Below are 72,089 nucleotides of genomic sequence, written 5' to 3' on the forward strand. Positions count from 1 at the left end.
GCCTGTGAGGGAGTTCCAGGACCTCCATCGAACTACAAAGACGGTGTCCGAGATCACCGTTATGTTCAGGGAGAGGGCTCTTCTTGTTCCGCAGTATGTGGCAGACAAGGAGATGAAAAAGGACCGATACAATGAGATGTTGAGGAGCGACATTAGGAAGTTTGTGAGCCGGTCCAGCTGCAAGACGCTGGAGGATATGACCTCTCGAGCTAGGGAAAGGGAGATTGACATAGAGATAGAGTGGAAGAGGAATCCAGACGAGGTTCAAACATCTGCGGGGTCGGGCAAGAGGCCCACGGTATCGGATACTAGGTTGAGGGGTCCTCAAGACCATAACTGATGTGACAAGTGCCGCAGGACACCCAAGGGTGTGTGTAGGAGGGGTAGTGGTGGTGATTCTGGCTGCTTCAGGTGCGGACGGATCGGGCATTACAGCAGGGATTGTACTGCTGCCACCACCCAAGGATCAAACCTGATCTGCTTTCATTGAAGTCAGCGGGGCCACAAGAAGGACCAATGTTCGAGTTTGGTTGCAGTAGGACATGTGATGACACCTGGCCTGTGACATTAAGGATCATTGATGGCCGTCATGGCCGGGCAGAGGCACCTATGGAGAGGAGTAGGGCTTTCCAGTTGAATACAGACGAGGCACGAGCAACTCCTGATGTTGCAGGTGTGTATCTTTTCCATTCCTAACAGTCTTTACTTATGATTTTATCACTATTGCCTTGCATCAGTATGAGTAACTGTATCTTAGAGTTATATTTTCTGTTTAGGTTTGGATTATATGTCATCTACATACCATGAATCTTAGAATAGTAGTGTGAGGTCATCTCCTTATATAGTGGGTTCTTAGGATGCGGTAGCTGTAGCATGTGTGATTGGAACTCGGTAAGTGTTCGGACAGTCTTAAAAAGTCTTATTGATTTAGTGTTGGTTAGTTTTGGGAACACTGGAAGTGGTAAGCGTTGGTTGCCAGCAAGATTGTGTTGGAATAGTGTCTAAGGCTACAACTATATTCGGTATCGATTTGGTCCCGGGGGCTGCGCCTATCACTAAGGTGCCTTATCGTCTTGCACCTCCAAAGATGCAAGAGTTATCCTCGCAGCTTCAGGAGCTGCTGGGGAAAGGGTTTATTCGGCCGAGCAGCTCGCCGTGGGGAGCATCGATTCTGTTTGTCAAGAAGAAGGATGGTTCACACCGGATGTGCATTGATTACCGGGAGTTGAACAAGCTAACGGTCAAGAACCGTTACCCATTACCGAGGATCGACGATTTGTTCGACTAGTTGCAGGGAGCATCTTGGTTCTCCAAGATCGATTTGAGGTCTGGCTACCATCAGGTGAAGGTGCGAGATGAGGACATCCAGAAGACAGCGTTTAGGACGCGTTATGGGAATTATGAGTTTGTGGTGATGCCTTTCGGATTCACCAATGCCCCGGCAGTGTTCATGGATATCATGAACCGGGTGTGCAGGCCGATGTTGGATCGGTCGGTGATTGTATTCATTGATGACATTTTGGTATATTCGAGATCTAGAGAGCAGCATGAGGAGCATTTGAGGGAGATCCTCAGAGTTCTGAGGTCGGAGAGGCTTTATGCCAAATTCTCCAAGTGTGATTTATGGTTGCGAGAGGTCCAGTTCCTAGGACATCTTGTTAACCAGGAAGGGGTATTGGTTGACCCGGCCAAAGTTGAGGTGGTGATGAGTTGGGAGGTGCCGAGGTCACCATCCGAGATCAGGAGTTTTCTAGGGTTGGCCGGTTATTATCGGAGATTTATCAGGGATTTCTCTAAGATCGCAGTGTCACTCACTAGGTTGACCCGGAAGGGTGTCACTTTTTCATGGGGCCCCGAGCAGCATGCCTCCTTTGAGATGCTTCGCCAAAGGTTATGCGAGGCCCCGGTGTTAGCCCTCCCGGAGGGAATGGAGGACTTTGTTGTATACTGTGATGCATCGATCTTGGGGTTGGGAGCGGTGCTGATGCAGAGAGGGCATGTGATAGCATATGCATCGAGGCAGTTGAAGCCTCATGAAACGAGGTATCCCACCCATGACCTAGAGTTGGGGGCAGTGGTGTTCGCCCTCAATATTTGACGCTACTACTTGTATGGGGTTCGGTGTACGATATACACGGACCATAAGAGTCTGAAGTATTTAATGGATCAGCCCAACCTAAATATGCGGCAGAGGAGGTGGTTGGATGTGGTTAAGGATTACGATTGTGAGATCCTGTATCATCCATGCAAGGCTAATGTGGTACCTGACGCCATGAGTCGTAGGGCGGAGAGCGCCCCGTTGCGAGATGTATGTTTGTGATTGACCGTGATGGCTCCGGTGTTGGACACTATCCGGGGAGCACAGGCTGAGGCAGTGAGGTCGGAGAACCAGAAGAGAGAGCGAGTTGTTGGGTTGGTATCGGAGTTCGTCACCGATGGTCGGGGGCTTATGACATTTCAGGGGCGTATTTGGGTACCGTTTGTGGGGGGGACGCGTACCATGTTGATGGAAGAGGCTCATCGGTCGAAATTCTCGATCCATCCTGGGGCCACTAAGATGTATTTGGATTTGAGGAGGGAGTATTGGTGGCCCTGTATGAAGAGGGATGTTGCGTGGTTTGTTGAGAAGTGCTTAACTTGCCGTAGGGTTAAGGCCGAACACCAGAGACCGCATGGTAAGTTACAGCCGTTGGAGGTTCCTGAATGGAAGTGGGAACAGATCACCATGGACTTCATCACCAAATTGCCAAGGACTGCTAGGGGAGTAGATGCAATTTGGGTAATTGTGGACAGGTTGACGAAGAGCGCTCACTTCCTTGCTATCAGCAAGAGTTCGTCTGCAGAAAAGTTAGAAGAGATGTACGTGAGGGAAGTGGTATCTCGGCATGGGGTGCCGATCTCGATTGTCTCAGACCGGGATGTACGTTTCACTTCCAGATTCTGGAAGAAGTTTCATGAGGAGCTGGGTACTAGGCTGCATTTTAGTACCGCATATCACCCCCAGACAGACGGACAGAGTGAGCGGACGATTCAGACGCTCGAGGACATGCTCTGAGCATGTGTATTGGATTTCGGGGGAAGTTGGGATACGTATTTTCCCTTGGCCGAGTTTTCTTACAACAACAGCCATCATTCGAGCATCGGTATGCCACCCTTTGAGCTGTTGTATGGGAGGAGGTGTCGGACCCCATTTGCTGGGGAGAAGTCGGACAACGCGTTATGGGCAACACTGAGATCGTACTTCAGATGACAGAGCAGATCCAGCAAGTCAGGCAAAGGTTACTGGCTGCTCAGAGTTGAAAGAAGAGTTATGCGGACAGACGCCGGTCCGAACTTGAGTTCCAGGTCGGCAACTTTTTGCTCCTGAAGATCTCTCCTTGGAAAGGAGTGATTCGATTCAGGAAGAGGGGCAAGTTGGGGCCCCGATATATCGAACCATTTCGGGTAGTCGCGATGGTAGGCAGGGTAGCCTATCGTTTGGATTTGCCAGCTGAGTTGGGGCATATTCACGACACTTTCCATGTGTCGCAATTACGGAAGTGTATAGCCGATGAGTCGGCAGTGGTTCCATTAGAGGATATTCAGGTGGATGCGAGCCTAAATTATGTTGAGAGACCAGTGGCAATCAGAGATCGGAAAATCAAAGTTCTGAGGAACAAGGAGGTACCTTTGGTTTTGGTTCAGTGGCAGCATCGGAAGGGGTCCGAGATAACATGGGAACCGGAGCGTGAGATGCGCGAGCAGCATCCGGAGTTATTTGCAGAGCGAGACTTCGAGGGCGAAGTCTAGTTCTAGAGGGGGAGAATTGTAACAGCCCGTAATTTCCAGGTATTTATTATTAGTGTATTTTTGGAAAATTGTGAGTGGACTCGGTGAGTTGGAGCTCAAACTCGCCGAGTAGGATCGCGGTTTTGGACGTGGGTTCGCGTCTGGACTCGGCGAGTCCACGCTGTGTAATGAAACCCTAATTTCCAAGGTTTGAGACCTATTTAAAGGGGCTTATGGCCATCATTTGCGGCCACCAACCCCTAGAGAGAAACCCTAAAGAGATTTGAGCGTTTTGGGAGAGAAAAGAGGCCATTATTGACCTTTGGAGCTTGGTTTGGCGAGGCAAAGGAGATTCTAGCTAAGAGAAGGCAAGGGAAGTGGACATTCTGTGATTTTTGGAGCTCAAAGCATCATCTTAGAGGTATATCTTGGTTTCCTTTTTCGTTTTTATGATGAACATGGGGGTTTAGGGTTTCTTGACCCATTTGTTGGTTAGATTTGATGTCCATCTAAGTGGGGGAGAATCGTTCAGGTATCCAAGAACAGAAGTAGATGCGAAACTAGAATGAGTTCGCATTCCTGCTGGGGAGGAGGACAACCCAAGTGGCTAATTGGGTAGAAGAGTGTGTGGGTTGGGAGTTTGGGAAACTTCCCAAAGTTGAGTCCATGTCTTTTTGGTGGTTGATAGCTGCTGTTAGGGAATCAGGTTGGAATTCCCGTCAAGACGTGAGTTCATTCAGGACGCCAGGCCGCATGAGTGCTTGACTTTGGATGTGTTCAGATTGGTAATCATAGGTAAGATCATCCATGGTCAGCGGTTGAGTTAGCGTGGGAAATGTTGTAAGCCTATGGGATAGTCATAGCATTCACCAGCAACCAGATAGCTGGGAAGAGCAACGTGAAACCGCAGGGCAGTCGTAACATCCTCTAGGCGGCCATATAGCATGAGAAGTGTTGTTAGACTACGAAATGAGCCATAACATTCACAGATTCAGTCAGATAAGTTAGGCCAGTGTAACGAACCAAAAATTAAGGGTAAGAATTTCATTTTTAATATAACCCAAACATAGATACCATTTATTCCAAACATTTCAAAACATTAATAATTAAAAACATGTATCAGAGTTCGTCAACTTGTGTAGATGATATGATTTATGTGAGTATGTGAATAAGACCTTGGAGGGTTTCAATGGCATCTTTATATGTGTATATGCATGCTTATGTGATTGTTATGGTTTTGTGTAGCTGTTATAGCTGATATGGATTATGTGGTTATGTGGATTGTGTGGGGTATGCTCTAGGAAACTCACTAAGCTTCGTAGTTACAGTTTTGTTTACGGTTTCAGGTATCATGGTTTTGGAAAGAAAGGTATCATGGTTATGTGGTAGAGGTAGCTTTATAGCTAATTTATATGTGTATGTGGTAGAGGTAGCTTTTATAGCTAGAATGTTATGTGGTTTGTGTGTGAGGTATGCTCTGGGGAACTCATTAAGCTTCGTGCTTACAGGTTTGTTTATGGTTTCAGGTACCTCAGGGCAGGGGCAAGGCGTGATAGCGCGGCGTGCACTCTCTCGCAGACTTTTTGGGACACTTTGATGTTTAGAATAAAAGTTGCATTTGACTTATGTTTTGGAAACAATTACAACTAGATTTATTAATGTATGACATCATGGTTGCTTATTCTAAAAATGAAAATTTTACTTTGAAAATTGGGTCGTTACAGTTGCACTGCTTCGTGCGGTGACCAACAAACCCCGGAGTATGCTAGATATGAGTTGAGGGTCGGGAATGCATACCATACTCATATTGAGGGCTCATTATCATAACAGATACGAGCTGAGGAACGAGTGGTATATTAGACTCGTATTGAGGGCTTAAGGGTATCAGAGCATTCCAGTTGCGAGCTGAGGGCCAGGGGAGCATACCAGACTCGCACTGAGGGATGATCAGTTATATTTCAGTCTTAGGACTGCAGAGGGAAAGCCAATCATAAGTTGTGGGATCGAGAGCAAAATAAGCTTATGATGTGGGCTAGAAGGTGTGACAACCCGACATTTCAACTCTATGTAATGACCTAAAAAGTCAAGTATTGTAAGCACTTTTGAATTAATGAAATTAACTTCGAAAATAAAATGTACAAAAGTCTCTATTGGGTTACATACTATGCTAGATATTGTGTCAAGGTTTACAGAAATACTAAGAACACAAAAATCCGAGTTATAACGAAGAAGTTATGACCATTCTAAGATTTTCGACAAAATCGGCAACACCGATTAATGAAAAACGCAAAGTTTCAATACAATAGTTATTAGCTTTAAGTATTTAAATGAAAGTTGTAGATATCATTAAACCGTGAGCGTAGGTAAAAATAACGTCCAAATCTGACTTCGTATGAGGAAGTTATGATTTTTCCAAGATCCGGATATAGTAGTAGACAACTAAAAACTCGAAATAGAGATCGAGAGACTTTTGACCGCAACAACCTAAATAAGAATCGAAGGTCTCAACCAAAGTAGCGCAACGGTAAAAAGTCTGACAAATATGGTCATCGGATGAAGGAGTTATGGAATTTAAACGGACTTTTCCAGGTCCGGCCGGTTAAAAATAAATAATTAAAAATAAAGTCAAAATTAGCCAACGAAGTCTAAACGAGAGTTGTAGAGTATATTCACACCTACGTGTGCATATAAAGAACGTAGAAACCGGAGCTCGTACGTGAAGGTTACAGATTTTACAAGTTCGAGACCCGAAATCCGAGGCTGTCAGGCTTGCCACGACATGGCACAGTTGGCCGAGACGTGGCAACATGACTGAAGGCGTCTTGTCAAATGGAAGAGGATAGGATTGTGGAAGAGGATAGGATTTTGCTCCCCACGACGTGGCCATCCTTTGCCACGATGTGGCACCCAAAATTTTGCCCCTATAAATAGAACTATTGGGGTATCGGGCTTAGGTGCTCCATTCTTCCATCTCTCGTGTCGAAACTCTGCGGTTAAGCTCCCGAAGCCCTCCCAAAGCCCCGGTTTTCACACTCAAGTTCCGAAGGAAGGTTCTACACTCCCGAGACTCCTGAGATTCCCGAGAATCCTGAGAAAAATCAACTTTTCCAAGTCGAAGTTTTGCTCGATTTTCATCTCGCTTTCTCCAATCTATCAAGTGAGTTCATACCCCTATAAACTACACTTTCAAATGTTTTATCAATGCTTTTTATACACTTCAAGGGGGGGGGGTGGAATACAAGTCAACACACGGTTATTATCGTGTGTAACATAAAGTTTCACTATATACTCTTTTTATCAAGTAAATCATATGTGATTCATAACTACTACATAGGAACTTTCGTATGCAATATATATTCTCGATAACATATTGTCTTTTGGAAATAAAACATGTTTATATATATATATATATATATATATATATATATATATATATATATAAATCAAACAGTTTATTTATACTTTAAGTATATGTGATCATTTATGTCACTTTAAATGTTATTGTAACAACCCGGAATTTTCAGGTATTTATTATTAGTGTATTTTTGGAAAATTGTGAGTGGACTCGGCGGGTTCGCGTCTAGACTCGGCGAGTCCAAGAGTGGACTCGGCGAGTCCATGCTGTGTAATGAAACCGTAGTTCCCAGGGTTTGAGACCTATTTAAAGGGGCTTATGGCCATCATTTGCGGCCACCAACCCCTAAAGAGAAACCCTAAAGAGATTTGAGCATTTTGGGAGAGAAAAGAGGCCACTATTGACCTTTGGAGCTTGGTTTGGCAAGGAAAAGGAGATTCTAGCTAAGAGAAGGCAAGGGAAGTGGACATTCTGTGTTTTTTGGAGCTCAGAGCATCATCTTGGAGGTATATCTTGGTTTCCTTTTTCGTTTTTATGATGAACATGGGGGTTTAGGGTTTCTTGACCCCTTTGTTGGTTAGATTTGATGTCCATTTCGTCCCTATTCATGATAAGGCTTGAGATGAGATCCATAGAGGTCCAAAAGAGTTGTATTCCTTAAGCTTTATGAGTGTTCATGAGAGTATTGGCCTAGAGTTATCAGATATGGGGCTAAAACATCATTTATGAGCAAATAGTTGTTGTTTGAGCCCTAAGATTTGGACTTTACGTGATTATCATGCTTGGGGAGGCCAGATCTATGAATGTATGGAACAGATCTGACCTCAGGAGCGAGTTTGAGTTGTTGCATGGCATGGACTCGCCGAGTCCGAAGAACAGAATCGGCGAGTAGCATGAAGATTGCCCAACACCACTCAGCGAGTGGTCTTGCCGAGTTAAGGGATTGACTTAGTGAGTCAGGGAGAGTCAGAGTGGGTTGACAGGTGGACTGAGTCAAGCTGGGACTTGCCGAGTTGTTCTTGAGACTCGGCGAGTTGAGTCGTGGAGGCCCCCACAACTCATGCCAGGTGGAACTCGTCGAGCTAGGAGAATACTCGTCGTGTCAAGTGAGGATCCCAGGGAAATCAGTGTATGCGCATAGACTCGCCGAGTCGCTATAGTGCACTCGCCGAGTCCGGTCAAAGTTGACCGTTGACCATTGACCAGTGTTGACCTATGTTGACTTGTTAAGGGATAGTCAACCTTAGTTGTGAAGTGTTATTTAGAGATGTATTGTGTTATAGGAGGACTATAGATATGGAGATCGAGCACGAGTGATCTCAGGGACTTGCGAGTTACCGAGATACGCGAGGTGAGTCTTCTCACTATACATACCTTGAGTAGGTAACTAGAGTTATGTGATACAGTGCTTGTATGCTATATTTGTGTTATGTGTTGTGCTGCATTATTCTTTGTAATCTATGTTGTGCATGTTTACAGAGTTAGAACCTGAGGGTTCACAGGGTTTGGGTGCACGGACCCACAGAGTTATAGCCTCGAGTGGCTAATATGTGTTATATGTGGTATTTTGGGGAACTCACTAAGATTTGTGCTTACAATGTTTGGTGTTATTGTTTCAGGTACTAGTGACGACCGCGGGAAGGCGCCGACTTGATCTGTACACACACATGGGATTTATGATTTTGAGATCTTGGGATTTTTGTATTACTTGAATTGAATTTCAAACATGGTTGTTTTATGAATATTAAGTGAATTATGTTTTTATAAAATTTGAAAAAAAATTTGTCTTGAAATTTACGGTGTTACAGTTATACTTTACATAACAAGTAAGCATTACACTAGGATTTACTATACGAACGAAGCACACACTTTGAAAAACTATAACACGTATAGTTTACGAGAAAATCATGAACATTTACATACTAGAAACACTATATCCAAGAGATATTTTCATATACAAGAACAAATGGACATTTCGTACGTAAATCTGTTTTATACTAAGTTTTGTGAGACATTTCACGTACTTTCAAGTATTCATTTTAAGTCCTGTGTTATATACCAAAATACCTTGTAGGGGGAGCGTGATACTTGTGTATAGATCTATACGGGATTGATAATCCCACACCTAAGTTGTTAGCTACAGCTAGGCCGGCAGGCTTGGGGGTGACAAACGTCATAACTTTTCAACGCCTGAAGAATGTTGTTATAGGCATACTGGTCAAATAGTATGGTTATAAGACTCACATGGAGTATTAAAAACACATTGATTTACGGGGTTTTTCAAATGCTTTAACGATTTATACATAAACCTACTATTTTAGGCATGAAAAGCACTATTGCATTACAGTTTTGGAACAATTAAACTACCATCTACTATAGTAGAAAATATGGGATTTTCTAGGAACATTTAAACATGTACAAACCATTTTCATTCTATTTCATACAAACATTGTCACTAAATACTTATGAACTCACCAACTTAAATACTGACCTACTCTTTCAAAACCACTTGTATTTCTCAGGGATTTAGTAATACAAGTAAACTACAGCTTTTGAATAAGGGACGCTGCGACGTTAGTTTAATTTCATTTTGACATCATATAGTAATTTCTTTTGAAACAAGTACTTTTCTACAATGTAAACTTTCAAATTATATATATGATGGTTGTGTTACTTTCTTTACTATGTATTCAACTATTTCGATGCTACATGAAGTCATCCGCCCTCGAACGATTCTGCCGTTCTGGTTTGGGGATGTGACAGAAGGCAAGCCAGATGTGAGCTATGGGCCTAGAAGGCAAGCCAGACTCACACTGTGGGCTCAGGAGGTAATATAGTATGTAGAGTTTTGGACCTATTACATGTTGTTATTATGTGTATTATTGTTATGTATTGATATTTTTGGGGAACTCACTAAGCTTTGGGCTTGCAGTTTCAGTTTTGATTTTCAGGTACCTCAGATAATTGCGGAGAGGCAAAGGCGTGATCGTACAGTTCCTCACATTTTATGACTATGTTTTTGGGAGACTCTGATATTAAATTATTTGAAAACATTTTGTAATAACTAATGGCTTTTGAATGTTTGGAAAAAAAGTTTTAAAGTGGCTTGATTTTTATGGGTGTTACAGTTTACACCCTATTTAAGATGATTGAGTCCTTCAATTACATTACCCTTTCATCCCCCATTGACTTTTGGTGCTAATTTCGAAACCCTATTCGTCTTGAGTATATTTTTGAGCTTACAGGGAGTTTTTGGGTGTTCTCTTGTGGTTTTGAAGATGAAGGAAGCTTGAGGAGAAGCAAAGGAGAAGAAGAAGCTTGTATATCCAGAGTTTTTTCATCATTTCTAGTTCATTGGTGGTATAAAGTCTGAAACTTGTTCATTCCAAGCTTAGATATAGGTTTAGGGAAAAACTTAACCTCTTATGGTCCCTTAACTTTATCTTTTGGAGTATGTGCTACTCCAGACCATTTGAGTTATCCTTTTGGACTCTTAGGGGTGCTTGAAGTCATACAAATTGTATCTTGAAGGTTAAGACTCAACCATGTATGAGTTTATTACAACCTAAGAGAGATAGATGGCTTAATTCATGGTTTGAGTCCCAATAAGGCATGCACGAGCATAAAGTTTGCAACTTTATGGCTTAACACACTTTAATGAGCTTCGATATAAGTTTTGGACGTTAAAGCTTACTGGATTAAGATATTAGAGTAAAAATAGGCTGACTGACCAGTACGTCGGGCGTACTTTAGAGTACGTTGTGCGTACTGGGCCAATGCCCCAATTCCGGATCATCAGCGTATGTCAAGCGTATGAGCCATGTACGCCGTGCGTATATAGTTTGTAAGCTTATGAGATTTTTGGGCTCGAGTCTTGTTGGGCTTTTGACTTGTTTAGGTTTGGGCCTCATGCCCACCTGTTGTAGGAGGACATTTTTGGGCTTTAGGTCATATTAGGTGCTCTTGGGCCATATTGGGCCTTAAAGGCCTTATATTTGGGATTGTAAAGGCTTTTTGGATTAGTGAGGATTTGAACCTTGGTATGGGAGGCCTAATGAGGCAAGGGTGAAGAAAATCTTTTGCCTTAAGTCAAGAATTAGGGTTTGGACTCTCGGGTTAGACTATTGACCTAATTTCTAATTAAGGTTTTATACTTGTGCCTTAGGGAGAGGATTTCGGGAGTCAGCTGTTGAGTGTGATTTGATACCTTCAGTCTGAGGTGAGTCTTTTTCACTGTATCCGTGGGTCGAAGGCATCAATGCCGACCCACCGATTTATGTTTTTGTATAATGATTGTCTTCATGACAACTCTCAGTTATGCATGAATTTGCTTGATAAATTTGTGATCCTTTTTGTTATGACATTATGTGGTAGTGGTAGGGTGAAATAGACCTGTTATTCAGTTGAAATAGACAAAAGGGGATTACAAGCACCCATATATGCTTGATTGTATCCAGTTGAAATAGACTGAAGGGGATTGCAAACACCCATATATGCTTGACTGTATCCAGTTAAAATAAATCGAGGGGGATTGTAAGCACCCAAATATGCTTGGCTGTATGTTTGTATGGTATATGGTATTTTGGGGGAACCCACTAAGTTTTGTGTTTATAATTTTCAGTTTATGTTCCAAGTACCTCCAATTCGAAGTGGAAGGGCCCGACCTGATCACACCACATCACCTCATTGATTTCTGTATTTTGAGATTTTAGGAATTTGTACTTTGATGATATGTTGCTATGATACACTTTTGATTGATATGATATGAGTATCGTATGCTTGAATGAATTTTAAAAACAAAAAAATTATATGTATTTTTGGGATGTTACAAAAATACTCAAGTTTAAACAAAAAATTTTGTTTGGAATTACAAACATTTAGTTTGTAATTTAAATAAAACGCTTCATATATAAAAATTACTTTATGTAGCTATCAACCACCTGTACTTTCAGCTATCCGCTCCCAACTTCCACTTACTATTTTTATCAAATAAGCCGTTGATCTAAGACCATCTCCAATGCATTGAACTCATATGAGTTTAATGGATTGACACATATACGTTCCACTTACTATACAACTTACCCATTAAACTCTATACAATTTAATGGATTGTCACATCATTTATCATTTTCTTTTTATTTATTGTTATTTTAAAAAAAATTAATTAGCATGAAATTAAAAATTAAAAACTACAATTAAAATTAACATTAATTTAAAATAAAAAATAAAAAATTATATATATATATATATATATATATATATATATATATATATATATATGTGAGAGAAGAAAGAATATAAAGTTGAAAGGCCATTGAACTTCCCATTCCATTGAATCTTAATCATTTTTCTACAACAAGATTTTGAATTGAACTTCCCATTCCATTAAATCTTAATCATTTTTCTACAACAAGATTTTGAGTTTAACCAGATATTGAACTCCTATCGGAGATAAAAGATATCTAGTTTTCTCCTATTCATCGTTTTCGTTTTTGCATAAAGGTTAAAAACCGTATGGACCCACTTCCAACCCAAAACCGGGGTCAAAATTATGAAACACCCGTACATGATTATAGAGTAATAAATGCACCCGCACTGAAGCGTGCGAATCGCACGTACCGAAATACAACAGAGACTTCTTCTCCTCCCTGCACGCGCGGGGGTCAAGGACATTGATGTCTATATAACTTTTTACTACTCTCTCTCTCACACACACCTTACCCTATCCATCACTCTCTTCACATCTATTCCTGCCCGGATCTTCCTTTTTCAGTAGATTTTGTTACTGGGGTTTGCAAATTATCGTGTTTGGGATTTGTATTGGATTTTCAAGATTGTTGTCAGGTAAATTTCTCTCTCCCGGTTTTTTGTTTTTACTGTTTGTTGATTCTCTATTGGGTTGTGGAGATCAATCGATTTGGGAAATAGGTTTTCTCTCTAATGATCTGTTTTCTGATGAACGTTCATTCTGTTTTTTTCTTCAATGTTTCTCAATTCTCTCTTTGGCTTCTCGATTTTGAAGATTAATCGATAGTAGGTTTCTGATTTCAGCCAAAAGTTCTCTCTCACTTTCTGTTCTCCGATGAGCATTATTTGTTCTGTTTCATATTTATTTTTATATGGTCCGGTTCTCTCCTGGAAGACTAGGAAATATAAGAATTGGGTCGGGATGTAAGTTCTAATGTATCTCCATCTTGTCTTTATGTTATTCTTCTGATCATTTTGTGGGTTTTGAAGAGTAATGCTTTCTCCGTTTATTGGGTTTTGAAGAGCAATCAATTCGCTAATTATGTTTTGAGACTTGTATAAATTTCACTCTCATTTTCCTGATTTTCTGGTGAAATTCATCGTTTTGCTTTACTTTCATCCAGTTTGTTTGGTTTCTGGGTTTCCAAGATAAACCAATTTGGGATCTGGGTTTTAATTTCTGGGAACTTTTTCTATCCATTTTCGGTTTTTAAAAGTCAGGATCGCTGTATTTTTGGAATTAACCGCGTTTCATTACTACTAGAACCATACATGTTTTAAATCCAAGCTTATTATTTCTTGTAATTGATCTCTGATCATTGCTATATTTAGTATGAAATATGCAGTTTATATGCTATCAATTCTTCAAAGGGAATAAATCTTTGTATGCATTTTTTTTAGTCTTCAACAAGTTTCTTTTAGTGTAACTTTGTTGTTTTACATGAAATTATTTAAAAAGGCCTTGAAACACGCTGAAAACAAACGGGTAAAGTTACTGGCTGAAGCCAGTAACTTTAGATGTTGATTTGAATCGGTTAAGAAATTTGATTAAAGCTACATATGCAATTTTACATATTTCTTACTTGTTTCTTCGTCGGGATCCTAATCATAATTACTTATTCACTTCTACTATGTCTTCTTGTTATGTTTCTTTACAGTCGATTTTCTGTTCTCGAATATTCAAAGAAGCTAAGAGGTCAAACACAGCATGCGGTGGTGTAGCTTATCTGTAGACGTTTATCGTAAAGTCATCTCCCTCAATCTCTACTGTCGCGTGATTCTGTAGTATTTAAACCTTGGAATCCCCATCAAATCAGTAATTAGCATTAACACCTCCCTTTAAAAATCGTTAAATTTCTCCATGGGAACTAATCTTTTTGTCGTCATCCCCTGCTACTGCCGTTGGATTAGCTGAACCAAACCCGATCCCGTTCTTTAATCTGGATCAAGATTGAATCTTTTTGGTGTTTTTTTGTTTGGGTCATCGTTGTTGAGATCTTTTGTGGGGGTAAATTCATACAAAGGTTTGCAAGTAGTTATGGTGTGTCAATCTGCCGGCCAAACAAGATTCCGGGCGTTGAAACACGAAAATGGAATTGATGGGAGTGCCACCATAATTGTTAAAGTTATTGCATGCTTTCAACCTCTCCAAGATTGTCAGGTTTGTTATGATTATATATTGTTTCAAGAATTTATATAATTTCTTACCAACGCTAAATGCAAAAAGAACGAAAAAAAAAAAAAAGCAAATTATTTCAATTGATTTGTGTACTAAAGCATCCTAGCGTGTTTCAATTTTCAAATAAAAAGAAGGTAAGTCGTAAAATTTTTAACACGTGAATCTAATCATTGTATTGTTGTGTATGTTGTTTTCCAGGCTGAGTATTTCCGACATTTGCTTAAACCTGTAACGTAGTTCTGTTTTTCCGCTTCGTGATCAAGCTGGCATTTTTTTATTTCATCGTTATTAAAGTTTTTCAGAAATCTTTATATACGTACGTGACACTGTTCATCTCCTGGTAAGTTTCTTGATCTAAAAATTTAATATTCTTTTTACATATCATATTCATATGCTTATTGTTATCATAACATGTTGTAGGTGACAAACTTTGGTTAAATGGAGAAGGGTTTTGAATCCTGGTTTCAAAGCCAACAAATCAATCCAAATTTGTCGAGTGATCCCGGTTTCCGGCACCGGCTTAACATTCCGTCTTTGGGGAACATGCTTTCACCTTACGGGAACCCCCCGGAATTCGCAATTCCGGCCGGCAAACCGGAACAACTTCCTGAACCTGTACAGAAGAAGTTTCTAGTGTTTGATCAATCGAATGATCGGACCACACTGATTTACAGCTCGATTCCGATTCCGTACCACCTCCCGGAACCACAATTCACCTTTGAAATGAAAAATGAGGATTCGGTTATGGAAAAACACAAGGATACCCGTTCTTCGGATTCGTTTCATGAGGATACAGAAGAGCTCAAGGCATTGCTATACTCTGATGACGACGGAATCGATGATTCCGAAGACGAGGATGAACAGAGTACCGGGCATTCCCCGGTGATGGGGTTCGGTAGCCATGAATGGCTCGAGGAAGTAGCAAGTTCGATTGATTGTAGGAAACGCCGGAAACTGGATTCCGGAGAGTATGATGCGGTTTCCCTTGAGGACACAGCAAGCTCCGGTGTTAATTGCTCCGGTGAGGCTGAGCTCAGTAGCTGCGGGAATAATGGCGGAAATGGGGCGGCGGATGCGGAATCAGGGGGTAAGAGGTTAAGAAAAGAGAAAGTGAGGGAGACTATAAGTGTTCTTCAGAATCTGATTCCTGGTGGTGGGAGGAATGGGAAGGATGCCATGGTAATTCTTGATGAGGCCATTAATTACTTGAGAATTTTGAAGGTGAAAGCTAAAGCCTTGGGGCTTGATTCTCTCTAAATGCATCGTGCATTAAGAGTTGTACGTTGATCTAGCTAAGCTAGCTTTGGTTGGGGATTAAAAAAAAAAAAACTTTACTTTATTCAAGATTGTGTCTACTGGTGTGTTTTGAGTGTAAAAAAGAGAATAAGACGAGGGAAAATTGCAGTCGGAATGGAATGGAATTTGAAATCTTTTGTGAAGATAAGTTTTGGTTTCCTGAAATCCTGATGATGATGATGATGATGGTTGATGGTAAAAAAAGATTTAGGCTTTATGTAAAATCTCTTGCTTCCTGTGAGTGTACATCTTTTACCCCGTGAAGTACACAATTCAGTCGTTGCAAAATCATTGTCATTGATTTTTGCTTAAAAAGAAAAGCGAGATGTGTATAGCTTTTTCTGAGATTGTGTGAAAGAAGGGGTAATTTGGTAAATTTGGTGCTTGGGATTTGACTGGTTGTGGGGTTGGAATGAGAAAATTGAAAGCAGGTTTGAATTGATACTCATCCATCAAGGCGTTCTCAAGTATTATTATCTATAGGATTGTTGGTAATGATTCTCCATGGGTCTATAAAAAGGTTAAAGAAAAACCGAATCTGATAGTCAAGTACAATTTTTACTGCATGGGGTACAAATTTTAAAGACTTTATTGTATGATTTATGATCGAATATGGCCAAGTTTGTAGTAATGTACAACTTTGATTTAACGAAGGAATGAGGTACAAAACTTGAAGCCTAGAGTAAGAATTTTCTTATTGTATTATATTATTGTACAACTTTTAATGCAAGTAATTTCTTGGATCATTGTTGAGAGACGATATTTTATAGAGGCTATAAAGAAAAAGGCTAGATGATTTAAGTACAAGTTTTAGGGCATATGGTACCACATTGAATGCATGTGGTACAAGTTTAACATGTGAAAAGGACTGGTGTGTGTGGATGAGAAAAGCAAGAAAGTCACTTTTGATTCTTTGAATTAAAGAGACGTGGGACTCATGAAATGGGAAGCTTGCATGCCTGGTTGATGACTCAGATGGGACCCAAAACTCACTTCAAAGTCTCCCTTTCACTTCTCTGGCTCTGGTTCAAGTTCAAAGGGTAATCATCGATTAATGGCGGTTTTTTCTAATGGACAAATTGTGTTTAATGATAACATGCATGGTAGTTGGTTTTATCGAAAATATTAATATTATTAGGTTTTTATTTATGAGATAATAACATAAAAACCTTTAAATAAAAACCTTTAAGTTTGGCAAAATGCCAAAATCATTCGGATTTATTCTTTTGATGATTTTAGGTTTACTGAAAACGGATGTTTGCAAAAAAAAATTTCAAATTTATTCTTTTGTTTGTTTCTGATTTTTTAAAGCCTTATCAATCTTTTGTCATTTTTTTTTTTTTGTTCATAAAAGTCCTTATATTTGGTTGGTTTTATGATTCATTAAAGCTCTTAAATTTAGCATAAATGTTCGATTTTACATTTGATTTTACCGGGTAATCTGCAAAATTAGTAAAATAGAAAAAAAAAAAAATCAGCAAAATGATAAATCTGTGTATTTTTACCAAACTTAATGGTTTTTTATATAATTATCCCTTTTATTTATAATAATATTTTCCTTATGTGTATTCCAAAAGGCTTATGGCCAAAAAAATATGTTGAAGATTAACACTTTGACTTCAATATGTTGAAGATTAACAAACACTTTGACTTCGAGTTTAAAACTGAGGGAAACTTAATGAAACGAAAGAAAAGAAAATGAAAAAAGAAAGGAAAGGAAAGGTGGAGAAAAATGAAAGAAAAGAAAATAAATATTCTCTTTCCTTTCAAATCATTAAAAAAAATCATCTCATTTTTTTTTGAAGGGTAAATATGTTAAAGGTCCATTTCTTCTTATTTCTTTCTTTCTCTCCTTAAAAAATAATATTCATTCCATTCCAAAATTATAGTGTATTTTTTTCTTTTTGGTTTGTGCCATGATAATAACCTACTTCTAAAAATAAATTAAATTTTTATCAAAATATTCCTTATTATTACTTAACAAACTAAACATTTAATGAAACATTAAATGCAAAGAACAAAATTATTATTTTATTGTATAAAGTTAGTAATTAATGTTTCTTTAATTTATGTGTTTTTTTTACTATGGACAATAATTTTAAGACGGAGGGAGTATGTATTTATATCTAAAGTTTTAAATAAAAATATGCAAATATGTATTTATATGCAAAAAATACATATTTATTTGTAAAATATGTTATTTACATGTAAAAATATATTTATTCTTTGAAAAAGTTATATATATATATATATATATATATATATATATATATATTTGAAATATTATATTTTGATCAAATCATGTAAGATTAATGGTAAGATATATTTGAAAATTATATTATTATTGAATAAATTTGTACAAAAAAATTAGAGGTTAAATATGTACAAAAACATAAGTTTAGTGATTCAATATATACATAGTAACTACAATAGTCGGTCATAATTGTATTTTTTAACTATTTTGAAAAAAGTTTAATGATAGAACATAAAAATAAGTTTAATAATAAATAGGGTAAATAACATAAAAGACATTCATTTTACACCAAAATTTTAATTTGATATTGTGTTTTTTTTGTCTCAAATTTGACACTATGTTTTTCAATTTGTTACAATTCTGACCACTTGACCGGTTAACCATATTAAATGCTGACGTGACATGATGATGTGTCAGTTTTGATGACGTGACATTTTGACATGATATGCTGACGTGTTAAATTTGATTTTTTTTTTCACTAACTTTTCATTTTTTTTTATCGATTTTGACACTAAGTTTAATTTTTTTCTTTAAATTTTGACACTTTGTTTTTTTGTTCCAAATCGAACATCATTTTTTCAATTTTGTTCAATGTTGATAATTTTCTATTTGAAACCGTATAAATATTTTTTTAATACATTTAAACCATATAAATATGGTTTTTTTCAATTAAAAACCATAGTTTTGTATAAATACAATGTTTTTTTTATATAAAAACAATCATTTATATTAAATACGTAACTTTAAAATGAGTTTGGAGGTTTTGAAACATGTAGTCGATCAAAACCTAGATGTCAAGTTTGCAGTTTATGAAATTTTTACATCTTAATAAAAACTTTTGGTTATTTTGATTCTCATAATATAACTAATGCATGTTTATACATTATGCACTGAATGTTAAAAAAAAAAAAAAAAAAAAAAAAAAAAAAAAAAAAAAAAAAAAAAAAACTTGTATTTAAATAAAAATCTATCTTTTAAACGAATAATATATATTTATACGGTTTAAATGTAATAAAAAAATATATTTATACAATTGTAAATGGAAAATGGTCAAAATTGAACAAAATTTGATAAATGATATTCAATTTGGAACAAAAAATACATAATGTTAAACTTGAAAGAAAAAATTAGACTTAGTGTTAAAATCGAAAAAAAAAGTGAAAACTTAGTGTTTTTTGTGGAAAAAAAATTCATTTTTGATACGTCAACATATCATGTTAGCATGTTACGTCATTAACACTGAGATGTCATCATGCCACGTCAACATGTAACCTGGTTAACCGGTCAAGTAGTCAGACTTGTAACAAATTGGAAAACACAATATCAAATGTGAGACAAAAAAAAAAAAAAAAAAAAAAAAAAAAAAAAAAAACTTGGTGTCAAATTAGAATTTTGGTATAAAGTGAGTGTCTTTTATGCTATTTACCCTAGTAAATATATACAAAATCTAAAATTGTTTGCCTTCACAAAGTCATTATCCTTTTACTTTAATGCAGTAATTATCATTGATAGTCATCATCATTGATGAGCAAATTGTAAGAAATATTTAGGTGTTCCTGGATTTTGGATTTAGTTTTGGGTCTCTTCATTATTGGGTCTTTCACATGAATGGGATGAACATTTCGGGTTTTTTAATTCTTAGTTAATTTTGAAGCATTGGTGGTTGTGTTAGATATTTATTCAATTTCAATTAAATTAGTGATATTGGCATCGTTTTCTTTATGCATATGCGTGCACAATGTTTTGCATGCGCACATGTTTATGAATGTATAAAAGAAATTGATAGTGATGTATGTTTTGGAATTGGGAATAATCCATGTTTTGTCACTTTTTAATTTCCTTTTATACAAGACTATGACCAAAGAATTCTTTAAAGTGTGATATTGATATATCACGTTTGATTCGATTCGATCTACTTAAAAACACAAAATTGATAAAAGTATAAAACACGCATAATGGATACTTGGTTAAAGAGTACAAGATTTAATTATGGGTCAAAACATGTCGGATGTGGACTGAATTTTTTTATTTTGTATAAATATTTGATGTATTAAATATGATTTGCAAAAGAAAAAAAGAAAAAAGAAGCTATTAATAAGATTAGAAAAAGTAAATAGAATTTGATATATAAAGAGGAAAAATTGTATAAAGTAATGTCCAAAAAAAGAAGAGATGTGGATTTGAGAACCTTAATTAATACTTAATTACATTATCTTATTTTTATTTTTTTTGCATAGACCGGTCTTAAACCGATTCTAGACCGTTTAATCCTTAATTGGTTCTTACCGAAAGTCCTGCCGTCCGGGTTCAATCTTTAGTTTTAATAACGTGTCGGTCCTCTTTCAATTCAATCATATGAAGACATTAAGACCGGACGGGTCTCACATTAAACCAATCCAATTTAAGCCGGTCCAAAAAAAAAACTTAGCCCGTTAGACATATAACCCATATAAAGCAACCTAACAAGGCCACGCCCTCATTGCCTCCTAGTTGTTTTGAAGTTGCTTGCATTTTAATATTTTATCGCTACTTCCACCCCTCCCGATTTTCTTATACCCATGGACAAAAAGCATCATAGTTAAAACTCAACTTAATTAAACTAGTTTTATTTATTCAATCAAATAAATTTATTAGTTATTAACAACATATAATAATAATACCTATTAAAAAACAAACATGATCTTTATATTTAAGTTCCCCCCCCCCCCCCCCCAAAAAAAAATAAAATAAAATAATAAATAATAAATAAATAAATGAAGGCAAAGGCTGCAAGCCCGTTAAAAAAAAGGGCTAGCCAACACCAAATAATACCAATAAAAAGTTTGGACGACTCTAATACCGTTAAATGGAATGTAGTTACATGGTTTTTCTGAATTAATTCCAACTTTTTCAGTTGTAACGCTAAACATCCCTTTGAGTTAATTTTATTTTTATTTTTGGTCCGTAACAAACATACAAAATAAACTCTTTCACACTTCCTCTCGCTCACGTTAAGAGAGATCAATCATTTCTAACATTCCTTCAGTATTGTAGTTAACATCGTTCAATCATAAATCCGATTTCTGGTCCCTAAGACATTTATCTGCATTATTATAGCATGATGATAATCATGCATGATAGATAGACTCGGGGGAGACAAATCGTATATGTAAAGATCATCGTTAGTTTAATGATTATGAAATGATAGAAGATGGGTCGATACTCTATATGGGAGACATACTAGTGCTCCAATTTAATCTTGGGAATTATATACATGTTTCTAAGATTAGGAAAAACTTAGTTTATGGAGTTGTATTAAACAAGTGTGATTATAAACAAGCATATGAGTATGATAAATACACATTATCAAAGTGTGGTGCATTTATAGGATTTGTGTATCATTCTAATGATATGTTTATGTTAAATTTAAATAAAAGTATTGCATATTCTATATATATGACCTTGTTAAGAAATTGTTGTATATTCTATTTGGCATGCATGTTTAAGACATCTTTAAAAATGAATGTTTGGAATGTATAAAAATGGATTAATTAATCCTTTCAATACTAATATATAAAAATATAAAACCTATGTGTTAACTAAAATAAACAAACAAACCTTTTTAATTGTAAAAACATAATTAAAAACAAATATGTTATGATTGAGTTAATTAATACATAGCGACTTTTGTAAATTGCATGCAACTCCCACCACCCAAATTAGACTCCTAGTTTAATTAATGTCGGCTTATCTGTTAGTCGTGTTGGGTCTGTCGCTCAATTGAAAACTATGAAACAAGTCTGCGGTAGTTCAAAACTGTAATTGGCACAATTACGTTTATTAGAAGTGGACAATCGAGTGGTTGTATCAGCCAAAAGTCATCTACGTATCGCCGGACCGCCCCCGCCGACGAAGAATAGGTACCACCACTATAGACAGAGTTAGTGAGCCGTGTAATAGGCGACCATTTCGTGCGGTTTGGGGGGGCACTTGAGTCAGCCGCCGGCGCCCGACAGCATCCCACCTTAGGTAATAAAAAGTATTTTGTTACATTTATAGATGACAGTAAACGTTTATTTTATGTATACTTATTATATTCTACAGATGAAAACCTTGATAAATTTAAAATTTATAAAACATAAATTGACACATGGCTTGTAATATGTTAGTATAAACATTAAAATTTATGTATAACGTATGTGTATAATATCTTCAATTGCTCAAATGAGTTGATGAGTTTACCTCGTAGGACACTAGATTCTCAAGTATTTAAAATGTATATAATACTAATATGAAAATTCAATCTTCAAGATATTTCCAATTATGCATGAGTTTGGTTTTTATGTTCGTTATATTTAAGTTAATTAGGGATTAAACTAAAATGAGGTAGTAATGTTGGTGATTTTAGTGTCATCAAGCAATTTCCTAAAATCAAGATTAATTTGTGACAAACTAAGTTCAACTTTAGCTATAATACAATTCGAGATGTGGAGTGTATGTTCGCATAAGCCAAAGTGAACTTAGTAACACGGGGTTCGGTGTTGTGCCCCTGACGTCGGCCCTGCTAAAAATAACTTCTTGCCAAAAGTCAATGGTCTTGTATGTTGGAAACAATATAACTTCCCGCAAAAAATAACCGATTTTAACCACATATTATCTATATAAATTTGTTAGTTGTTGTAGAAGATTATCATCTAGTATTACCTTGTCACTTTTTCTGAAATTTAGATTGATTTATTAGATTATCAAAGTCTATATTAATATCCCAAACACTAGGGTTAAATACATATTTTAGAAAGTATTTCTTAAATGAACCTAGAAATTATCTAGATTACATTGTTATTCAAATTTATTTTACTAACACTCATATTTATTATATTTATCTTGAACAGTGACCCATAATACAATATATATATATATTAATTAGATGGATGATGGGAGTTAAATTCCCTCCATTTTTTAGGAAAAGGTTGCACGTCAACTTATAAATTTTGATTAGAAAAAAAGCATCATAGTATATGTATCAAAAAGGGTGTGAACCAAAGGCACAAGCATCTACTGTTTCCTCATGAATTGCATCTCAATTAACATGTAATGTCTAGGTACGTGGACAAGCATTGTTGGTGTCGTAAGTTGTGTATTAAACGTAATATTTATATTCTTTCTATTCAAGAGATGAAAATGTCACTGATGAACTTATAGTTAGTTCATTCTTTGTGGGGTAATAACCGCTTTCAAATTGCGGTGTCGAATACTAATGGTGTTTCTGGTGGTTTTCTTGTAATTTGGGATGATGATGTTTTTTTGTAGTGACTCAACTCAGGTGCATGAGAACTTTGTTGTTCTTGATGGGATGTGGAGAGCTAAAGGTGTGAGGCTTATTATTATTTTTGTTTACTTTCCTCAAGAATTAGAAAAGAAAAGGCAAGGGTGGCGGTCTCTTATTAATCTTATTTGCAGCTCCGATCGAGAGATTATTTTGATAGAGGGTTTTAATGCAGTTTGGAATGAATCAGAGAGGTTTGGATCAACCTTTAATGCTACTGAGGCTAGGGGTTTTAATCAATTTATTGATGATTAAGCTCTTAGTGATGTTCTTATTGGGAGGTTTGCTTTTACTTGGTTTACTCGGTAGGGAACCAAGCTTAGCAAACTTGGCCGGTTTCTTGTATCGGAGGGTATGTTTGATGTTTTTACTGGACTTTTTACCACGATTCTTTAGCAGGGTATCCCGAACCACAATCATATACCCATTTCGTTTATTTCATTCCCGACTTGGGTTAGATGGGTTTGATGAGGTGGTAAGATATTCATGGGTAGTTCCAGTGGAGGGGGTTTCTAATGCTATGGTTATTTTTAAGACGAAGCTTAAACTTCTTAAAAATAATTTGAAAACTTGGAATAATAGGAGAAGATCTAGATTCGAAGCCACCAACAGTCAACTATCTTTGATGATCTTTGAAGTTCAGAAGCGTATTCAGGAGAGAAGGGATTTGGAGATTAATCTTAATTCCCAGATTCATCTTATTAATAAACTTAGACATATCGAACATGTCGAATATCTGGATTTAGCTTAAAAAGCTTAAATCAAGTGGGGAATAGAAGGAGATGGAAATTCTAAATTCTTTCATGCTTTTCTTAATCATAAAAGAAGATAAAACATAAACAAGGTTATTATTAAAGAAGGGGAGTGGGTGACGGATCCGAAGGTGGTAAAGGAAGAACTCTTGTTGCATTTTAAGAATCAGTTTGATAAAATTCAAGGGGTTCGACCTCAGATTATTTCGGATTCCTTTATATTATTTGGCGATCGGGTAGCGGTCCTTGATGCTAAATTTTCTATGGAGGAGATAAAAGAAGTGGTGTGGAATTGTGGTAGTGAAAAAGCCCTGGGACCTGATGGTTTTACTTTTGAGTTTTTTTAAAATATATTGGGAAGTGATTAAAGAATATGTTTTTAACTTGGTGTGAAGTTTCCAATCTGTAACGCCCGTAGATTCGGGCTAGTCAATTTAGAGATAATAGGGGTCAAAAATGACTTTTTGAAAATAAATAATCCTTAACCAAGTTGTAGAATATGTCTCAAAGGTTCCGTACATATAAAGAACGCCAAAAAACGAGTTATAATGAAGAAGTTATGACCCGTCGAAGTTTCGCGACGGAACCGACACGCCACCGGGAAGACGTAAATAGTGAATTTACGATAGAGTGACTTTTAGCATTAGTGATCTAAATGAAAGTCGTAGAATATGTTAACCTGAGAGCGTCCATAAAAAGAACGCCCAAATATGATTTTGTATGACGAAGTCATGATTTTTCTAAGATTTGGCTTAACAGTGCATGACCCGAAACTCGAATTCTAGTTGCAGAGGTTTTTGGCCTATGCGACCTAAATGAGAGTTGAAGATCCCATTAATAGGAACTCAACGGTAAAAAGACAGACGAAAACGGAGTCCGTATGAAGGGGTTACGAATTCTTCGCGGTCATTTAGCATTCTAATCTCCTCGTACTGTTAAATTTAAGATTGGTCGAGAATTAGCCGACGGAGTCTAAATGAAAGTTGTAGATCTTGTTTTTACCTACATATGTATATAAATAACCTCAAAAACAGAGTTTGTAGGCAAAAGTTATGAATTTTTGAAAATCAGCTGATTTCCACCCTATGTGCGATGCCGCGTGTCAGCACCAGGCTGTGTCTGGCTGTAGCCAGCCTGGCTCACAACGTGAGCACCTTAAAACTCATGACGTAAGTGAACCTCTAGCCTCCTATAATAAGAGGTGAAGCCATCTTCATTCCTCACACCTCCCCTCACTTCCCTCTTTCTCTAAAACTTCTCTCTAGCCCCGAACCCCCCGAAAAGCCTAGGGAACCTCCCTAGCATGAGGCGGAAGCCCCGGAGTGCCTGACGGCTCCGAGAATAAGAGTCTTTTGGCTCGGGACCGTTGCTCCAGCGGCGCCCGATTTTGAGAAAAAACCCGCTGTAAGTGAGCTACGCCTACGCTATTTTTAATATAACTTTTATTTAATTATAGTAACGTTATTAAGACCTTATAATAAATATTTTGGCTATTATTATGAGTTATATAAGTGTCGTGATAATATCTTTTTAACCAGTCACGGTACAGGGAATCTGGTTTAAAAGGTCGCATAGGGTTATTGAATTTCAGAAGTGCTATATGCCAAAATGGTCCTGCCCTCTGGTGTTTTATGTCTGACCCATGTCTATACAAAGTGGTTGAAGAGTATTGTTTAACGCTTATATAATAGTAATAATAGTTAGACTATTAATTAGTCTCGACGAATATTATACTAAACTCTAGTGGTAATAATACTAGGTTCTGTCAAAGGAGTTGTTTAAAGTAAACGAAGTGCTGTCCGAGTACCGAGTCACCACCTTATCAGGTGAGTGCATAGTTACTTTCATCTTACACATAGATAGGAAATATTTTATATAAAATACGTGTTATGTGTGCATATTACTTGAATACTTGTTGCTTATGTTGAATGAACGAATTTATATATGTTTTAAATGATTTAAACTGTATACGTATTTTATATCTACAAAATGTGTTGGGTAGAACATGGGTAGATTAAAGATGAGATAAATGATGAGCAATGAGAGATGAGATGGATGATTAGCGATAATATATATGTGGTAAAATATGGTAAGAAGCGATGAGCCAAAACGATGAGCCAAAGCGATGTGTAACATCCAAATTTTCAAGCCAAAAATTTCATTTTTAAATACATTAATATAAAACCAGTAGTGTAATAAAACATCTGTAATATCATGTCATGTCAAAACCAAAGTAGAAATAATCAAACATGTTATCATAAAACAATATCAGAGTGTAATCCCAAGGATCTCATGTGCGGAAAAACATAGTGTGATGCGTTGCGATCAAGCCGACTCTTTTCTTATAAACACGAAGCACCTAAAACCAAGACTGAAAACCGTAAGCACGAAGCTTAGTGAGTTCCCGAGAGCATACCCCACACAATCCACATAACCATATAATCCTCATTAGTTATAACAGCTACATAAACCATATCAATCAGATAACTATATCAAACACATATACATATCAATCACATAGCCATGCATATAAACATATACGGATGCCATGGGCTCCCCCCAAGGTCTTACTCCAAGATGCCATGGGCTCCCCCATGGTCTTACACCTAAGTGCCATGGGCTCCCCCATGGTCTTTAATAGGAAAGCCATGGGCTCCCCCACATGGTCTTACATCCATGTGCCATGGGTTCCCCCCATGGTCTTTACCTGAAAAGCCATGGGCTCCCCCACATGGTCTTACATCCAAGTGCCATGTGCTCCCCCCATGGTCTTTCATGCAAATATCGCATAAACAGATAACATAGCACATAGCATATAACCAATTAGCATACCACATATCGCTACAACTGGTGTACCACGTATCATAAAATGGGCCGACCTTGGTGCCTTAGACCCATTGGTATGGTGAGGAGACTCACCTGGAACTGTTGAAGTCCCGAAGACACAATCCCACACCGCTGAAGTCCCGCAGGCTGAGCCCCAACTATTGGTTGACAGATTCCCAAACTGTCAACACCAAAATAACACCCAATTAATAATTGGGTCCCAACACATAACCATAATACATACTTGAATAATTACTATATTACCCCATGCTTGGCTTATTATACTCACCTGATGTTTTAAATGGTCTTAAAATGTCAGGTATGCCAAACCATAATCTCATTTTAAAAGTCGATGATCCAGTTATGTTATTGAGAAACATTGATCAGAAAAATAGCTTATGCAATGACACTAGACTACAGGTCAAAACTTTGGGCAAACGTGTTATCGAGGAAGTTATCATATCTGGAAGTAATATTGGAAAGCAGACTTTTATTCCAAGAATGTCTTTAATTCCTACTGAAAACAAGATCCCGTTCAAATTCCAAAGAAGACAATTCCCATTGGCCGTATGTTTTGCAATGACAATTAACAAGTGCCAAGAACAGTCTTTATCGAAGGTTGGATTGTTTCTCAAGGATCCTGTTTTTACACATGACCAATTATATGTTGCTTTATCTATAGTTCAAACAAGAGAATGATTAAAGTTGTTAATTTTAGATAACCATGGTAAACCATCAAATAAAACATCAAATGTCGTGTATAAAGAAGTTTTTAGAAATTTATAAAAACTTTGTACAGCTTTATTATTTATATCAATTTATGTTTTTTGTTTTATTAAAAATTTTGCATTATACAAAATGATTATTTTCTTACATACCTACAAATACAAATTGCTTAATTTGATATTCAAACGATTACCATTTCTTAATTTCAACCATTCATTATATCATTATCCAATTACATACAAAACATTGCTAAATAATTAAGTTATAATTTAATTGAAATTATTTTGAAATTTCTCACCCGTGGTGTCCACGGATTATAACCTAGTAATTTAATAATAAAAGTTAATTAGATTAAAGATGTTCTAAAATAAAAATGAGGATTTCTATATATAAAAGTTGTTTTAATTAATTATATATGTATGTATACTGTAACGGGTTATATTTACGCATAGAGAGGGACGAGTTACGACGACGCTGTTTGTTGGAGCTTAGAACCATCCACACACACATTGCAAAAACCCACTCACCGACTCTTTCAATCTCTTTTCAATAACTGTGTCAGATCATCATCTCCAAAGAACCAACAATTTTCACAAAGAATTTAGGGTTTTTATGTGTCAGTTTTATATGATATGATCGTATAATTTTCAATCAAGAATGGAATCGCTCTGCTTTCACGATGGCAACATCGCCGACTTTATTGATACTCGAACTCTACACGTTCGTTCCGTACGTAAATTCTTTATTTTCCCCCTTTTCTTTTCGCTGTGCAAATTTGCTAGTCAGTTTCTTTTTGTGATCTTAATGCGTGAGTAATACCAACCTGTGGAATTGCTTATGTTTGTTTGATTGTTTGTGTTTTGTTTAGTTTACTTGTGAATTTGAGGTCGGTGAGACTGTTGAAAATAGGGATTTCGTGATTGTGTTTGTGACTAAAATGAAATTCTATTTTGGTGTTCCACGAATACATTGTGGTTGTTATAACACCGTACACTGCATTTGCTATGGTGTATTTTTCAGATTTTGTTAGGTGTTTGATGATTATTGCCGGAGGTTTGATTGGAATAACATCTTGTTTCCATCATATTATAGTATCTGTTCGATTCTCTCTTGTCTAATTCATCCACTGGTTGTAGATTTAGAGATTCCGCTGTGTCCCAATCTGAAATCATTTTTGGCAAACATAGCTACACAGGTGATTATAACAATAAATGGGTGACATATCAAAATATATTGCCTCTATTCTGCAATAATTACTTGGGGAATAAAACTGGTGACACATGTCTCATTTGAGATTAAACTTTTTCAGTCTCCTGCACAAAGGCATATGTTAAGATAATGAGATTCTTCTTCCTTAACCCTGATTGAGCTAGAAGAGGTCCAGTTGGCTCTGATGCCCATTCTTTTAAAATGATTCTGTAGAACCAAATTTTTTGATTGATGGAATCTTTAGTGTTTGTTTCCATCTCAATGCTCATTATATGAAACCAAATACTTTAACCAACAATGTTGAAGTAATTCATACCTGTACTCCATTTACTCGCTTATATATGCATATAGGTAAATATATCTTATTCTTACATATTTTTCATATTGCTAGCTGTTTATTTGATCATCAATCGGCTATCTTCATGTTCTTCCTTGTTTTATTAATGTTTTCATGTGTATATTGTGGTTCTGTATTTTATTGGCAGCATTTTTTTTTTGTAGATTCTGATATTCTATCTTGTGATATTACAGGATATAAATCACAGTCTACAGATGCATTCATCATTCATTAGAAGGCTTTCTCTGGAAAGAGAACTGGAGGTGTGTACTATGTGCTTAAATCTTGATATATCTTGCAAGGGATGTTTTTCTATTGGAATTATAACTTTGATCAGCACATTAGTGTCGATTAGCTTCTGTATGTATTGCTCCATCCAGGAGAAAGGAAGAGAAATGGAAAATATTTTGATCAGCACATACTAGTAATATGCAATTATATAAAAATTGTGACATATTTTTTGATACAAATGGAAGTCTTCCTTAGTGAGTATGCAATTATTACTCCCTCATAGCATCAAATCCTGTGTATGTCTAGAAAATGAAATAATATCTGCATTCAACTTTCCAGATAAAGATGTGCCAAAAGAGTCATACATACCTCTTGTGATCACATATTGTCTGCATATACCACTGAAGTTTACCAAACTTTGATAAAGAGTTGATCTGTGTTGTTTTCAGGCGCATCAAGGATGTGTAAATACTATTGCTTGGAATTCAAAAGGCTCACTATTGATATCTGGATCTGATGATGCTCATGTACATCTTCTTACCTTTTGTCTTCATATGTATTAGCTACCTGTATGATGCCTGAAAACCAAGTAAAATGCAGCTAATAATACTTTATTTTTTTTACATGTAGTTTTAACTAGATTCTGTTGCAGGTAAATCTTTGGAGTTATGAAAGCCGGAAGCTTTTGCATTCCATTGACAGTGGCCATAGGAATAATATATTTTGCACAAAGTTTGTTCCTGAAACATGTGATGAGTTGGTAGCATCTGGAGCTGGTGATACTGAAGTAACCCTCCCTCCTCCCATTTTTGTTCATTGCTTCATTCATTCACATGTCTTTTGAAAATATTAACTCACACCTGTGTAGGTTCGACTATTCAATTTGTCTCGCACACATGAAGATACTGCTAGTAACCTATCAGCTCATTTTCAATGCCACAGCAGGAGAGTTAAAAAATTGGCTGTAAGATATATATTTTGTTTTCCCCTAACAAATTTACTAATATCATCTCCTTATCATCATGGATTTTCTGTTTCAGGTAGAACCTGGTAATCCGAATGTTGTCTGGAGTGCCAGCGAGGATGCCACTCTGAGACAGCATGATCTCCGGGAGGTCACTTCTTGTCCCCCTGCTGAATCTTCTCACCAAGAATGTCGTAACATATTAGTAAGCATGAGATAATCTAGTTTCCATATTTATAAAACAAAAAAAGGTTACAAGAAACCTAAGAAGTCACATGTTTAGTGTTTGATGCCAGCTTGACTTACGAAGTGGAGCAAAGAAGTCATTAGGTAGTCCACCTAAGCAGTCACTTATGCTGAAGTCTTGTGACATCAGCAGCACCAGGCCTCATTTGCTCCTTGTTGGTGGGAGGTATTTATCGACACTCTTGTCAGTTGTCACTTGAACCACATATTATAAAAATTTATAATTAGCCTCAGCTGATTTGTTATTCCAAATGCTTTCAGTGATGCGTTTGCTCGTTTATACGATAGACGCATGCTTTCACCACTGTCTTCCTGCAGGCGACAGCTGTCACCACCCCCTTGTGTTAACTACTTCTGCCCAATGCATCTTTCTGATCATGTTAGTTTATACGGGGTTTTAAGTTTTTTGTATTTTGCGATAGATGCTACTTTTAAACTTTGAATATTTGTTTCTTTATTTGTTTGGTTTTAGGGACATCAAGGCTTGCACCTGACTCATGTTGCATTTAGTCCAAATGGAGAAGAGGTTCTTCTCAATTATAGTAAAGAACATGTCTACTTAATGGACGTAAATCCTAGTATGTTTCGTTACCCTATCAATCATTGTAACATTTACTGATCTACCCTTTGCTCACAATGTTTTTTGGTTTTATTATAGTTCACCCGAGTGCTATGCGGTACACATCAGATGATGCAATGAAGTTTTTCAATCCAACTGGGATACTGAAGGAGGTGCAATCAAAACCACCAGTCTCTGATTTCTCCCCAAATCGTTTTCCTGCAAAGAGGAATCTTGCTGCTAGGGTCTGCATTCTGTCTTATGACTTTATCCTACACTTAACTTACCTTCATCATCATAAAGATTAAAACTTTGAATGATTGTGTCACAGCTGGACCAATGCAGAAAACTGATTCAGATTGCAGAGAAGTCTTTAAAAGAGGGTGCCAACTATTATTATGGAATTGAGGCTTGCAATGATGTTCTGCATGGTTATGGTCAGATTGGACATACTCTGATGTATGAGTGTTTGTGTTTGCGGGCAGCATTGCTTCTCAAGGTTTTTCATAAAGTTTTTCATCTTTTGTTGCAACTTGCAAGTTCACTTTACATGTATCCATTTTTTGATATCAGCGGAATTGGAAAAATGATGCTCATATGGCTATAAGAGACTGCTATAGAGCTGTGGAAATTGATCCTACTTCAGTTAGAGCACTCCTATGTATGGCTGAAGCTCTATTACAGGTGAATAATTAAGTTGCATGACTTGGACATATCACATATTATATATATACACATGGCATGGGATTAATAATTGTGGATTTGTGGTAATCAGTTAGGTAAACACAAAGAAGCTATGGAGTTTGCTATTGGTGGTCAGTTTTCAGCTCCATCTAACATGGAAGCTGCTGAAATGGTGGAGAAGATAAAAAAACGGATGGATTTAGTTGAAGCTGAAGCCTCCAACAAGGCGGCAAAAGGAGGTCCTAGATTTGGAACAAGAAGTGGTGGTGGTGGTGGTAGAGTAATATCTCTGAGTGACATACTGTATCGAGCAGATGCAATTGGTGAAGAAGACGCTTCCCAACCTCTGTCTGGAAGTGGAAGAGAAGACTCGGATTATGAAGAAGAAGAGTTGGAGCTTGAATTTGAAACTTCAGTGTCATCAGGTGGTGAAGAAGAAGAAGAAGAAGAAGAAGAAGAAGAAGAAGAGGAAGAAGAAGAAGGAGGCCATGCCAACAGTTTACAACCAACTTTAAATGTCAGGATCCACAGAAAATCGGATCCAACCGTAAATACCCGTCATACAACTACAACTACAAGCAGCAGCTCTTGTGGATCACCAAAATCATCTCCTCGAAGCGATAAACTCACTCGTCAGGTAGGTATCCGAATTTAATAAAAAATAATATATATATGTGGTTTAAAGAAATTGCACTGCACATCCTTAATCCACTTAAAAATACCATTTTACCCTTACTTTTATATATTTCTTTTTCTTTTTTATATATATGCGAATTTGACCAAACCACAGGGACCAAAACTGTAATTTACTCTAATAATAATGATTAGACAATTATTTGTGCATTGGTATATTGATTTGCAGAATGAGAGGGCGATAGATATGAAGCAACAATACGTTGGTCATTGTAACATAGGGACCGACATTAAACAAGCCAGTTTTCTTGGCCAAAAAGGTAGGTGCATTTATTTGTCTCATATCATATCATATCATATAGATTTGATTATATATATATATATATATATATATATATATATATATATATATATGTAATGGCATTTGCACAGGCGAGTATATTGGTAGTGGAAGTGATGATGGTAGATGGTTTATATGGGAGAAGAGCACCGGTAGACTAATAAAAGTGCTTACTGGAGATGGGGCTGGTATGTATATTTATTTAATAGGTAATAGCTTAATAAGCTTAATAGGTTAATGAGTAATGGGTTTGTTTTTCAGTGGTAAACTGTGTGCAAAGTCATCCGTTTGATTGCGTTGTAGCTACCAGCGGGATAGATAATAGCATCAAGGTAAAAAGTTATAGATTTGGTCCCATATGTATGTATGTATGTATGTATGTATGTATGTGTATGTAATAGAGAGATATAATGATGTCAGATGTGGAGCCCGCTTGCTTCGGCTCCATCTGTTGTTGATGGAATAGAGACAGAGAGCGGTGAGATCTTGGATATAATGGAAGCCAACCAACGCAGATTATCCCATAACCGTGCAGTATCAGTGTGAGTGTCTTAAATTTCTTGTGATTCCTTTTCCCCAAATTAACTTTTAACTTAAGTTGATGGTTTGTGCAGTCCGTTTGATGCATTAGAGGAGTTCCGGATGCATGAGTTTCCTGAAGGATCACTGCGCCCTTTCGAGTGTGTACAAAGCTAAGCAACCCCAATCCTTTTGTTTTATAATATGGATGTTGTGCTTTCTGCCCAGATATGCTTCTTGTGAGCCTGTTTTTTTTTTTTTTTTTTTTTCTGCTGGTACATGATCGTCTAGACTTGTATGTACAGTTTACTATTACACCAATTAATAAATCTCTTATGCGTTTCTATTGTTTTAACACAAACAATCCGTATAACTTAACCATTCCAACTACTTTGCTGAATAATACTTATAAACACCAACATGACATTGCCATGTAAGGAATTGTTTGTTTCCCTTTCACCTCTTAATGTGGATCAGTTGTCACTTTGGTTCGCCATACTTAGTATCTGAACCATTTAGAAAGCTGAGAAAGAGCTATCTTTCCCTTCACCTCTTCTCTCTTCCCTCTTCCTTTCATTGCCCAACTAACAAACCCTCCTCTCTACCCTTCCGTTGACATTGACTATGAAAAGTGGTTTGAATATGATTGAAGGTATCTTTAACAATTAGAATCGTGAAATAAGGGGTTGTTGAGGTCTACGCTTAGCTTAATAGGGGTTTCTGGGTCTTGTATTCCTCATGAAATTTGAGTTGCAAAAAGAAATTCATAAACAATGGAGATGATTATAGTGGTGGAGTAAAGATAATGATCACTGGTGGTGCTTTTGATGGTGATGGTGATGTTAAGGGTGAATCCATTTTAGTGGATTGACTGGATTGTGAATTCAATTGTGATTTTTTCTAGTTGGGTATGATGGTCTGCAATTCTAAACACAAAGATAATGGTAGTTTTTACTATTTAACAAGATTTCCAAACAACATGTTCTTTTTTTAATTTAAAGATAGATTCATCCAAAGCCTATAAATCATTCAAGCTTGTAATGATCGAGCTTGCCAAACAGCCACTATGTTCAATGTAACGCCCTACTTCCTGAGACTAGTCATTATCAACTAAACTAAAGGGTAAATTACACCAATCGTTCCTGGTGCATATGCCGAAAAGCACATTCAGTCCCTATTTTTAAAAATTAACTCGGACCGTCCCTCGTTTGGTTTAAACTTGCGCGATTGATCCCTCGTTAGTTTAAATATGCACAATTCATCCTTACCCTCACATAAAATGACTATATTGCCCTTGTTGTTTTATTTTGTATTAATAAGAAAAACAAAAAATAAATTTCAATCCTGTATTTTTACATTTATTAATTATTTCTAAACACTTAAACCTATCACTCCCACCCCATTTACCGACAAATACCCTAACTCTTCAATCCTTATCTCCATCGTCCCTCACCTCCCTTTGAAATTAGAATCCGGCCACCGGAGATACAAGGACCATCGGAAACCTGCTTGATCGTCGCCACAGACCACCACCTCACTTTCCTTGCTCTATTCATGTCGGAAATAACATCACCACCTGCGACTGTTGATTTAACACATCCACCATCGACCTTCTTCCCCCTCCCTCTCTTGATTTTTCTTGTACCAAATTCTCTAGAAGATTCCGCCAATCTTCTCATCTATAAATACTTAGATTTCTGCTGTTCCGTATACCCAATTCCACTGCTAACAATCACCCCTTTTTTCCACCATCTTCTCCTCCATATCCACCATCCAGTACACCACAAACCTCTGTAACTAATTATATACACCAAAAATCTATTAACCCCTAATTTCGTCATTCCATCACACACATACACACACTTCACCTGAAACACCTCACCTCTGTAAGCTCCATCCTTATCGAGTAAGATTTGGTGAAAAACACCAGATCTGGTATGGTGAAATTGTATATTAGTATATACCTGCAATATGAATTGCCAATTAAGTTACCTCTGTAGCCATGGATGAGAACGAGGCTTGGTTTGTTTCAGTGGAGGTGGTTTTCCACTCATAGATGGTTGCCCTCCCCTTTTTCTTCTTCTCTGATAAGCTTTCTATTTCCCCACTTTTGATCATCTCGCCTTTCTTCTCCGGTGATATGGGTCCCTCTGTGACCCTTGTGACCTAAACAGGTAAAACCTAGTAGCAAGCTGCAGATTTGTTAAGTTGTAGGATTTTAGGTTTCAAACAATTGAATTTCTATTTTTTTAAGGTTTATTCTTCTTCAAGGGATGAGGATCGATGTTGACGGTGATGTCGGGGATTGGTGTTGGTGGTGATGGTGGAGATGAGACGGAATGAAGAAGAATAAGGGAATAGACGAGTTATGAAGGTGCTTAGGTTTAGGGTCCATTTCTTTTTTTAAAGGAAATAAATAATTATTTTTTATAATAAAAAATAAATAAATAAATAATAAATAACAAATAAATAGAAAATAAATCAAAAAATAAATATATAAGGGTAAAATGGTCTTTTTATATGAGGAGGGACTAAGCGTGCAAGAAAAAACACACTGAGGGACGATTCGAGTTAATTTTTGAAAATAGTGACTAAACGTGCTTTTTGGCATATACACGAGGGACGATTGGTGTAATTTACCCTAAACTAAACTAAAATGGGTTATCAAAACATAACCGTAACATCAAAATTAAGGGACAGATGTGTTGACTCGTTAATTGTGATTTAAACAGTTGATTATTTAATTAGACGTAGGTGATTTCAATAAAGTTGATGATTTTCCAATAATGAGAATTAAGGTTATATTCAAGTGAAACTATATTGTTATTCTCATATTTGTGCATTAATTGCAAAATTAGTGTGAAATTCGTGAATTGTATAAAATTGTAAGTAATGCAAGAAGTACATAATTACATTAAGCTTTCGGGGAGATATTCACACTAATGACTAGTTTGTTGGCTTAAATATGAAAGGTTGATGTAAGTCTGGGTTAGACTCTCAATTACGATTTTAGACATTTCATTATTAATCAGAGCAAAGAAAAGAGTTCTAAGTGTGTGTCGGGTTGAAATCAACACACAAGACCATTTAAGAAATTTTTATTTGATCTTTAATATTCAATCCATAGGGATGCATCACACGCAAAAATTCTCCTCTTTTGATGGTATTTTGGGGTTTAGATGGAAATGGTAAAAACCATTAATTTCAATGGTTACGTGACTTACGATGTTATCTCGGGTGTTTGAGATAACCTTTTAAATTAAAAAGTACTTTTTAGAAAATGATTTTTTGATTTATATTTTTTTTTCAAAAGATAGTTTTAAAATGTGTTTCTATAAATTTTTGAGGGAATAAAAAAAAAATGCAAAAGTTGATAAAAATCACATATTCGTAACTTCTTAACCCCTTCATTTTTCTTCTCAAAAACCCAATTTAAAAGATCTTTTTAACCCTTTCATTTTTCTTCTCAAAAACCTAATTTAAAAGATCTTTTGAAGTTACCAAACAACTTTTTAAACTTTTGATTTTTTAAAAATACCAAAAATCCCAAAAATCATTTAAAAAGGAAAGCTAAAGACCCTCTTGGTTATTAGATTGGTGTTAGAAGAAGGATGCTAATGCTATAGTCACAACCAATAAAAACATTGGAATTGGTTTTATTTACATGTGAATGAATTGTGTTATTTAAACATGAATAAAAATATGATATACGGTTAATTCCCGGTTAGTTTTTAGGCGTTATCGAGCCGGTTAGAAGACGTTTGGTAATTAATCCACGTCTACATATTTGATAAATGATTATTATTGTATTAATAGCGTTAAGAAAAAACTGCAATAAAGTCCTTACATATTAATCTCATAATCGATTTATTATTTATATCTTTTTTTATTCAATTAAGTCTCAAAAATCGGTATCGTATTCAGTTTAACCATTTTAAAAGGTCAGCCAACTTTCAAAAATTACATTTTTTGCCTAGATTTCAAATTTTATAACAAATTTGGTCCAAAATTTACCATTTTGGCCCATATTTTAGAACTTTGTTATGAATTCATCCTAACTTTTATTGTTTTTAAAACTTTTTTTCTCAAAATTTTTGTTTCGAATATCTTTTTTCTTTATAAAATCATATTTATACAAAGAAAAACATATGTTCCCATAAAAATCTTATATTTTCTATATAATTAAAAAAAAACATTTTTGTATACGAAATATCTATTTATAAAAAGAGTTATTTATCAAGTACATAAATATATACAAATCTTTTTATAAAAAATGTATACAAACACCTATTTTATTATAAATACATTTGTATGCAAACACATTTATAAAAAAAATATAAAAAAAACATCTATTTCATAGTAAACCTGATATATATATATATATATATATATATATATATATATATATATATATATATGCACACAAATATGTATGTATCTATATTTTTTTATAACATCGTGTTGGTATACATCTCTTTTATAAAACGTGTTTGAATAATTTTTTATAGAATACGTGTTGGTATACATTTTATATATAACCACATTTGAATGCAAATGCATTTATTATAAAATAGATGTTTATAAAAATATATATGTAAATATGTTTTTACAAAAGAAATGTATACGTTTACTATGAAATAGGTGTTAGTATATATATATTTTATATGTTTGCATACAAATGTATTTATAATAAAATAGGTGTTTGTGTATATATATATATATATATATATATATATATATATATATATATATATATATATATATATATATATATATAAAATACATGTTTGTATACATTTTTATTTATAAAAATGGGTTTTTATATATTTATGTACTTAATAAATACCTATTTTTATAAATAGGTATATGAGTACATCGTGTAGAAAACATTTTTTTTTAAAATTGTTATTATTTAGAAAATATAAGATTTTTATGTGAAAATATGTTTTTTTTTTGTATAAATATGATTTCATAAAGAAAAAATATATTTGAAACAAAATTTTGATTTTTTTTTTTTTAAATAAAAGCAACTAAATTTAGGATGAATTCAAAACAAAATTCTAAAATTTGGACCAAAAGGGTAAAATTTGGACCAAATTTGTAATCAATTTCGAAATCTGGACCAAAAATGTAATTTTTGAAAGTTGAATGACCTGTTGACTGGGTAAAATAGTTAAATTGAATACGATTACCGATTTTTGGTACTTAATTGAATAAATAAAAAGATATAAGGACTAAACTGATTATGAGGATAATATGTAAAGACTTTATTGCAGTTTTAATCATTGTTGTTATAATATTAGTGGTATTAACAACTTTGTTATCAGATTAGTCATATTCTTTTTTCTAAAATAAAATTATAAGGTTTACAATTTTTTTGGAAAGGGAACTTCCCTAATGAAGGTTTTCGGGTCAGCTTTTGCGCACTGACTAATATGTTTACAATTTAGGGTCTCCGACCAGTGATCGATAAATCCCCGACTAGGCCGATTAATCCCTTATCGCTAGACGACCACCTTAGCACCGAACGTCGGCTTTTACAACTTTGATATATATATATATATATATATATATATATATATATATATATATATATATATATATATATATATATATATATATATTCACACACACACACACTAGATGAATTCTCGCGCGATGCGCAACACAGGTTAAAATATATTGTTAAAATATTAAAAAATATATATTTAAAATGGTTATGTTATTGACATTAACATTGAGATAATATTTTTACACTTATATATATATATATATATATATATATATATATATATATATATATATATATATATATATATATATATATATATATAAACCCATATTCCTTATTAATAAAAATATAATTATCTATTTAGTATTATTTTGAACAATTATTATGATTGATTAATTATATTTTTACTTATTCGATCAATTTCTAATTTCAAAAATGATGTTCATTTAAATTACAATTTTTTTGTAGCTAAATGTAATTTATAATTTGATGTTATTATCATTAAAAATTATTATTCATTAATTTTCAACAACTTATTATTAATAATAAGTTAAAGAAGACTTTTAAGAAACACTTAATGTCATTATTAAAATGTGAAACATACACTAAATAATAAAGTGTTAAGATAGACAATTTGTATTTCAAAAGAGATTTGCATGGATAATATGACATATCCATGATTTTTATAATTTGATTTTATTATTTATAATTATTATTCATTAATTTTAAAACCACTTATTAATAATAAGTGAAAGAAACTTTTAAAAAACACTTATTATTATAATTAAAATGGTAAATATATACTAAAATATAAAGTAATAAGATAGACAATTTTCATTTTAAAAGAGACTTACATGGATAATATGGATAATATTACATATCCGTGATTTTTAATTACTTATTGCTTTTAAGCAACACGAACATACAAACATGTATACAATAGTTAATTAAATATTATATATATCAACTTTCATAACATATGATCGATAACATGAATCTAATCTAATTTACACTAAAATTTCAACCACACCATACAATGATATTCTTAAAAGAATACTTAAACCAAGAAAATAAAAAAGAATGAGTATATAACAAACTTACAAATTAAAAACTTCAACATAATAATATGACTTGAAAAATGGTCCAAAACCCTCAAACCAACACAAAAACTTTAAACCTGTTTTCTTTGTAAATTTTATATATGATTTGTATTTGTGTGTCTACTAAAAGAGATTAGCCTTTTTATAGTAGACTATCAATTAATTGTTTATTAAATATATTATATAAGTTATAAAACTTTTGAATTGTTAATCATTATTAATAGACTTTTGAGTGGTATTCATTAGAATATAAGGTTTCAAATGCCTGAGATGTTTGCAAAATTTTATGGGGGCTTCAAATACATGAGGTTCAAAGAAACATGTCTCATATATATATATATATATATATATATATATATATATATATATATATATATATATATATATATATATATATATATATATATGTTCAAATGAGTACAATTATATAAACGAGAGCACGAGAACAAATCTTAGCCACATATCTCATTTGATCTAGATACTTAAATAGAACGGCATAATTATAAATGAAAAATGCAAATTAATAATTGTAAATATTAATTTTTTAATAATAACAAAACTCTTTTATTTATACATTTCTAAATCAATGTTCATCTGTTTCATCAACTATTCATCAAAATCTACGATTCCACATAAAAAATATTTGATTTTTCATCTAATATCATTGATTCTTAATCCAAAATCATTTGTTCTTCTTATTATCTATTCAACATTGTCAAGATTCAACAATCTCACAAGAAAAGATTTACAAATCATCCATGTATATCGATCTCAACATCTTCTAACATGCATCAATCGTTAAAATTTCATCAATCTAACATTAATATACACCACACAACATTCACTAATCAAACATACTTCAACATTGAAGATTTTGATCTCAAACTCAATCTTCAAGTAAATAAATCGTGCAAAATATAAATTTTCATTAATTCTTTCAAAAATTTGTATATCAATCAACTGGTTTATCATTGATTTTGATAGTATTTAGCTTGATTTATATTTTTTGTTTTCAATTCTTCATGTTTTACCATAATTGTTGAACTTAACTTGTATGCACTAAAAGTGTTTGATGAAATGCTCTACAGAGTATTTTTCATAATTTTGATCTCAATATACTAGTTTGTCATTAATTTTGATAGGATTTGTATTACTACAACTGTTTGTAAAGATTTTGTTATAGTTATATAAGTTAAATTGTATGCACATTAATTGTTTGATGAATTCTCTTATAATGTTATGTTATAACTTTTATATGTTATTCACATGTGAATAACTCACATCATTGCATATTTACCTTCATTATTAATAAATACATATACATTTATATATGAATGTATATTAATATGAGAATAAAATTTGTATCTAAATGTTATTCACATATGAGTAACACAAAACATGTATCGATAGTGTATGTAGCATCCTACAAACCATTATAATTCTTGTTTTTATAAAACTATCCTACAAAACCATAAGATAGATTGCTTTAAAATCAAATCCATAGAATTAGGGTATCAAAAATCTCTCAAAACATAAATCAACAGGAAGATGTGTACGATCACGCCTTCACCTTCCTAAAATCATCAATGGTACCTAAAAAAATATTTATAAACAACTGGGTAAACATGAAACTTAGTGAGTTCCCCCCTAAATACCCCATACAACAATACATAAACAATACATTCACACCAGGCCTACAATACAGAGCTTAAGCATCTCCTGAGAATACATCACAAAGCTGGACTACTCTCGAGCCTGCAACATATAACTGGACTGTTCCTGGGTATGTTGGCCCACAACGCAAAGTAATACCGCCTCAACCCAACCACACTATCATGAGTCTACATCAAAAAGATGGACTGCTCCCGAGATAAGCTGGACTGCTTCCTTTAGGCCTACAATATCAACTGGACCGCCCAAGAGTCTTGGCCTTTAACACAAAGCAAGACTGCCTCAACCAAACCACATTATGTCGACATATGCAAACAATAATCAATAACCGACAAGTATAGATAATCATACAAATCTACCAATCTAATAGATCACTACAACATAGCAATATACTATACACAAGGATACATAACACAATCTAGTGGGCTGACATTGGTGCCTTTGACCCATGAGTACAGTGAGAAAACTCACCTCATTCCGATGATAATATGGACCACACACCGAAGTTGACGGTATCCAGTCCCTCACGCTAAACACATAATAAAACCCTAATTAAGAAACATCCTGAAACAAGGTTTTACAACTCTCCCCCACTTTAATTAGATTTCATCATTGAAATCTAACTTGATTAGAATTCCTAAATTATACTAGCACTATTCCATATGCTCCCTCCCATCGCTTCATAACATTAACACATCCAAATTTAAAACTTGAGAGACCATGCAAAACCCAAGTGATGCCAAAAACAATCCAAACACTTGAAAACATTCAACTGCAACAACCAATTCTCTCTCCCCCAACTATACGAACCCACTTATAGAGAACTACTCAAATCGGGAAAATCTCGAAACTGCGACTAAACTGACTTATACCTCATTTAATCGTCATACTTATCCTAAGTCTCTGACCAACAACACCACAAAATCGAGTATAACAATACTCAAAATATTTCGATCAAGAATTTCAATCCATCCCAAGCTCAAAAATCGCCTAAAAGTTCTCAGATACATACTTGACTTCCCGCCAAGTCATCACCAACCCACCGCTCCCACGGGCATATCAATGGTAAATCTGGAAGAAAATCTTTGGCAACATTCATACTCCTATGCGCGCAGGGTACACTTTAACTAACAATTCATCTAGGATTCCTTCCACGAACTCTACCACTGGCAACTCAACTCACTTGAAACTGATCTCGCAACAACGAATAAAGATCCATTAAGGAACTCAATAAGGAACTGCCAATAAACAATCGTGACTTTTCCAACAAGTCAAAATCCTACCAAAACCTTACCCTAATCCATCGACTACTAATCCATCAACTATATTTCCATACTGCTCAAAATACCTAATTATAATAAAGACTAAACGAATTACACAATGTGGATCTCCCTGACATAAGTACCAGCCCAACATATAAGTGAAATCTACGAGGGTCCACGACACATCGTGACACCATCCAATTATTGGAATGAGAAACTCATGGTTCCTCACTATTCTTGCCATCACCTAATCTCAAACATGAAGATTCCCGTCTAACGCCCGATGAGCCTGTAGACATATGGACATCTTCCCATAGAACTATAGGAACCCAGTCCACATCCCACTTAATACTTACCAAAACCACAAGATTCATACCATACTATACTATGCAAACCTTCCACGGTTATACAACCATTCCTGTAATGGCCTAACTCATCCTATAGAATGCTACGAGCCAAGTCATAGACTTACCACCCTTCCACAACTGTCTACTAACCTAGTGAATGCTACGACTACCCTTCAGTCTTACAACACTCCTACAAATTCCATGGGCCCAACCCATGGTCTTGCCAACTACCCATAAGAATACCTAACCAAAGATCAATACAAGAGGACCCCTAAACGTGTTGGACCCTATCAGGCGTTTGGGTAATGCTTCAAACCCCGGAGCCTTCATCAAATAAGAACAAACAGAGAGGTCCTAACACAACCCTCAACCTGAACCAAGCCACATATCCCAAAATGCACCCCTACTTCTACTTCACATCCCCAAATGCGATAACCTGAATCCTTAACCTTTGATTCCTGATTACAATAGACCAATGAACATTATTTCTTGTGTGAGCCTCGACTCATACCATAACCAGAAACCAAATATCATACTATCCTTGGATAAAAAACTCCAATTTGATCCGCACTTGAAAATCTTTTTGTTACTCCCAAGCGGTTCTCCCCTACTTGGAATCAACCACTCTACAATGACTTCAAGAATTCCACTATATGTCCAAAATCCATAGCTTCAAAATCCTAAGATTTCCAACTTGTGATCATAATCCATATCAATAAACATTACGACCATAAAACCTTCTCAAAGTAATATCCCAATCTTAAATAATCGAAACAGTTCCTACAATTTCTCAACTTATTGAACCAAACTTCCTGTTTGAAGGAAAACTCCATAATTAACCTGAATGCTATCATAACCGAGATGAGATTGACTCCATTCCAACCCTACTGGCGTGACCCACCGAAATTGGATTTCGCATAGATCTAAGGCCCTTCTAGAAAACTGATCGATGTTGCTCTGACACCTTAAACAGGGGTCCAAAATATCTATTGCTCCACACTTGAAGAAAGATTGATTCACCCACAACACCGTCAACCAATTCAACTCGACAACTCTTGAATAATCTCAACCACCGAACAAAACCCATGCGATAGTGCATCCACCACACCATGAAGTAGGTTGATAAATCGCAAACAGCTCTACCCTTACTGAAGATAGCGATCAGTTCAACAAACTAACCACACCTTCAACTGAAATTCATCCTAAGCAACAAACACTCCTCTTAACTCTATTTTATTTGTCCCAGAAGGGACGACTGGCTACAACGAGAGCTTTGTCTAGAAGCTTCTGATGCAAGCATGAATCTCACCATCCCTTAATCGTTACCACCATAAATGATCTCATCAATCTCGAATACCAAAAATCTAATGAACCTACACTGCAACTTCCCCCGACCCATTTTTCTAGACCATCAAAATCAATCTGACTGTTGCTCCTTCAAGCAGAACACTTAGTCCTCCTCCACTCAAGGCTTATCCCCTCATTGCCGACGTCTTCCATGTTGAAGTCTAAAATCGGTTTACCCAAATACCTTCTAGACACGACTCTCTATATGAAAAATGGAATATAACAATCATAAAGAAACCTTGAACACTCGATAGAGATCTCGTAAACTCTTCCCAACATGATCGCCTCGATCTTAACAAAATCGATGTAAATACCATGGATTGATGAACCACCTTATGAACAGAGCATCGGGAAACCAAAACTTGGATTAGAGGAGTTTATCTACACCCTTATCTTCCTCCAGATCTTCAAGGATCCATTATATATGTTCAATAAATAGCTCCGAAAAACTCAACATATCAACAGAATTGTCCGTCCCAAATTAGAATATCTCCTTCCTCCCTGGATAACCCCTGATCTTCTCAAAATTATGCCACATATCCGACTCACAACTTTTTCCTCACCTAGGCCACCGAACCAAAAGAGCAGTCGAGTCTTAAATATTTCCTTGTTGAAAGACGGAAGCAATTCACCACGAATTGAACGATACCTCTTTGCGGTAAAAATTGATGCGGTGAACACCCTCCCTTTCTTATAACTATTAATTTACACACATCTGATCCCTCCCCTAACCCCTCCCCACCCCCAAACATGGGAGGTTGGAAGAACATAACCTATTCATAGGGAACGACATCTTGATCCATCAGCCGACCACCCATCCTCAGGCTACAACCCATGGGTCGATCATCACATTCACTTTCTTCATGATTCATGCAACACAAACTGGTACCACTCTAAACAAGGCCTTTGACACCCTAAAGCCAACTAAGTTGTACATATATGTACCCTTTAGATCCAAAATTCCATGGATTCTATGGCCCGAATAAATATCAAGATCATCTTCATTCTGAACAACCATAACCAAAAGGCAGTCAGATACAAAATTACTGCAACGAATCCTAGTATCAAACCATGCTATCTACCCTAAACCAGCTCCTTATAATCCCCATGACTTTCCTTGATTTGAGTACATATCCTATGCTTCCAGTAGTACGGGCCTAGTACTACCTTCCACATATATCCTTACTTTCCTCAAGAATCATCTCGGATCCTCTAAGTCACTTCCCGATGACCATTCTCACAATCCTCACACACAATTCCTGACCCGGAACGTCCCTTTTTTTCATTTTTTAAATCATCAAAACCATACATGAAGTGTCTCAAATCCACCAAAATACAATTGTATCAAAAACACCTGATTCAAAAGATCATCGATGTGGAAAACATAAAGGGTTGCTATGCAACCACATTAGGCCCTTCCCTTTCAAACCGAAAGTTCCTAAAAATGTTAGACCAGAAAATCATAAGAAAAAAGCTTAGTGAGTTCCCTAAAATACCTCATACTATATAAATGGGCCTAGCACAACATATAAATGGGTTGAACCCAAAATAAATAAATAGGCCTAGCCCAATATACAAATGTTCCCAACCCAACATACAAATGGGCCTAAACCTACATAAAAATAGGCCCAACCCAATATAAATAATGATAAGCCCATCCCAAAATACAAATGGGCCCAACCCAACATAATATGCAAGAGTCACAAAGACAACTAGCACAATCGAATGGGCCAACATTAGTATCTTCGACCCACGAGTACAGTGAGAAGACTCACCTCGCTAATGCAGTAAGAAGTCAATGACTGACAAAATAGGAGATAGGTGGTATACGCCACCTATATCACCACACAAGATAAATACTTAGGCCATATTTCTAAAACTATCAATTTGACTAAAAGTCAACGAGTCAAAAGTTAACCCTCAAAGTCAACGGTTAAATAAGGTCAAAATTGCCATCAACGACCCTACACATCGCGACCTTCCTTGGCCACATCATGGGCACAAAAAGCCAAAATAGTTGATGATTCCTCAGTCGCCACACTATGACAGCCTACAGCCACACTGTGGGGATTGGTCTGAACAGATCAATCGAGCTTAATCTATTTTCTTCTGATTTCAAGAGCTCCAAAGCTCAGATCTAGTCCTTTCCAAGGCCTTAATGGATATTCCAACTTTATTTCATAGGACATCCCTTTAAGTCTAGATCTAAATCTTAAAGTCCAAAAAGACTACTTAATGCATATGACTAGACCATTAAATGCAAACTTAAAGTCCAAAAGACAACTTAATGCATTTGACTAGATCTAAATCTTAAAGTCTAAAACTTACAAAAGTACTTTAGGGGCCCTAATGAACCCTACAAATGCAAACTTTATGGTCATGCATACCCCATAAATGTCCTTTCCCATATCTAAGTCAAAAGATACAATATAACCTCGAATTCAAGCAAGGTTTCCAAATCACAATAATTTCATATATATATATATATATATATATATATATATATATATATATATATATATATATATATATATATATATATATATATATATATATGAGATATACTGCTCTTGGGACATGGAGAAACCATAAAGTGGCAAACTTTATCTCTTCAACCGATACAAACCACCTCAAAGGGACCATAATATGCTATAAAACCTAGATCCAAGAAAAAGACATGAAAAGATGAAAACTTAAGGGTGCGTTTAGTTGCGGAAAAATGGACCGTTTTCCGGAAAATTTTTCCAAGAAAAATGAGAATTTTGAAAACGCGTTTAGTTCGTCTATTTTTCTAAATTTTTCACGGAAAACGAAAATTTTCCGTTTTCTAAAATTACAAAGAAGTTGGAAAATTTTGGAAAACTGATAATCATTGTTTTCCATATTTTTCTAATTCCAATTTTTTTTTTATAAACACACACCCACTTCACCCCATCTACTTTTACCAACCCCCACCTTAACACCCCCCACCCACACACACATACATACCCACCCACACACACACACACACCAACCCACAAACACACACATACATACCCACCCACACACACACATACATACTCACCCACATACACACCCACCCGCACACGCACACACACACACACACATACATACCCATCCACACACACACACGCACACACACACCAACCCACAAACACACACACATACATACCCACCCACCCACACACCCACCCGCACACGCACACACACACATACATACCCATCCACACACACACACAAACACACACATACATACCCCCACACATACCCACCCACAAACACACACACTTACACATCCATACCCACACACCCACCCACAAATACACACACACACATACACATACATACCCACCCAAACACAACCACCCACAAACACACACACACACACCCACCCACAAACACACACACACCCACCCACCTACAAACACACACACATACACATACATACCCACCCACCACAAACACACACACACACATACACATACATACACACCCCCCCACACACACCCACCCACAAACACACACACACGCAAACACCCACACACACACCAACCCACAAACACACACACATACATACCTACCCATACACACACACACACCTACACACACACACCAACCCACACACACACATACATACTCACACACCCACACCTACCACCACCCCCACCCTCACAGACAGACACACCCACACACACACACAAACCTACACCTACCCCCACAAACACACATACACACACAAACACACACTCGCACCCCCACACACCCAACACCACCACAACAATCATCGACCTACCATCACCACCACCACCACTAACCCATAACTAGCACCACCACCATCACCACCACTGACAAAATTGACGCCGCCACCACCATCGCCTGTCATCACCACCACCGCCGCCGACCCGCTACCGTCACCGTCACCGCCCCCACCCACACCCTACTACCACTACCGTTTTTTAAAAATGAAAACCGATAGAAAAATAGACATCTAAACACGTTTTCTAATTTTCTAAAACTGAAAATGAAAAATGAATAAGTTTAACTAAACGCGTTCTCTAAATTTTTCAATGAAAAATGAAAACGGAAAATGAAAATTGAAAAGGGAAAACAAAAAACGGAAAATGAAAATTGTTTTTCCGTAACTAAACGCAACCTAAGGACTTACAAAAGGTCCAGAAGATGAACACAAGTGAAGCGGAGATTTGGTTTTTGAATCAAGGCACTAACTATTCTTCTTCTTCTTCTTCCTTCAAAACCACCAAGAACTTGCAAAATGAGCACCACAACTTCAAAAGGATTAGGGTTTGCAAAAGGAGTCGTTTGAGGGTGGAGGAAACCCTACCCTTAATTCTGTTTAATTAGGGATTAAAGTTCAGAAATTAGGATTCGGCCCAAAATCGTCACCATGATGTGGCTACTTAGTGGGTTCCCCTAAAATATTTATAAACAAATAGGTAAGCACTTAGCTTAGTGGGTTAACCTAAAATACCCACACAACAATATATAAACAATGCATGCACACCAAACCTACAACACAGAGCCGAACCGCCTCCTGAGCCTACAACACAAAGTTGGACCACTCCCGAGCCTGCAAAATATAGTTGGACCGCTCCCTGTTATGTTGGCCCATAATGCCAAGCACTACTGCCTCAACACAACGACACTAGCTTGAGCCTATAACTTAAAGCTGGACCGCTCTCGAGCGTACAACATAATTTGGACCATTCCTTTTGGGCCTATAATGTCAATTAGGCTTCCTGGGTGTTTTGGCTTTTAGCACAAAGCAGGACCGCCTCAAGCCAACACATTATGTCGACATATGTAAACAAGAATCAATAACCAACAAGTACATGTAATCATACAGATCTACCAATCTAAATGATCACTATATCATAGCAACATCCTATACACACGTATACATAACACACGCTAGTAGGAATATATTGGTGCCTTCAACCCACGAGTACAGTGAGAAAACTTACCTCAATCTGACGACAAGATGGATCACACACCCACGCTGACGATATCCAGTCCCTCATGCTAAACGTATAATAAATCCCTAATTAAGAAATTATAACAACCAAATTTTCATAAAATTTTTAAACTTTTATTTTCATAACAACAACCATAATAAGTATAAAAATCCCAATACATATCCATGTTATTTTGAAAATTTAGAGTACAAAGAACTAAATGTGAAAACACCAGAGAACTCATGCCTCATGTAACATCCCAAGATTTGTGCATTTTTGGAAGTTTACTCGACGAGTTGGAGGCTCCAACTCGTCGTGTAGAAACCAGGAGGGATCGCGTATTCGGTGGACCCACTCGACGTGTTGGAGGACCCAACTCGACGAGTTGGATCTGAGTATGAAAAACCCTTGATAGTTTAATTTTTATTACTTCTTTTCATAGTTTATTTTTATTTAAAACCATCTCATTTTAGTTAATCTTCATGCATATTTTCTCTTTTTGTTATTTTTATCCTTTACCAGGTACTTTCCAGTCTTTTGAGCTTATTTGCAGGATATACCGCAAACTATTTGTTATTAGAGGTATGGAAGGAGTGTGGGACTATAAGAAGCTTGCAATTTGTTCATGGACTTGAAGTGGTGCACTTGGGATTGGTGTCAATTTAAGCAAGAAGCATGTTTGACTTAATTTTTTGGGCGAGACGACGAGGACTCGAGTTACGGAAGACTAAAGAAGCATTGGATCATTGTTGAAGGATTTAGAAAAAACATAATTGGTATCCAAAGAATTGATGCATATAGGCTGGGATGTTAATGGAAGATTGGGATGGTTTGTAAATTTAATGGGCCAAGACATACAATCAGCGAGACCCACGCGGTCCGCGTAGATCCACAAAGAGTTCGTGTGGATCGTGTTGTGAAGAACCAAGGTTTTTGGCTTTTTTCCTTACTTTGGGAAGGTTGGTGGATTGATTTTGGCCAATTTTTAGATCTGGAAATGGGCTCTTTTTTACTGAGGATTTTGATTGAAGTTCATTATCAACACTTTGAAGAATCACTTGTTTTGCTCTGAAGAAGATTTTGGGAAGAATTTGAAGATAGGAAGATTGGTGTAGTTTCTTTTCATCTTAATACTAGAACAATGTTTGGTACCTCTCAAGGTTCTAAAAGGCGTGAGGCGTGGCGTGGCGGCAAGGCCAAGCCTCAAGCTTAATGAGTTATGGCGAGCCATGACGTATTTCAAGGCGTGATGTAAAGCGACGATTTTGTATTAATTTATAATTATATTACTGCATAAATATAAATTAATATCAAATATACCTAGTTTTTAGAAGTGTGATATAAACAACTAATAACAGGAAGTTAATAAAAAACACAATACTTGTATGTTCGATTAGAAAAGGTATAAAAAAGAGCAAAAAAACGTGTCTCAAACGAAAAAACACATGCCATAATGCGCCATGGTACGCCATATCACGCCTTGCCACGCGCCACGCCTAACAGCAACGTTATGAAGCTTTTCGTAACAGCGACTCCGCGCCTCACGTCATGGCGCGCCTTGGTGCCCGCCATGGCGCGCCTTTTAGAACACTGGTACCTCTAAACTATCTTGTATTTCTTTTATTTTGGCCATGCTTGGCTAGACTTATATTTTGGTTGATTAGGGTTTAACCCATTGATGATTAGTTGCTTTGAAGGTTTCATATTATCTTGTGTTTGAAGTTTATGGAAATGTTTTCTAGTCTAACATCTTCTTGTGTTTATTTATCCTTGATCATGAGCTTTGATGAATGAATGCGTTTTTGTTTACTAATTTATTGGTTAAGTAGTGGAACCTCAAATTAGTAAGAAACAAATGGTTTATATGTTTTTTTTTCATTTCATTTAAACCATGGAAATGTTTCCTCCATAATGATAATGTAAGCACTTGATTATTTATTGGACTTGGTAACTCTTAGAACTGAAAGCTAACTGATTTTCATAAGATTATATGCTTCATTGATTTTGTGACTTTAATTAAGGAAATATGTTAAATGCTCCTCTAACCATTTTAATAACAATGAAGAGTTGAGGTAATTTATGCATATGAATTGCTATAGCCAAGTTAAACTAATTCACAAGTGTTGTTCCATTTTGTCTAATGATAAGTCAACTATGTCATCCATGTGGTGTATCCCAAAATCAACCAACTTCACTTCATCGAATTTAATCAAATCTTTTACTTGCTTACTTGTCATATTTACTTTCTCGCTTAGCATTAATTTTCTCAAATAATTAAAAAGAATTTAAACCCCCCATTTTACTTTTACTCTTGTTTTACAAGTACTTGAACAAGTGACTTACATAGAGATTTAAATTGAACCAATCTCGGTGGATACGATCCCTTTACCACTATACACTATTTTAGTGTGTAATATTTAGGGTATTAATTTTGTTGGCCTCGACATCCACTAAAATTTTGCGCTGTTTCCAGGGATTGTTTTATTTTTAATCAATCTGTTTCTCTATGCCTAGATCTCAACATACATGTGACTTGATTTATAACCTGGAAATAGAAAAAGAAGCAAGACGTTTGGCGAAGGAAAAGAGATAGAACGTGGTCAAACTTCAAATCCTCACGGGGATCTGGAGGTTAAAACTGCTTCATCAAGTGATACGGAACCCAATTCTAATCCCGACCCTCGCCAAGAAATTCCCGAAACACTACCCTTACAACAAAATCCACCCATTATTGAACCAATTGCAATGGGGGACAACGGAGAATCTCCCGAAAGAACCTTGAGGCAAATGATGGAAACCGATGTTACACAAACTCCAACCGGTATCGATTACCCTTTTTGGAAGGAGGTTCGGAATTGAAGTCAAGTTTAGTCCATCACCTTCCAACTTTTCATGGATTAGAGAATGAAGACCCTCATAAGCACTTGAAGATGTTCTACATTATTTGCACTAGTATGAAGCCACAAGGGTCAACCGATGACCAAATCAAATTAATGGTATTCCCCTTTTCATTGGCTGATAGAGTAAATGATTGATTATTCTATCTTCCCTCGGGGTCAATCAACTCATGGGTCGACATGGAAAGAGCTTTTCCTTAACAAGTTCTATCCCTCTTGAAGAGTCTCAAGTCTTAAAAATGAGATTTGTGGAATCCGCCAAGGTCAAAATGAGACTTACCCTGATTATTGGGAGAGGTTCAACAACTTGTGCTATAGTTGTCCACAACATCAAATTCCGGAACGACTTCTCATTCAACACTTCTATGATGGATTGTTGCCAATGGAGAGAAGACTAGTTGATGCCTCAAGTGGTGGAGATGTCTTTAGCAAAAATCCACAACAAACAAGATAACTCTTCAACACAATAGCCGCTAATTCCTAACACTTTGGCCCGCGCCAAGATAAGAAGAGAGAAAATAAAAAAAAAAGTTAATGAAGTGGGGACATCAAATCTAGAGTCTCAACTCAAAGATTTAACATCAGTTGTTCAAAAGTTAGCCATGGGACAAACTCCACAAGTGATGGTTTGTGGGATATATGCAACAATTGGACATCCTACGGATATGTGTCCCATTCGTCAAAAGGGTTATGGTGAACGCAAACAACAAGTTCGATGGTATATTGAATACAAAAAAAGGAAATGGACAAAATGAGTACAAACGCAAAAGTTAATTACTCTCAAGAGTCATTTTCCCTTAAGTTTGAGGTCTTTATTTTGAATCTTGGCTGTTACATTGGTTTATTTTATTTTTTAGAGTAAATTACTGAAATCGTCTTTATGGTTTGGTTAAAATTGCAAGTTTGGTCCCTAACTTTTCTTTTGCACTCGGATCGTCCTTATGGTTTGATTTGTCCCACATCGGCCTTAACATGAAACATAACTCATATACATCCGTTGTATAAGCAACACAAGTTTCTTAACTCTCAACAAGTTAAACTTTTGAATGAGTTTGAGTTTAAACCCGAAACCGTGTTTGGAAAATCAAGAAATCGAACCCGGTTTGGGATACCCCTTTACTTTGAACCTAGCTATGCCACTGTAGACGATTTAATTAGTGAGAATGTGTGATAATGACAATAGTTATGTAAGAATGAACGTATTCATATTATTAAACAACATATTTTCTTTGTCATTATCACAAAATAGCATCGTCCATACGTCCGTACAATAGATGTCAATCCACATTTGAACCTAGCTCCCTCTCTCTCTCTCTCTCTCTATATATATATATATATATATATATAATAATAATAATAATAATAATAATAATAATAATAATAATAATTGGCTGCCAAAGGGGTTCTAGCCTAACCATATCAGATGTTACATTTCTTCTTTGAAGTTGACGATTGAAGTCCCGTTTGGAACATATATGGAATTAAATACAAGAAAACGTAATCATTTTATTGTATAAAATTAATGGTTTATAATGTTTCTTTAATTGGTGTGTTTTTTGTTTGTCGACAAAAAGTTTGGAACGAAAAAGTATTAAATTTGTTGTTAAAAAAAATCAGCTGACCTTCATATGGCTACAAATAGTATTAATTGATCGTATTAAATGGGTTAAACGGCTGATTAATTAGACTCGACGCTCGTTAATAGGTTTAAACGGTCAAAATCCCTTAATCGAAACATGCAATGGTCTTGGTCAAAATTAATTTGATGGAATTCTTTCATTGCAAGTTAAATAACTCATTTCTCAAGGAAAAAACAACTAAACAACTAAACAACTGGTTGTATAAATTAATGCAATACTTATCTAAATGATATATAAAAAAATGTTGCATGAATAGAAAATATATATAATGTTATAACGGTATTGACGGTCCGCATGGTCGTGGTCTGCGGATATAAAAAAGAACTTTAGCACTAACTTTTGAATAAATAATTTTTGTATGATCAAAATCATTTGTAAAAAATATTTCTCCCAAACTTTTGAGGTTATTAAAATAAATTCAGGCTATGTTACCAAAAGCAAAGACCAAAATATGGTCCACAAATAAAGATACCTCTTGGATGCATACATGCCAAATAAAGTGTATATAATTTGAGATCAACCAAGAACTTAAAAATACTAAAATCCCTATTTAAAAGAAGAATATATTTTTAAATAATATTTAAAATAAAACAAACACATTGTTCTCCTATAACTAGACTAAGAGAATCGTAGAAATTTTTTTTTGCAGAAAAAGTTTTTATTTTATATATATATTGTTTCTAATAACTATTGTGTGTCAGAATGCACAGATCTAGACCATTTGATGGAATATAATCAAATATCTTGATCTGAAGATCTGTGATAGTAGAATAGGATAACATGTACCATATAATCACACAAATTTCAACATAAGAGCATTTTAGTTAATTAACATATATTAAAAAAGGAAAATTTTGGATTTTTAAGGATAATTAATTCCTTTATTTTTAAAATTTTGAATATTTTAAATTAATTCAAAATTAAAAATCCGATTTTATTCTGTTAGAATGATAGAATGTTAACCATAAACTAGTAAATATATTTTTCGATTTTATTTTGTTACAATGACATAATGTCAACTATAAACTAGTAAATACATTCTGAAAAAGACTACACAAAATCAATTCTTGAACTAATAATATACCAAATAATTACATTGTATAATTGTGATTCATTGAATAATAACAACATTTTGAAAGAAAAAAGAAAAAAAAATATCAAAATCTAGCAAAAACATTAATCTATTATGAGAGAATATTATTTTTAAGCAACACTTTATACATTGTAGCATAACACGTTCTGGTATAATAAACTCTCGTTCTCTATGTTTTCTTCTTTCTCCACATCATGTTAGCTTCTTCAAAACCTAAATCCACAAAGAAAACGTAATCAAGTTTCAAAAACTAAAAAATTCAATGTATTCTAAGAGAATAAAAACTATAAATTATGACAAAACATATTAAAGACTATAAAGTTTGACAGAATATAGTAAAAAATAAAAACTATAAATTCTGACAGAATGTAGTAGAGACTATAAAGTCAACCATAAAGCATCACAAATTCATTATCAGTTAAACAAATATACTTGTTGTTAACAATTATTCTCAAACATTCTAACAGAATACATTTATATAGATAAATTCTAATAGAATACATTACATAATTCAAAGCTGTGGTTGAATACAAAATTCAAGAGTTGTGATTGAATACAGAATTCAAGAGTTGTGACTGAATCATCAACACACATCTACATCCATTCCCAGTCATGAATTTAAGAAACAAACACACATTTGCAATATAGATTTAGAAATATGAACACCAATTTTGACTTTTTCAAAACAAACTCCAACTTATGACTGTGAAGTGCAAGTTGTATCAGAATATTTCTTCAATCGAACAGAAATAGAACATTGAAGAAATCAAATTTAATAAGATGATAAACACAACCTCAATCTTGAATAAAAATCAAGATAAAGTCTGGATGACTTGATAAATTCAATTTGATTATGTCGATCATAGATGTCGAAAGAAACTTACCAAATCAATTTTATTGATCATAGATCTCATTAAATCTTATTGGGGATATGTCCGATGGGATTATGAGGATCGATTAGACTTCATACGTTTCTTGATGGACTTATACATTCGGCCAAGAGAAGTCTCAACTAACTTGGGTTATTAAGTATCAATCGTCAGGAGGGAAGAAAAAGGGTGCGTGCGTTTCTCTTCTCCATCTCGTGTGTGCGCATCAGAAAAAAAAGAGAAGCGATCGACTCCTTCTATCTATGGTGTGCGTCGACTGGAAGAAGAAAGAAGAAATCGAGGTCTTGATCGGTTGTGTTGTGGGGTGTCGATCACCATAGTTGTGGTTCCGATTCTTTGTTCCAAACTTGTTGAATCGGTCATTCATCTTGGTAATTCATTAAGTATAAGACACGATGCAAGAGAGAGACTAGGTCAAAAATATTGATTTTATTTCCTTAATTGCAGGATTTCAATTAAATGATTCCTTAATTAAAAAGTACATAATGTCCAAAATACCCTTACATGATTTATTTAATTGTTTATTATTTCTTGAATCTCATTGGTGCATTTAGAAACACAATAGTTGCTAGAAACATTTGAATCAAGTTCTCTCTCTCTCTCTCTCTCTCTATATATATATATATATATATATATATATATATATATATATATATATAGTGTTTCAAATGAGAATCCAAAAAGATTAATGCTATGTTTGGCGTACTAGCTGAAATGCTAGCTGGTAGCTGAAAAGCTATCTGTTAAATAAAAAACTAGTTGATAGTTGAGAAACTACTTGATAAAAAATAACGTTTGGTAAAACTAGCTGAAAAGCTAGCTGAAATATATAAAATTACATAAAAATACATGTAAGAATATATGTTTCTATAATTAAATAAAGGATGTTTTGGAAAATTAAAAAAAAAAAACTACTAAAAAGCTAAGTAGCTTTTAAAAAAACTAGCTCATAAGCTACTTTTTTAGCTTACAAAACACGACAACATAAAATAGCTTAAAAAATAAGCTAGTTGTGATGCGCCAACATTAGCGTAAGAACCTTAAGAACCATTTTTTTAAATGTTTTCATTAATGTCATTTTCGACAAATCAAACATTAATATTATATGGAGCATACTTTTTCACTTCCTGATTTATAACTATTTGCCACTTATTGTTGGACTAACGTTGTATCGCCGTCGAACCACCATCGGACCGCCGTCAGACTAACACCAAATTCAATAGCAATTTTGTGTTCTTATTCACAGTTTAATAAAACTTTTTAATTTTCATTCTTTTGTTAAAACTCTTTAACATATACAATTTCATTTTTGCAACCAAATATACAAAAGTTCAATAAAAAATAGAATTATGACTTGACGAATGCAATTTTTGTTTTTCTAAATTTTACATTTTTTTTCAAAAAATATATCATCTATAAGACATATTCACAATTTAAAATACCATATTCATTTAATAAACATATTAATTTACTAATATATAACTTAACATTTTCATGTACATTTCGTATTTTAACACAAAATTTGTAAAATATCAAACTTTATACAATCCATTTTTAGTTTAAAATATAAAATTCATGAAATATGATAATACAATTCATTATACACCAATTCATATATTTAAATAAGCTAAATCCAAACTCTACAACGACCACGACCACCAACTACCACATGTCACCATCAAACACTTGTGAAACCGTCGCAATCAACAATCCTTCTAGACCACCAACTACCACATGTCACCATCAAACACTTGTGACACCGTCGCAATCAACAATCATTCTAGATCATATATATATATATATATATATATATATATATATATATATATATATATATATATATATATATATATATATATATATATATATATATATATATATATATAGCATTAAGGCAAGGAATGAAGAGCAATGTCGATGGCCAAATCTCCCCCAAAGTCAACATTTAACTTGCGAAGACGATCAACATATCGTTGCATATTTTGCAAGTGCACAGTCAACGATTCTCCATTTCCCATCTTAGCGGTGATCATGTTAGTGATGATCTCGTAGCGCTCTTGCCTCGCTCTTTGGTGGTACCTCTCCATCAAATCTTGATGCATTTCATAGGGATACATGTCCTCATAGGACTTTTGGAATTCTTGGTTCATAGTGGCTATCATGATGCAATGGACCTTCGTTGCATCACGTTCCTGTGTCTCAAAGACAACCATCTCTTCGGGAGTAGCGATTTCCGGGTTGACCTTCTCGAGCTTTTCGTCGAGGACATACTCTTTGTCCTCATAGTGTGCAATGGTGCGAATGTATCTTATCCATTCGCTAAAGTTGGTACCATCGAAGGTCACCTTTTGGCAAAGACTCATTAACGTGAATGAGTTAGCAGCAGCGTTGTTTGCGTTCAACATCTACAAATAGAAAGAACAAAGTTTGATTAGAATTTGGATCCCTAATTAAACACCCAAAATGAAAAATTAGGGCTAGGACCCAACAACATTATTCACATATTAGAAAAGGGATGCCGTAATCCAACATGCAAACAATTTGGAGGTAAGTGAATGACGATTCACTAATTCTTCACCTTGAAAACATAACCTTAAGTTTCAATGACATGTTTAAATCTCGATATGCCCCTCTAATTTGTGACTGGGATACCGAGGATCTAAAGCGGGTGTGAATTACCATGCAAATCTACATGGTGCCTTCATTGTTAAAATCATATATTCGATGTGCCGGTAAACCACACACGCTCCATCGAACTATGATAAACAATGAATCACCCTTTGCCACCTTTGCTTATAACCAATTAGTGTGCCGGTAAACCACACATGCTCCACTAACTTCTTAGCAAGGGTGCAAAATGCAATTTCATGGGATTGCATCAATTCACTTTTCCTAAAGTAACTAAGATTGGGAATTTTAAAAAAAATAGTTTAGTTACTTTATAGATTCATTATACTTATTAATGAGGAGAGAGAGTTGCCCTATCCCACCCGTTCGGCTAACGACCCTCCACCAGTCAAACAAGCGGTGAGTGTGGGTGTACACCCATTAAGCGCCATTTAATAGGCAGCAACCTTATACCCACCTTATAGACCGGCTTCGTGAATGAGGTCTACTAACAGTAAGACTAACATTTTAATTTTACTTATATATATATATATATATATATATATATATATATATATATATATATATATATATATATATATATATATAGTATATATATAAAGCCTTTAATAATATAATAGTATAGGGTTGAATTTTAAACTTGTAAAACTCTAGGGGTTTGAAATTTAAATTCTTCTAATTTAAACTTTCAATCACAAAATTCAAATTTTAAAACTTCGGGATAGAAATTGAACTTTTCAAAACAATAGGGATCAAATAACAAATAATTCAAATTAAACAATTAATTTCATAATTATCTATATTTGATCTTATTAAATTTTAGTCATTAGATAATTACCAAATAATCTTAAATAGTCCAATATTTATCATATAAATAATCAATATTTAAAAGATTTGAAATTATCTATATTTATGTCAAGGATAATCATTAAATTAAGTTAAAATTCGGATTTTTACATAATACAACGATTTGGGTATCAATCCAAGACAAAACAGCAATAAAATCCCAAATTATCCTCTGGCTGACGCTCGGACTCGCCAAGTCAAGCTTTGGACTCGTCGAGTAGGGCCAACTCGCCGAGTTGGGTCGAACAGAGGTGAAGAAAAATGATTTCTAGCAAGCAAAACAGTTAAGCATCACATTCAATTGAAACCAGTCATAGCTCTGATACCACTGATGGGTTTTAGACATAAGAACTTTCCCTATGTGCACATACAACCCTATAGTTTGGATCTAGGTTTCACTAATTGAACATGCAACATATCCAAGACTTTCATGGCTAGATCTAATGTAAGCTAACAATCAAAATTGTATGAAAACAGATCTAGAATAATACCTTGAGTTACTTGCTTGAAACCTTCTTCTTCTTGGAGCTTAGAGTCACAAATGTCACTCCTCTAATGGCTTACAAACACCAACTAGCAAGAAGATGATTTGAGAGAGATAGGGAATAGGGAAATCGGCTCTAGGGTTTCTCCAATCACAAGAGTGGCCAATTTCCTCAACCCTATAGGTCTATTTATACTGTGAGCTCCTAGGGTTTCACCTTCAAACCCTAATTGGATAACTTAGCCTCAAAGCAATCCAAATCCTTTCCTAGAGAAGGCCTTGGATGATTTTTAGGTGATCCACATCCCTAAAATCGTCCAACCCATATCAATAAGGGTTATCAGCTCAAAATACAACTTTCACACATTTGACAGTTTATGCCCCTTTATCCAATTAATCTCTTTAAGTCACCAAATTAATTCCTAACTAATTTATGACTTATATTAATCAAATAATATTATTATTCTTTTAACATATTATTCCTATAATACATTAAGAATAATATCTCTTCTCTCTAAATCACCTTATCAAGTTGCTATGGTGAAGGCAACCCAAAAGGACCATGCACAACCGAGTCAAGTACTTACCAAAAACTAGTTACAGCCTTAGACACTAATCCAACAGGTACCTCTTCTTGTGGAACCAAGGCTGGTTCTGCTAAACCCAACTCCAACCCCAAGGAGGGAGAGTGCCACTACTGCCACAAAATAGGGCATTAGAAATGAAGCTGCCCAAAGTATCTTCAAGATATCAAGGATGGAAAGATCAAGCCATCCTTCGCAGGTATTTACACTATTAAATCTAATGATTCATCGCATGCTATTTATTGGGTTCTTGATACAGGATGTGGTTTTCACATTTGTTCTGATTTGCAGGGCCTAAGAAGAAATAAGGATGTGGAGCATGGGAAGATAAACTTGATCATGGGGAACAGAAGATTGTCGCCTGTCACGAAGATTGGAGTTTACTCTTTAGTGCTTAGTAATGGGTTAGGATTAGATTTAAATAATTTTTGCTATTCGCCAGATATGGCAAGAAACATAATTTCTTTTCATGGTTTATATATACAAGGATTTAGATATTCATTTGATAATGAAAAGGGTTCTATTAATGCTTATCTTAATGGTGTTTTCTGTTTTGAAGCATTTCCTTGTAATGGAATATATGAAACTGTGATGATTATAGAAAATTTAGGAAATGATGTGTTGTGTATCAATTCTTCCAATAGTTTGGATAAAGCATGCTTATGGCATTGTCGTCTTGGATATGTCAACAAGAAACACATAACCCAACTCCAAAAGGATGGAGTGTTGGAGTCATTCCACCTTAGGGACGATAACATGTGCGAGTCTTGTTTACTTGGAAAGATGAACAAGTCACCCTTCACTAGTACTTGTGAAAGGGGTGAGGGTTTATTGGATCTCATACACACCGATGTGTGTGGGCCCTTTAGATCCACCACAAGGGATGCGAATCGCTTTTATGTGACTTTCACCGATGATTATAGCAGATATGGGTATATCTACTTAATCAAGCACATGTCAGAAACCTTTGAAAAGTTCGAAGAGTTTAAACAAGAAGTTGAGAATTAGTTGGGCAGGAAAATCAAGATGCTTCGATCCGATCGAGGTGGAGAGTACCTAAGTCTTGAATTCCACGACTACCCCAAGGAATGCGGAATCATTTCACAATTGACGCCACCTAGGACACCGTAGTTTAATGGTGTGGCTGAGAGGCGTAATCGAGCCTTGCTAGACATGGTTTGTTCCATGATGAGTCGTGCTTTGCTACCTATCTCATTCTGGGGGTATGCCTTAGAGACTACCACCCATATCCTTAACTTAGTGCCTACCAAGAAGGTTTCCAAAACACCTCACGAGATGTGGATCGGGAAAGCTCCCTCGTTGGCACATATCAAGGTTTGGGGTTGCGAGGCTTTCGTAAGATGAGAGGCTCACGACAAGCTCAAACCTTGAAGTGAGCGATGTATTTTCATAGGATACCTGTAGAAGTCCTTTGGATATCTCTTCTTTAGACCGAGTGACAATGTTATCTTCGTTGCGAGGAGAGGGGTTTTCCAAGAGCGAGAACTCATAAGCCAAGGGGACAGTAGGAGGCAAATCAATCTTGAAGAGATTCAAGAGTCAAGTGATGAAAGAACCTCTAACGTTGGTACTCAACCCGGGGAGGAAACTTCAGTTGAACCGATTGGTGAGTCCTTACCTCTTAGACGTTCCGAAAGAGTTAGGGTTCAACCCCAGTTTTATATTTTTCATATTACTACAGAAGGGGATACGTTCATTAGTGATAGTACACTAGTAAATTTGGACGAACGTAATAACTACAAGGAAGCCATGGTAAGACCGAAGTCTGCAAAGTGGAAAGAGGTGATGGACAATGAGATTTAGTCCATGTAGGATAACCAAGTTTGGTGCTTGGTTGATAATGTGCCAGGTCGTAAGACGGTCGGGTGCAAGTGGATCTTCAAGAAGAATACCGACATGGATGGGAATGTGCACACTTAAAAGGCACGACTGGTTGCGAAGGGCTTTACTTAAACTCCCGAAGTTGACTATGATGAGACCTTTGTTGGGTTATGAGCATTCTAACACTCCTAAGTGTACATGCAACCCTAAATACCTTGGATCTATGTTTTTCTCTATTATACATGCAAATATGAATATCCAAGGTATTATCCTAATCTAGCATACAAAACTATCAATATAACAAGATAGAATACATACCTCTTTGATGTAGAATGTCTTCATGAAGCTTGAGTGCCTAGTGCCCCAAGTGTGACACCTCAAATGGTTCACAATCATCAAAACACTTAGAATAACTTAGAGAGAATTCTACACTTCATGAAATCGGCTAGCCCTTTCTTACTCTCACTAGTGGCCGATTTTTCCTCAAGAATAAGATGCTTATATAGTTATACAATTAGGGTAAACCCTAATTTTCATGACTTTCCATTTCCTTGGATCCATGGGTTCAAATACACCATGGAGCATCCATGGAGCATCATATGGGTTTTGGCCCAACTAGATAATCCATGGAGCATTAGCCCACTATACAAGTATGGATGATTTACACAATCAACCCACATATTTAATTAGTCTTCTTTTGATCACTCAATTAATGCTAGATTAATTCTTGATCAATACTAATTAAATAATCTCATTATTCTTATTATTAATATACTAGAACTTATAATATATTAATAACCATAAGTGTCTTATTTCTCTCATTTAGTCTATCCAAGTGCATGATGGTATGCAACCCAAATGGACCATGCCAGGTCGGGTCAAGTCTTACCAATTATAGTTATGGACTTAGACATTAATCCAACAGTCTCCCACTTGGATAAGTCTAAAACTATTATTGCGTATGACTTCAGGAACCAACTGGCAATCGTAGCTCTGAAAAGCTTCTGTCGAACTCTGACCTTGTAGATGAACTCTGATCTTGTCAATGACTTGTCCATTAGATAAGGGATCATATATTCCTCCATTCTAGATATCATATGGACTGAGACATGGATTATAATCATTCTCTCTGTCCATTGGTTGTTTCCCGATTTCCGATTTATGACGACTGACTAATTGAACAAATCAAATCAGTCCTGGTCCAGCCGAGCACTTCCATTTGTCATCATCAAATCATCGAGGGGCCCACAGATATCGCTTTTATCCCAAAGGTAAAAGGAATGGATAAACTTCGACTCATATGGCTTGTTCTACTACTTGTTGAATCATACACAAAGGCACGTTTTATAGCACCGAGTTACCAAATGCAGTTTCGTGTAATCAATGTACAACCAACTCATGGTAACAACTCATATCTCTAGGTTTGAAGAATATAAGATATTATCGTCTCATGATCACTCGTGATAAAATCCATGAAGTGATTCCAATGAGCGCGGGTTGAATCCAATACTCAGAACTTATGAGCACTCATGAGTGTTGTAGCCATTTGTCCACCACCTTAGACCTCTACAAGCCAACCCATGACAGTCTTAATTCATATCTACTTCCAACATATGACCGACTGTGGATGGTTTGAATAACTTAGTCATTCCGGAAGAATAACCTAGTTTATTCGGGAAGTCAAAACATGCAAAGTGAAACACAATAATAATTGAATCCAATATGGTATCAAAACCTATGAACATAAATAAAACACCTTTTATTTATCACCATATGATTACACATTATTCATTGTATACTGTTTTAGCTATCAACTTTATTCTTGAATTTAAAAACAATAGTTTTCCCATGCTCCAAGCATGTACACTATGTTTTCTAAACACTAGTCATGCCATACACCAAGTATGCATACTTTGTTTGTCTATGATCTTTACTTTGTGAACTAGATCAATTGAACATAACTTCAATATGATTCTCTTTTCACACTCCCAAATCCTTACTGCAAATGCAAGAATTCCAAATTCATGTCATTTACTGAAATCTGTTAGATTCTAAACTTATATGCATTGATCCTCTTGTAATGATTATGCACAAAGTCAGAAAGACTTGGCAACAATCATTACAGAGTATTCCAAAGGAGATCAATTCCTTGGAAACATCCTTCTTGCATTAAGTTTCCTTAATCTTACACAAATTGAAAATTCTAACTTTGAAACATTTCCAGATTCCATTTTGACTATCACTTCTGAACAAGAGTTGCCTTCTTACAGATTATGTCAATATGGTCCTTCCAGAATTATCACTATACTTCCAATTGTCCTTGAGAAACCAATCTTTGGTAAACCTTAGATTGTCCTCGACAATTGTTTAATCCTTTTAGTCATATCCAGTTCTAAACCTTTTCCCTTCTTAATGCCCCAGGCATTTTGAAAATTTTAGAACGGATGAATATAGCACATGTAATCGATCCTATATTCGAAGCATATGGGACACGATTCATGACGTCTCACATAAAGACTAAACCAGTCTTTTGCTATAACATTTCCATTTCTATTTGCCAAGTTCTCATAATTCAGATTATGAAAAGGGATGCCGTAATCATAATCGAATTTTAGAACGCAAATAATGGACCCATATACAGAATTTCCTTATGTTGAGCCATTCCAACATGAAATTCATATATATTTCCTTGACTAAATGATTAAAACCTCATGATCTAAGCTTATAGATTTGAGATGAAGTATAATTTCCTCTCCCTTAATTATAGCAAAACAACTTTTTCCCAATTGAAACCTTTTGTTTTCTATAATTAACATTGCTAACTTGCAATACTTATCATAATTATCATGCTCCCACTAACATGATGATTATTAGCATAACACTTATGCTCCCAGTAGCTTTGACATGTACTCAGAAATCAGCTGGACTTCTAGAAATCAATACTTTATTGACTTTTTTACCAAAGTTCAGATTTCTGATACTGGATTGTTTTGATAGAACTTTATCAAAATCATACACCTTCCCTTAGATAGCACACTCGTGTGTCTACACAATTATGAAGAGGGATGCCGTAATCATAATGGTTAGACCTTTTTGCCACTTCTGACAAGTCCAGGTTAGTGTGCCGGTAAACCACACACGCTCCGCTAACGACTTTGAGAATGCAAATATCACAATTGCTATCTAACTAAAATCTACTTAGTGAAAGTGTTTCCTCACCATCATTTCCATGAATCGGAGTGAAACCTTATGACACTTAGATTTATTGGTGTATGTGTTCTTATCCATGTGAATTGTCAAAACCATAATCACAAGACAAGGATAATGACAAATCCAAACTCATATGGACTGAACTTAATCTTAACTTCTTGCCACCTGGCAGCTCAAGGGCCTACCATTGCTTCCAAGTTGTTGTGAAACCAATTGAGAACTCTAAGAACTCATATGCAAAGCCAACTTTGATTGGAATGGGCACAGAATATGTCAACACGATAGGTTATAAACCTCAAGTCGTGTGCTAGTGAAGAACTTCAGGTTTCATTGTTGATTAGTTCTTGAGAATTTCAAGACCTTTAAGACTCCCACTGTCCTCTTGACCTATAAGAGTTCCTTGTCAAACATCCAAGAGATAGTGTGGATTCTAATCAAGACAAACACTTCACACAATTGGCCTAAGTTGGTCTTTGTTTTATCCAAAACATCACAACTTACCAATTTCAAATGTACAAGAGTAGAAAACTTTTACTCTTACATTTGTCAAGTGTTTTAAACCTTCTTTAAGACATGTCACTCAAATTACAATCTTGGAGTATGACTCTAAGACTTGTATTGGAACGAAGTATGACTCATCTTTTTGATTTAACCATTTCAACAATTCAAGATCCTTCTTCTTAGTCATAAGAATGCACTAAGACTTCCTTAGAGAACTAATTTTGATATGGTTTCTTAATCATTAAGATGATCACAAAACTGATACTAAAGTATTCTCCCATCTTTTCAGATTTGAGAAACTTTTATCTTTCTGCCTAATTTGATTCTTCTTATCCGCTCTGCCATGCATTGGAACCTTTTCCAATGTCTCAGAGTTACACTTAAGCTTGTAAGTATAATCATATTTACTGAGCTTTAGTAAACTATGACGAATAGCCTTATATTTTTTTTGTGGTGGACTTAATCAGTGCACATGGCTATGTACTCGATCCCTTAGTCCATTACTTGACTCACACATCCATGTGAATAAGTAATTAGTCTTAATTTTCCAATACTTGAAAGTTCTCATTCATCATGCTATACACCTTACATGATTCCAAGTTCCGGTCCAATTGAGACTTGGGTGATGAGAATCTTTCCTTTATTTGATAAATTTAGACATTACCACAAATGAAAGAATCAATTTCATATTTCCACTCTTGCTACTAATGGAATCATATAAGCAACAATTTTTCCTCAAATGTCATTGTAAGGATATTTTAAAATAAATAAAATCAAAAAATTTTCTTTTATTTTAAAACTATGCGGAAAAACTTATCCTTACAATCCATATGAAAACTTGTTGTTATCTATTCCGAAGCAATATCTCATAACTCCTAAGAAGTAGCTCAAGAATCCGATTTTCAAACTACACGATAGAAATCCATCTATGCGATCAGATTTAGCATATTCTTTCTTTAAGTTCCTTTACTTTTCTTTGATTCTTAAAACATTACCATGTGACCCAGTCACATCATGTATTAGGAATCTCAGAATAGAAACTTAACAGAGTTAGATAGTGGACTTTACCTGAAGTAGAGTCAAACTTATTGACTTTAACATCCTTAGGTAAATTTGGCAGCTTCGCAACTAATGACCCTTTCTTTGGCAATATAAACATATGGACCCTTTGATAATGGTACACGGGACTATTACAGACTTAGCCTTTTCTCTTTACCATTTGGTCAACCTAGTTGACTATGGTCAATCCCTTTCCTTGGGAAGAGAATGTTTTTTTCTGTATTTCCAGTGTCACCATTGTCAATGTCCATAAAGTTTCAGGAAGTTGATCTTAGCAAATAGATAAGATCATTAAGGGTCTTGTCATAGTCTGTTTCATAGGTGTTCCAAAAGAACTCACTATGTGACTTAGAAAGTGATTGAACCACCAACTTTCTCAAGACTTTGACACCTAACTCTCCCGGCTTGTCAATATGTGACTACATCTCCAAGATGTGACCACACCAAGACCTTTTCTTGCCAATAGGGCTCGAGTGACCTTAAACTTTTCAAGAACTTGTAGGGTAGGGAGAATAATTGGAGGAGGTGAAAGAAGTATGATTTCCATGGAACATCATCTTCATTTAGGAAAGCTTGTTTCAAGAGATTTGGGAAGATCATAAATGTCTAAACCAGACATGTTTTGGGAGATATTCAAGATAGTTGATCTTAAGTCCTTAATATGACACCCAATATGAAATATTAAGGCTAGGACCCAACAAACTATTTTATAACTTAGAAGAGGTATGCCGTAATCCAAGCTATAAAACAATTTGAAGGTAGGTGAATGACGATTCACCAATTTCCACCAAGATAAACGAAATCTATTATTAGGTTTTAATTGGTTTTGAAACTCCTAGATCTTTTGAGATTCATTGAACTGTTCAATGGCATGTTTCAATCTCGAGTGTGCCCTTCAGGTTTTGTGACTGGGATGCCGAGGATCACAAAACAAGGTGTGAAGTAACCATGCAAATTACTTGGTACCCTTAAGTGTTTACCCCTCAATCGATGTGCCGGTTAACCACACACGCTCCATCGATACTATGATAAACATTAAGTTACCCTTTGCCTACCTTGTTAAATACGAGTTAGTGTGCCGGTTAACCACACACGCTCCACTAACTGACTTAAACAAAGTGCAAAGTGTAATTTCATGGATTAGCACCTTATTCACATTTTCCTAAGTAACTAAGATTGGGTATTATTTAGAGTTTAGTTACTTAGTATTTATCATTAATACTTTTAATGAAGGGAGAATTATAGTCATATCAAACCCGTTCGGCTAACGACCCTCCACCAGTCAAGCAAGCGGTGGGTGAGAGTGGACACCCATTAAGTTGCCATTTTATAGGCAACAACCTTATACCCACCTTATAGACCGACTTCGTGAATGAGGCGTACTAGCGGTAAGACCGACTCTACTCTTATACATATATATATATATATATATATATATATATATATATATATATATATATATATTATATATTAACTTATAATATTATAAAGTATAAGGGTTGAATTTTAACTTTTAAAATTCTAAGGGCTAACTTGGAATTAAAGTATTCATAAGAGAAAACTTTACAAATTCCAAAACTTGAGGGCAAGTTTTGAAACTATTCAAAACTAATTAATTCCATAACTTATGGAAAACTTTAAACTAATAAAAGAATTAACTTTTCTCTATTTTTTATAACTTATGGAATTAATTAAGGTTACATTTTTTTTTTATATTTTTTATTTTATTTAATGAAGAGACTCTTGGTCCTCCATAACTTGAGGACAAATTATGGAGTCATAACTCCAATTAATTAGAACTAGACTCTTCATTGTTGTAACCTTTGCCAACTTTTATGAGTTTTATGAAACTTAAATGTGACTTTTCATATAACTTGAGGACAAGTTACAAAAACACATTTTAGAATCAACTCTTAGATTAATTTGGATTGAAAACAACTTTTTCACTCAACTTTTCTATTAATCTAAGCAACTCATAAGAACAAGATAATTCAAATCAAACTTTTCATGTAATTAGTCTAACCTTTAAACTAATACAAAACATGAATCTATTGACAATTATCTTTGAAAATGGATTAGCATGAACATTACCACATTAAAAAACAAATTTATAAGTTTAAAAACAACTTAGGGTAATGTTCCTAGTCCATTTCTAGCCAAAAACCTCGAAAATATGTTGTCTGGGGTCCAACTCGTCGAGTGCATGAACACAACTCGGCGAGTTGGATGCATTTTGCCTTGGACTCGTCGAGTCCCTTCATGGACTCGGCGAGTCTGCTGGGTAGACAACAACACAACTCGATTTTTCAGCTTCTATTGCAAGTATAACAAGAAAACAAGCCTAGGCTATGATACCACTGTTGGGTTATGAGCATTCTAACACTCCTAAGTGTACATGCAACCCTAAATACCTTGGATCTATGTTTTTCTGTATTATACATGCAAATATGAATATCCAAGGTATTATCCTAATCTAGCATACAAAACTATCAATATAACAAGATAGAATACATACCTCTTTGATGTAGAATGTCTTCATGAAGCTTGAGTGCCTAGTGCCCCAAGTGTGACACCTCAAATGGTTCACAATCATCAAAACACTTAGAATAACTTAGAGAGAATTCTACACTTCATGAAATCGGCTAGCCCTTTCTTACTCTCACTAGTGGCCGATTTTTCCTCAAGAATAAGATGCTTATATAGTTATACAATTAGGGTAAACCCTAATTGTCATGACTTTCCATTTCCTTGGATCCATGGGTTTAAATACACCATGGAGCATCCATGGAGCATCATATGGGTTTTGGCCCAACTAGATAATCCATGGAGCATTAGCCCACTATACAAGTATGGATGATTTACACAATCAACCCACATATTTAATTAGTCTTCTTTTGATCACTCAATTAATGCTAGATTAATTCTTGATCAATACTAATTAAATAATCTCATTATTCTTATTATTAATATACTAGAACTTATAATATATTAATAACCATAAGTGTCTTATTTCTCTCATTTAGTCTATCCAAGTGCATGATGGTATGCAATCCAAATGGACCATGTCGGGTCGGGTCAAGTCTTACCAATTATAGTTATGGACTTAGACATTAATCCAACAACCTTCTCACCGGTTGCAAAGATAAAGTCTATTAGGGTGATGCTGGTCATTGCTGCATTTCATGACTATGGGATATGGCAGATGGATGTCAAAAGCACTTTCCTTAACGAAAAGTTGGCTGAGGATGTGTACATGAATCATACAGAGGGTTTTTTCGATGCGAAGCACCCCAATAGAGTGTGTAAGCTTGATAAGTCCATTTATGGACTAGAACAAGCATCTCGCAGATGGAATCTTTGTTTCGATGAGAAAGTCAAAGTGTTTGGTTTTCTGCGAAGCGAGGATGAATCATGTGTATATGTCAAAGCCAGTGGGAGTATAGTAAGCTTCATTGTATTGTATGTCAATGACACACTACTCATAGGAAACATCGTCCCAACCCTGCAGGAAGTCAAGTCTTGGCTTAGGAAGTGTTTCGCTATGAAGGACCTCGGAGAGGCTGTCTATATTTTGAGTATAAGGATAGTGAGAAACATAATTAAAAGACTAATAAGACTTAGTCAGGATACTTACTTGGACAAGGTACTAATGCGTTTTAGTATGGAGAATTCCAAGAAAGGGGAGTTACCGATCCAAAACAATACCAAGCTGAGTAAGACTCAATGCCCAAGTACAGAGGCTGAGATAGCATAAATGAGTCGAGTACCTTACGCTTCCGCAATTGGATCGATCATGTATGCTATGACTTGTACTTGCCCTGATGTAGCCTTTGCTTTGAGCATGGTCAACAGATATCAAGGGAACTCTGATAGAGCCCATTGGACTACAGTCAAGAATATTCTTAAGAACCTTCGGAGGACCAAGGAATGGTTTCTAGTCCTCGGTGGGAGTGATGACTTAAGGGTGCGAGGGTATAGTGATGCCAATTTTCAAACCGACAGGGACACCTACCGTTCGCAGTCGGGCTGGGTCTTTACCCTTAATGGAGGAGCAGTGACTTGGAAAAGTTCCAAGCAGGAGACTGTAGTTGATTCAACGTGCGAATCAGAGTACATTGCAGTGAGCAAAGCATCAAAGGAGACAATATGTTTGAAGAACTTCATTGGAGACTTTGGAGTTGTGCTAGCCATACAGGAGCCTATGGAAATTTTCTGTGATAATGAAGGTGTGGTTGCCTTGAACAAGGAACCGAGGGATCATGGCATATCCAGGCATATCGACAGGAAATATCATTTTATTATACATCGGGTAGAAGAAGGACTCCTCATAGTGAAGAGCGTATCATCGGATGATAACCCAGTAGATCCCTTACGAAGGGACTGAGTAGGGTGAAGCAATTGCAACACGCTAGAAGCATTGGGCTGAAGGATGATATTAGCTTTGATTAGATAGTTTAGAAACGTGTAATCGATAAATTGTAATTAACATTTGATGATTAAATAAATGGGTATTATTTATGAGTAAAGTTATTGTCTTATGTTAATTATTTACCTATTATTTCATGTTGCACGTTTTGACTTCCTGAATAATAAGATTGTTCGAACAATCCACAGTCGTTCATATGTTGGAAGTAGGTATGAAAGAAGACTGTCATGAATTAACGTGTAGATTGTCTAATATGTATTAGACATAGAAAAAGTTTTCTACAACGTTCATGAGTGCTTATGAATTTGATTTGAGCATTGGAATAGACTCGTGCTTGCTGGTATCAC

General features: G+C 35.4%; 2 protein-coding genes across 2 annotated transcripts; both read left to right on the forward strand.

Annotated features, from left to right (window-relative positions):
• Positions 1–12,775: 12,775 nt before the first annotated feature.
• LOC145014463 (transcription factor SAC51-like) lies at positions 12,776–16,591 on the forward strand. The gene is made up of 4 exons (XM_078973178.1): positions 12,776–12,967; positions 14,029–14,531; positions 14,748–14,889; positions 14,970–16,591. Exon 4 carries the CDS (start codon positions 14,988–14,990, stop codon positions 15,804–15,806), a length of 819 nt encoding a protein of 272 aa, XP_078829304.1. The 5' UTR covers positions 12,776–12,967; positions 14,029–14,531; positions 14,748–14,889; positions 14,970–14,987; the 3' UTR covers positions 15,807–16,591.
• Positions 16,592–28,144: 11,553 nt separating this feature from the next.
• ASG2 (transducin family protein / WD-40 repeat family protein) lies at positions 28,145–33,776 on the forward strand. The gene is made up of 18 exons (XM_078974126.1): positions 28,145–28,437; positions 29,449–29,517; positions 29,935–30,012; positions 30,138–30,272; positions 30,354–30,449; positions 30,526–30,654; positions 30,746–30,861; positions 30,957–31,074; positions 31,168–31,273; positions 31,354–31,499; positions 31,586–31,753; positions 31,828–31,938; positions 32,030–32,575; positions 32,801–32,891; positions 33,004–33,099; positions 33,173–33,243; positions 33,332–33,453; positions 33,526–33,776. The coding sequence occupies exons 1-18, from the start codon at positions 28,366–28,368 to the stop codon at positions 33,605–33,607; spliced, it is 2,352 nt and encodes a 783-aa protein (XP_078830252.1). The 5' UTR covers positions 28,145–28,365; the 3' UTR covers positions 33,608–33,776.
• Positions 33,777–72,089: the final 38,313 nt, after the last annotated feature.

This window comes from Lactuca saligna, chromosome 1 (assembly GCF_052625555.1).
Source record: "Lactuca saligna cultivar CGN05327 chromosome 1, ASM5262555v1, whole genome shotgun sequence".
NCBI lineage: Eukaryota > Viridiplantae > Streptophyta > Magnoliopsida > Asterales > Asteraceae > Lactuca > Lactuca saligna.

Coding starts and splice junctions, on each gene's coding strand:
- ASG2 (XM_078974126.1), top strand. CDS start 28,366: ATGGAATCGCTCTGCTTTCACGATGGCAACATCGCCGACTTTATTGAT. Junction 30,450..30,525: donor GGAGAGTTAAAAAATTGGCT/GTAAGATATATA, acceptor TTTCTGTTTCAG/GTAGAACCTGGTAATCCGAA. Junction 33,244..33,331: donor GGATAGATAATAGCATCAAG/GTAAAAAGTTAT, acceptor TAATGATGTCAG/ATGTGGAGCCCGCTTGCTTC.
- LOC145014463 (XM_078973178.1), top strand. CDS start 14,988: ATGGAGAAGGGTTTTGAATCCTGGTTTCAAAGCCAACAAATCAATCCA.